This window comes from Coptis chinensis, chromosome 8, assembly GCF_015680905.1.
Source record: "Coptis chinensis isolate HL-2020 chromosome 8, ASM1568090v1, whole genome shotgun sequence".
Lineage (NCBI taxonomy): Eukaryota > Viridiplantae > Streptophyta > Magnoliopsida > Ranunculales > Ranunculaceae > Coptis > Coptis chinensis.
The window spans coordinates 30903591-30975679 of NC_141463.1; the positions used below are offsets into that span (position 1 = coordinate 30903591).

At 37.1% G+C, this 72089-nt stretch overlaps 3 protein-coding genes and 3 long non-coding RNA genes across 7 annotated transcripts in view; 2 read left to right on the plus strand and 4 right to left on the minus strand.

Moving 5' to 3' along the window:
• Positions 1-8646: 8646 nt before the first annotated feature.
• LOC147481048 (uncharacterized) lies at positions 8647-12363 on the minus strand. The gene is made up of 8 exons (XM_086579918.1): positions 12143-12363; positions 11968-12071; positions 11731-11885; positions 11570-11665; positions 11029-11176; positions 10775-10923; positions 10570-10692; positions 8647-10270 (listed from the first exon to the last, which is right to left on the minus strand). Exons 2-8 carry the CDS (start codon positions 12030-12032, stop codon positions 9687-9689), a joined length of 1320 nt encoding a protein of 439 aa, XP_086436044.1. The 5' UTR covers positions 12033-12071; positions 12143-12363; the 3' UTR covers positions 8647-9686.
• On the minus strand, positions 8955-9452 carry LOC147481049 (PR5-like receptor kinase). The gene has a single exon (XM_086578818.1). The coding sequence runs from the start codon at positions 9450-9452 to the stop codon at positions 8955-8957; it is 498 nt and encodes a 165-aa protein (XP_086434944.1).
• A 5113-nt stretch (positions 12364-17476) lies between the features above and the next one.
• On the minus strand, positions 17477-25443 carry LOC147481050 (uncharacterized). 2 transcript variants are annotated; one of them, XR_015205624.1, is made up of 10 exons: positions 23498-25443; positions 23336-23422; positions 23139-23258; positions 22318-22661; positions 22142-22224; positions 21941-22023; positions 20758-20825; positions 20563-20673; positions 18551-19714; positions 17477-18123 (listed from the first exon to the last, which is right to left on the minus strand). It is a non-coding gene; the product is annotated as an uncharacterized LOC147481050 (long non-coding RNA). The 2 variants fall into 2 exon arrangements; XR_015205623.1 differs by having other exon boundaries at positions 17477-18448; positions 21941-22661.
• A 19648-nt stretch (positions 25444-45091) lies between these two features.
• Positions 45092-48530, minus strand: LOC147481051 (uncharacterized). Its single transcript, XM_086579917.1, has 7 exons — positions 48344-48530; positions 48112-48269; positions 47951-48046; positions 47482-47629; positions 47226-47374; positions 47023-47148; positions 45092-46721 (listed from the first exon to the last, which is right to left on the minus strand). The coding sequence occupies exons 1-7, from the start codon at positions 48406-48408 to the stop codon at positions 45400-45402; spliced, it is 2064 nt and encodes a 687-aa protein (XP_086436043.1). The 5' UTR covers positions 48409-48530; the 3' UTR covers positions 45092-45399.
• A 3252-nt stretch (positions 48531-51782) lies between these two features.
• On the plus strand, positions 51783-53545 carry LOC147481052 (uncharacterized). The gene is made up of 3 exons (XR_015205774.1): positions 51783-51799; positions 52307-52374; positions 52477-53545. It is a non-coding gene; the product is annotated as an uncharacterized LOC147481052 (long non-coding RNA).
• Positions 53546-69801: 16256 nt separating this feature from the next.
• LOC147481053 (uncharacterized) overlaps positions 69802-72089 on the plus strand; it is a 4811-nt gene continuing 2523 nt past the window's right edge. Inside the window, exons 1-2 of the long non-coding RNA XR_015205579.1 lie at positions 69802-69946; positions 71044-71181. This is a non-coding gene — a long non-coding RNA (uncharacterized LOC147481053). The remainder of the gene's footprint in view (positions 69947-71043; positions 71182-72089) is intronic.

A 72089-nucleotide genomic window follows, 5' to 3' on the forward strand; every position in this document is an offset into this window, starting at 1 on the left:
GCTCGAAATTGTATGGCACACACATTCTTTGTATCTGATGGGAGCTCGCCATGTAAGATGAACTTTACAAATAGGCCTATCCAGGATTGATTTATCTCTTCTTCGGATGAGGACTGGAAATCTATAAGGCTGTTGACGCTTTCTTGTTGGTAGGCGGGCCTCTCTAAAATGTCAATGTAGATTGTGCTGAGGCAAACCTCTTGTGTCTTTGAAGCTAAGAAAGCTAGACTGTTTGCATGCCTGTTATCTTCCCTGGGAATATGCTCTAATGAGAATGTTTTGAACGATCTGATGAGGTTACTGATGACCTGAGCGTACTTTGCAAGGTTTGCTCCATTCGTGACATATTCCTCGGTGATCTGCTTGACTATTAGTTGTGAGTCGCTGTAAGCTTTAAGCTTTGGGACTTGTAGTTGTTGGGCCATGCGGAGGCCTGTGATCAATGTTTCATACTCCACTTCGTTTTTGGAAGTTGCGAAATCAATCTTGATTGATTTTTGTAGCTGGGTGCCTTCTGGTGAAGTTAACACAGCCCCCAGTCCACTGCCATTGTTGTTGCACGCTACATCTATGTAGAGGTGTCATGTGTCTGGAGTTGCTGGTTGATGGAGTGAAGTGATGGGCTCGAGTTCCCAGTTGACGTCTTCGATGGGGAAATCCGCAAGGAAGTCAGCAACGACCTGTTCTTTGCGAGACGTTCTTGGAACGAACTCGATGTGGTGCTCTCTGAGCTCTTCAGCCCATTTGGCCATTCGAGCCATTTTGTTGTTGGAACTCAAAACTTGTTTGATGGGTACGTCACTTATTACCTTTATGTTGTGGGCCTGAAAGTAAGGACGGAATTTCCGAGCTGAGTATAACAGAGACAACAGTGTTTTCTCCATTGCGGAGTAATGTTTCTCTGCATCGGCCAATGTCTTGCTTGTGAAGTAGACAGACTTTTCGATTCCCTCATTTTCACAAAAAAGGACCGAGCTGATTACAAAGTCAGTAGTTGCAAGAAAAAGTTCAGCGTTTCTTCTTCTTCTGGTTTGGACAGGACGGGTGGAGTTGATAAATCCACTTTCAAGTCGTTGAAAGCTTTTTGGCATTCGTCTGTCCATGTGAATGTTGCGCCTTTTCTGAGTATTTGCAGGAATGGTCTGCACTTATCAGATGCTAGTGAGATGAATCTGTTGAGGGCTGAAACCATTCCAGATAACTTGTGGATTTGTTGCTTTGTAGTTGGCTCTGGCATGTCAAAGAGGGCTCGTATCTGTTCCGGGTTTGCTTCAATGCGACTTTGTGAAACGAGGTAACCTAAGAACTTCCCTGAGGCTACTCCGAATACGCATTTGGCTGGGTTGAGCTTCATCTTGTTTTGGTGTAACCTTTCAAAGGCTTATTGTAGGTGGGAAATGTGATCGCCCGTCTTCTTGCTTTTAACTACCATGTCGTCTATGTAGACTTCCATGGTGTCGCCTAGCAAGGCTCTGAATATTTTGGTGACCAGTCTTTGGTAGGTCGCACCGGCGTTCCATGGTCGTCTATGAAGGACGTTTTTTCCTAATCTTCCTCTGCTAGCGGTATCTGATTATATCCACTGTATGCGACCATAAATGATAAAAGCTCGTAACCGCAGGTTTGATCTACCAGTATGTCGATTCTTGGTAGGGGGAAACTGTCCTTTGGGCAGTGTTTGTTAACGTTAGTGAAATTTATGCAAAGTTGTACCTGACCATTCTTCTTTGGAACGACTACAATGTTGGCTAGCCAAGTCAGATATTCGACCTCTCTAATGAATCCCACATTTTTTAGCTTTTCTATCTCTTCATTGATGGCCTTTTGAAATTTGAGTGCTAGTTTCCTTGGTCGTTGTTTGATAGGCTTGATAGTTGGATCTACATTTAACTTGTGGCAAGCGACCTGAGGATCGATTCATGGCATATCGATATACGACCAAGCAAAAACATCTTTATTGAGAGATAAGAATTTGACAAGTTGTTCCTTGAGCGTGGGGTCTAAATCAGCCCCTACATAAACAAACTTTGGGTCATTATCTGTGCCCAGATTGGTTTTTTCTCCTAGTTCTATTTGAGCTTGTTTTCCTTTGAGCTTGTGCATTTGCAGTTCTTTGGAAATTTTGGATGCTTGAGGATCTTCTTTGGGACGTCCTCGCTTTCGGCGACACGAAGGCTTGGGTAAGGTCGTTGTCTTTGACGATGATTGCATCGGTGAGCTTCTAATTGGTTGCTTCTGAGCTCCATGATGCCTCGGGGTCCGGGGAACCGTAGGACTTGGTGCAATGTTGATGGAATTGCTTGGATCTTGTGAATCCATCATATCTACGTCCTAGGATGGCAGTGTAGGACGACTTGACATCGATCACAATGAAGTGTGTTGAAGTTTTGACCATGTCTTCCTTTTCGCCAATGGAGACTGGTAGGATAACGTCTCTCGATGGCATCTGTGCGATCTCCGTTGAACCTATATAGTGGTGTGTTTGATTCTATCATCATCGAGTCTGGCAGGTGCATGTCCTTGTAAGTTTGATAGAAAAGTATGTCGCACGAGCTGCCTGGATCGATGAGGACTCTTTTGACTGTCCACCCATTGATTTTGATGTGCACTACCATGGCATCATTGTGGGGGAGACACACCTTGTCTAGATCCTCCTCATTGAATGAAATTGTTGTTGTTGTTTGAGGGTTGGTGGGACTGATCACCTCAGCTTTGTGGGAGAGGTGATAGATTTCTTGAAGCGCTCCAACTCTTCTGTGCTTTTCATGACCTGAGGTTTCATCATTGGAGGTGTCTGTAATCATGTTGATTACCTTTTTCTCATCATGGTCAGAGGAGTGCTGTCTCCTATTATGCCTCGACTGACCTGGTGATTTAGATCGTCGGATCGTTCGGCCTCGCTTTTGTTGGCGGTCGTTCATGGTTGCGGCATCGCTTGGCATTATGCTTATGCGAGGTCATTTGTCTGGCGGGGAACTCTTTCAATTTGCCCTCGTCGACCAAGTCTTGGAGGTAGTGCTTCAGGCTCCAACAATCATTGCGGTGTCATAGTGGTGGAGCTTGTGGAAATGACAGTATAGACATTCTGGAATGGCAATCACCCTGTTGATGTTGGGCTTGAAGTATAGTGTTGTATATATCTTCTTCAGGATCTGGCTTGGCGTCCTGGAGAAGTTGGAGAATTCCCTCTTTGTGTAAGAGGGTTTGTGGGAGCTGGAGCTCTTGTTGTTGTTGTTGTTGTTGTTCCCATAATAGTGGATGCTTTCTTTGGGCTCTTGTTTGTCGCTCGCTACGAGGACTTCTTTGCCCTTACACTGGGCCAACCATTCCTCGTACTTGATGTACTTGTCTATTATGTGGTATAAGTTGTCTAAGCATTCTGGCTTGTTTCGCATTAGAGACTCTGCTAGGTCAGAGTCGTCCAGGAAAACGTTGGTGAATGCAGAAGTTGCAAAGCTGTCTTTTAAGCCTGACTCCATTGAGAGGAGCTCCTTTTTGAAACGTCCTAGGAAGGCGCGAATCGTCTTGCCATGTGCTTGCTTGAGCTGAAACAGGGAGTCCAGGTCGGCTTGCTTCTTCATGTTATGGGCCGAACTTTCTTTGCGAACAACTTCGGCTAGCTTTCGAAGTTCTTTGATTGAATCGGGGGTGAGCGTGTAAAACCATTCCAAAGCTCGAATCCTTCAGGTTGGTTGGAAAGAGTTTGCACTTCAAGTAGTCGTACTCACGGAGCCTTCAGTATAGTGTGAGGATCCGGGTGAAATGAGCTACGTCTTGGGGCTGGACACGTATGCCGTCGTCTGGCCGGGAACTTTGGTTGGATGAACTCGATGGAATTTGCTTGTCTCGATTTCAATTGTGAATGGTGATGCCTTGTACGTCTAGAGGATCTTCTGAGCGATCTGGAGCGCGTTGGCCTTGTCATTCGACTTCTCCAATCTTTGTTCGAAGTCCTCTAACCTTTTGTTTGTGGTGGTGGTGAGGGCTGTGACGGCGTTGTTTTCCACTGCGTCTGGAGTGCGTTGTTGTTGTTGTTGGAGGTGGCTTGTTCCCGCATCATCTGGTTCTCTTGTTGCAAGGTGAGGAATGCTTCTTGGAGCGTCTTCATCTGATCTGCCAACATTTGAAGTGAGGGGTCCATAGTGATTTTTCTTACCAGCGAGAGAAAAAGTGGATGTTCTTTTCTTAAGGAAACGAACCGGCAAATGGCGCCAATGTAGATGTTGCTGTTTTATGCCTAGGACCTGATGTTAAGATAAAAGGGGAATGGATGCACTCTTCTTGGGATAAGAGTTGCCTACGTATCAAGTTTCTTGGGGTAAACTTCAATCAAGCCTTACGTAGTTCATTTCTCTCTATTTATAGATGTTTGAGCTGACTTTCCTTATTTGCTCCAGGCCATTATAAAGTGTAGATCCATTTTATGTGTTATCTTGATGATTCGCCATTACTCTGTTGTTACGAAGTTAATGTCTCCTTATTGTTGAGTTGACTGAGCTCCAGGATTGCGCTAGATGATTTGCTTCCATATATGGTTGTAACTGATGCTGGGACGACTTGGATTTGGGACATTTGGTATGTTCTGATGGACTTATATGAGCTGATGGAGTACGACCTGATGTGTGGACACATATACTCTAGTGTTAGTACGGAGGGTACTTACATCAATGAAGAAAAATCACTCCAGCCATTCCTAATACAATTTTAAGCAATTTTTGTTCGAATTAAATTAGAGCGCAGAGTCGCAGACCTTCCTTTCGCTAGCTCCTTCACAGTTCACACCACAGCAGTTCTGAAAGACTTAACTCGAGAATGAACCAGTGTCCATAATTATCCAAATGATCTCATTGAATGGACGCACAGAACGATTTGTAGATGTGTTCAATAACAAGACCAGGCCATGATTTGTAGATGCGTTCAATAGCAAGACCAGGCCATGCCATCTCATAATCCTATGCTAACTTCATAGGAGTACAGATCCTGTTTTGTCAAAATTCATAAGAATACAGATTTTGTTTTATCACAAGATCATCTTACTTCTTTCTCATTCAGAATACCCAAATGGTTTGCCTTTCAGTACATAGTAGGGGAAAAAAATGAAACCAAAATTCCCTTCAATACCTAAGCTCTGAAAGCATTGACATTTACACTTTATACATGACTATGTTTTTCTACTTATCACCTTAGCAGAGCTGTTTTGACTAGTCAACACTTCTAGGTTCCCACTTGAACATTCAAAAACAACATTAGCAATAGTACAAAGAGGATAATGGTAAAGTATTATAGGCAGATCCGGATGGGTCTTTTTCACTGAATCTACAATTTGCTTCAAATAGGGAAGACTGAATTCCTCAAAATCCAGAGGGCTATGCTCGGTTGCCCAAGAGTCAAAAATCTGCACAGCTTGAGCTCCGCTGTCTGCTTGGTATTGGATATATTTTGCCATAGAGTCGGTAAATTTCTGAAGGTGTACATGCCGGACCTAGAAGATAGTTAGAGAAACAAAAAATCATTAGACAACCGATGCGATGCATTTTAACACCAAGACTGTCTAATAGTGATACAAAACAACAAAACCATTAATCACTTTCCTTTGATTAACAGGGAAGTATTTCCATGGCCAACAAATGCCCCAGAATCTTTAATTTAGAATCGTACTCGATATCCAGAATCCTCTTTTAACTTTTGCATATCTTTCAGAGGCTAAAAGGATTCTGAATTTTGAAGTTTTAGAATTTTAAGCTTCATGGAGGCAAGTAAACTTCTTACATTGCCAATTCGATCAACTTTATATGTTAATAACAGTACAAGTTGAAAACTTTTGTACAAAGATGAGCATGGTCACTGCTGCAAGTGCATATTGCAGTCCTTGTCTGACACATTCTATATTTACATATTTTGTAGTAACCAAACAAACTATGTCATAAGTTGCACCCGGATCGCAATGGAATATGACTTACATATGGAGAAGCACATCTTCATCTTCTTCACCAGTTATTATATGTTCTCCTACTGTTCCTGCATGGCTGCATTTTCACCTTGGATGCTGGCCATTATTGAAATAAGAAATTCACAGAGACAAAGAAAGAAAAGACGGATTGACTCTGAAGAGATGTTATATGGGATGAAATGATCTGATATTGTGTTTGTTAAAAGAGGCGCTCTATAGGGACTTGGAAAGTCAAACGTGTTGTGCCAGACTGCCAGGTAATGGAAGCGTTTACTTAATGATTCTCATAGAGCTCACTCCAAAGCCTGGTAATGCAATTGAATGGGGCCAGACTCCAGTTTGGCAAAGTAACCAAGTTTTTAGTTTCAAAACAAAAGGCCTTGGTCTGTTACAGTGAGTCCCATTTTGCACGCAATACTCCCTGAGTCCCTAAACTCTGTACACAAACTCCATGTTGAGCAAACAATGTCACTGGAAACAAACATGGGCAAAATCATATAAACTAGGCACCAATGAAGACTGATGCTAGCTTGAAAACTTTCAACAATGTACACACTAATAACGCACCAAACAATTACCATAGTTATTTAACTACCTCGTGCCGTAAAATCTACCAAAAAAAAATCACTAGGACACCAACCATCGCCTCTGCCATACATGAATTCAATTTCAACTTACAAACCAAAATTTAGAGAGAGGGAGAGAGATGATTAGCTCCAACTTATCCTAATCTTGTTAAGAATGTGCATGCTGAGCGACCAGAAGAAAAAGGGGAAATGAAATCCTAAAATTTGCACCAGTTACTTACCCAGTTTACAGTAAATTGTCATTTGAACACGACTCAACATCACCCATAATTCCGTTATATATGCACTCTACCCAAAACCACCTCTTATAAACTCACAACACGACCTTGAAGTCCTCTATGCTATATAAGATCATATTTCCATCCAATCAAGTAAGAATTCTCAACGGCTCATTTAACTTTAAATGATCACATGGCCAAACTGTTTGGAAGAATGTGGAACTGGATTACTAAAGAGCCCCTGTACCTTCATCAAAAGACGAAGAATACAAATAGCACAAACAGTCAAACAGATAAGTGAAACATCGTAAACAAAGGAAAGCAATCCAACACACCTCTGTCACTCTATGTTTAAATGAGGGGGGAGTATTTCAAACCTCAACACAAGTGTTAAACTGAACTGCATTGCAACACATTATTGACATGTAAACGACCGGCTGATGACTTGGTGAGGTGGCTGGGGACGAATTAACTGTGTCTGGATGGACCATCTCCCTCCTCAAGCATGAATCATTGTCTTCCAGTATGTGATCATGGACACCAATATCTATATTCCGCCCTAGACCCTCAGGTGCTAACAATTACAGAAGGTAGACAGTAGCCTCAGCTCATTGTTTACAATATCAGGCATCAGTCCAGCTGCTGATTATCAAGATATATAGCTAGCCTCCACAGCAGATTTTTCCGCTATACTGGTACAGATCCGTTGTGAAAGAACACCTGTAGAGTGTACTTAGTCCCGCAACCAGTACAAGAACGAACAAAAGTTCCTCTACATAGACACAGTCATTCATCTTCAACAACAATTTGGTAAAGCACATCCATCTTTTTCGATCATGACCACTTCATTACAATTTACACCTATCAAGCTTCTTTCACAAATAGTTCAAACACGTTTATAGTCCTCAACACCTCACTGAGTTCCTCCATAGGTGCCTCTGTTTCGTCTTGTTCTTTCAAGGGAAGGAGATATTTTTAACTGCAAGACACTAGCCAATCAACGAAAACACAGAAAACAGACAAATAGAAAAAAAAAACATTTCGTGTAATTGTTTTATCAAATACCAACTACATCTTGATTCAAATACATAATGTTTTTCTATTAATGAGTATCATTACCATTTTCCCTGGTCTAACTAATCCCTATGCAACTTCTGCAGCAGTGTTGGCAACCGCAATAACATCAGCTTGCCTTCCCATTACCGGTCCATCCAAAAGTACATAAGCGTGAGCTACTACAGCAATGTGACATCCCATATCACTGCCAACAACTCAAATCCATCAGCATTAAAACAAAATAATAATTCAAATCACTGGGTATTAAACACTTACATCTTCAAAATAGCCACAGCTACCAAAACAGAATCATCGCTAGCAAGCGGAGACAGTGACACAAGGCATTGTTCACAGATAAGCATGTCGGAAATGCCACTTCCCTCTTAATCTTCTTCTTAACATTCTTGTACACATTTCGGGATGGAGTGATTTTCATGAAATGATATTAGTTAATATTTCGTCATCGGAAAGAGAGGAGCCATTAGTAGATACTTGTTAGTAGCTTTGTAATACCCGATACTGCACAACATTTAGCTTGAAATTGGCTTACAAAGTTCTTGGCAACTTTGGGTCAGGTGAGCATAAAACCATCAGAGACAATACATTTTGATGTGATAAACATGTACTGTTTGTCTGTTGCCTCTACCACCCGTAATTCCATCACCACAGCCTTGAGGTTGTGCACATTGAACATTAAAAAACCACAGGGTAGAATTACTCAGAAAGATGTGGATCGAAACTGGATTACTGTAAAGTCTGTATTTTGTTTTTCAAGAAGATGAAGATTATTGAAAGTACAAGAAAAGGAGAAAAAAACAGAACAACAAAACAAAAATGAAGGAAAACAATCAAATACACCATAAAGAAGCAAGAATAAGTATAAAAATTGAACAGATATATACGCAGAACCCCAGTACAGACAATGGCAAACCTAAACAAGTGATATACTGAACTGCACTTATGGTCCTTGACTCTTCTTTTGTGTAGCCTACACAAAACACAGTCCAACTAACACATGACAAATGCCCAGCTCATCCTTAAGGCTGCAGCAGAAAGTGCCCCAGCTACCAAAAGAATATTATACACTATAAGCACCGCATGGCATCAAACCCTCAACTTTAGAAACCATCTGATAGCTTAAATTTAAGTTGACGTGGTTGAAAAAACTGATGATGCGGTAGGTCCATTAATATTCGTAGAACCACCTGTGTTTGCTCTTAAGGACTCACAATACGGATAGAACGGGTTGGGAGGCGATGGAAGTTGTATATTCCCAAGAAGTACCTGCACCACAACGCTCATCAGTGGTCTGTCATTGGGCCTGTACTGAGTACACCATAACGCAACTGTAGCTAGTGTCTTTGCTTTTGATTTATCCTTCTCCTTTATGCCACAATCATCCAATATTTCATTGAGTTTCCCAATCTTGAATTTTTCCCAAACTTGTCCAGGTAACCAAGTTTCGCCATCAAGATTACTCCTCCTCCCCAAAACTTCAAATAACATCATGCCAAAGCTGTAAACATCACTTTTGGAAGTTACTGGCATTTGCATCCACATTTCTGGGGCAGCATAGCTACGGGTCCCTCTAAACTCAACCACAGATATCTTGCTTAAATCTCTTTGAGAAACCTTAGCCATTCCAAAATCTGAAACTTTAGGACAAAGTTTTGAGTCGAGAAGCACATTACTAGGCTTTACGTCATAGTGAATTATTTCATGAACACAACCCTCGTGCAAGTAAGAAAGTCCTTTTGCTGTTCCGATTGCAATGTCATACAAATTCTCCCACTGTAGATTAAGGTAGTTCTCATATAAAATCTTATCGAAGATCCATTGTCCAAGTACTCATAGATGAGTGCTTTCATATTGGCCTCAAAACAATACCCGTGAGAGCACAACTAAGTGTCGATGCAAAGTACTACTCATTGTTCTCACTTCAGCCATGAATGTGAACTCCATGACATCCATCGCAATGCCCTTTAGTTTCTTGACGGCTACTTTCACACCATTAGGTAATGTTCCTTTAAATACATCTCCATATGCACCAGAACCTATTTGACCACTGAAATTTTCAGTAATGCTTGTCAGGTCCTTATGTGAATATTGTTGTATTTTCTTTCTTCCAAGCTCACCTAATAACATCTCAATTGAGTTTGAGCTTCCACTGGCTCCTTTAAAAACATCCACAACTTTGACAACTTCAATCACTTTCTCTTCCACTTCCTTCTCCGTCGCAATGACAACTTCTACAGGCAACTCTTCATGAGCAGTCTTACTTTTACCATCCTCAGTCACCGATTGTTTCTCAATCTCTATAATAGGTACCCCCTTACCAACATTCTCAGTTTTAGTATCCCCAAGCTTCAATTGCCTTTCCAGCTGTATGGCAGCATAATTTTCCTCTCTCTCCTCACTCTCTACTGTCTCTCTGAATAATTGCATAAAGGTGTCGCAATCTGAAAGAAAATGCTTGTGTATGTCAATATGATAAAAAGATACTATTAAAGTACAAACGTTATGAACTCAAGGAACGTCCAATTGCGTGAACAAGCAATTAAAGACAGGCCTAGATAGGCACAGAGACTTATACCTGAGTAGGAATATTTAGAGGTTTCTTCTAGAAATAATTACTTAAAACCATCCTTTAAGCCATCTCAATCTCATATTAGAATTGAACATCATGAAAATGAAAACGATCTGATGATTAGAAATCTATAGAATACGAAGATGAACAACAACAAAAAACAATACTCACTTTCCACAGATCCGAACTGGATACGAAAGAGCTTCTCCTTTGAGTCTCCCTTAGAAAAATCAGTTGCAGCCCAGACACATGATGTATAGTTTGCGTGTACATCCACTAACATTCCGGAAGAAACTGAAACAAGGTAGAATATATATAAAAAAAAAAAACTCAAATAAATGAAACAACATACATAACACAGATAAGCAGATCTTACTTCGATGATTCACATAAATCTTGAGCGACTTTGATCTCATAACCAATTGAACTTTTCCAGTTATTTTGTGTTTCAATAGCTTTACAGTACCAGGACATAGTTTCTTCCATTGATCCCCTTCTCTTTCAAATTCATAAAGCTTTGAGCTCCTATAAGTCAACGACCAAAAAGACAAGCATAAGAAAGAATGTACTGAAAATCATTTAAATTCTAAAGCCAGGGAATTAAAACAAGGTGATCATAGCTTAGCTTACATTTGAAGAAGCACGTCTTCATCTTCTTCACCAGTTATTATATGTTCCAAAAGCTTGCCTTGTCTTTCCAGTTGTATGGAAGCATCATATTTCTTCCTTTTCTCACTCTCTACTGACTCTCTGAATATTCGTGCAAATTCCTCCCTTGCTGAAAGAAAAAGGCTGGCGTATGTAAATATTGATAAGACGAAACTATTAAGAGTTTAAAATAACATATTAGTAGTTGTAGTACACTCATGCCTGTACACATAGAGCTAGCTTTTGTGAAATTCAAAACCATGATCTATTAAATCTTAACACAATTGAAAAATAAAAAAAAATGGACGGGTTATATTTTTATATATCTCTCTTTTAGATCTCTTCTAGTGACTCAGAACATTGAGATGTCTCTTTGGAAACAATTAGTTAAAATCATCCTAATAATATTTTAAGCCATCTCAATCCCATATTTGAACCTTGGATGATGAAAATAAACATTTAATGAAATGAAAGATATGGTGATTAAAAATCTAAAGAAAATGGAGATAAAAACAATACTCACCCGTGTCAGAGGAAAACCGGGAATAAAAGTAATACTGACTTGTATTCCAGTAAAGATAACCATCATCCCTACTCCACAGTTCCATTTCCGAAGATACTGAAACAAAACAGAAGAAAGTCAAATAAGAAGAAACAGTAAAAGTAACACAGCGCAGATCTTACTTGGATGATTTGCAAATATCTTGTTACGCCTGAACAACGGTTCTTCTATCATACACACTCGAACTTTTCCCAATTTTTTGTGCTTGAAGAGCTTCACGCGACCCCAACTTTTCGATCCTTTTTCTCCATTTCCGTCATACTTTATACGTGAGAACCTACAAGTCAAGGGCCAAAATATATATGTGACAGGAAAAGAGAATACTACGAATGTAGTCTAATAAATTGAAGTTAACTTACTCATCGAAAATCACATCTTCATCTTCTTCACCAAACATAGAGTAGTGTTCACTTTGGCTGCCCATTAATCACAGACTCACAGCTTCTTTGTAAGAGAAAAAGAGCTGCGAAAAAAAAAAAAAAAAATTACTTGGTCAAATTTTTAGGTCGAGCTAGAAAAATTTACTTTTCTCACCCAAATTTTGTCAGGCGCACGCGCTCAAACAAGCAAAATGGTCAGCGCGCCACCGCTCCACCGTATTCACAGCGACTTCGGTCGTTTTTCGGAAACAGTACAAAATATAGATTCGTGTTCAGTTTGGCTGCCCATTAATCACAGACTCACAGCTTCTTTGTAAGAGAGAGAGAGTTAAATGATAGAGTTTTCGGAGAGAGTTGACTTGGAAACAATTTTTAAACCTGTTTTGCCTCGTTTTTTGTTTTTTTTTAATGTTGAACTGGCTCATCAACTTGCCGACAAAAGTTCCGAAATATCATACTCTTTTCAGAAACACGTGGCACTCAAGAGAAAAATGAATTTTTTGGCTATATATTTCCAACGGTCAAATTCCAGTTTGAATTCCAAAAGAGAGTCAGTGACTGAAAAATGAGGAGAAAACAAGGAAGAAGAAGAAATGAAAATTTAAGGCCAACCCAAATTTCAAACTCCAATCAAATAGAAGAAGATGATAAAGAAATCAAAGAAGAAGAAGAGAGTAAAGCTGGATTTTATGCATGTTATCTTTTGTCTTCATTGTGCCCCAGATTTAAAGGGCACACTTATATTGGGTAATTTATTTACCATTCTCTTTATATTGCACTAGTAAACGGGCACGTGCGTTGCACGTGCTAGGAAAGAAAATTGGGGTGGAGAAAATAAAAAAAATGAATGTATGTAAATTAGAATAGTAAATTAAAAACTGCAATAGGAAAAAAAAAAAAAAAAACACTTCAATACGCTAGTTGTATTCTTTGTTATATTCGATTTTTGATGCTCTGCCATGTTGCGAATAAAGTATTTAAGCGCCTGTAATTTAGTCAATATATAATTATTAGTGCATCTACCACAAACTAATTTAACCAAAAAATAGGTCCTAGGAAAAATGCTAGTGTTCTTCATAAAAAAAAAATTGTTGGACTGGTATTAAAAACTCTAATATTGCTTGTAATAGACGGAACTTCTGTATGTCAGACGTGCCATGTTGAATAAAAACCTCATCTACAAAATTGGGTTGGAGAAAATCGCATGTAAATTAGAATAGTAACATATTACATTTGTTTGAATGGATTATGTAAAATGTTTTAGATTAATTAATACAAGCCGAGGTTTGATAAAAAACTTCAATATATAAGAAAAAAACACTTCAATACGTTAATTGTATTCGTTGTTCGAATCGATTTTTTGCTGCTCTGCCATGATGCAAATAAATATATTCGAAGAGGTATTTAACCACCTATAATTTAGTCAATATATAATTATTAGTGCATATGCCACAAACTAATTTACCAAAAAAATAGGTATTATGTTAATGAAGTTAACCTTTGTGCTGCTAATTGTGTAATTATCTTGTCGAGCATTTATATGTGATTGAGGAACATTGTTGGATTCATATGAGTGTACTACATGTAAAATATAAGAATATTATATCATGGTGTGCAACATAGTTGTTATTCTACACTGGAGAATAAAATATCTCAAAAAAAATGCAAGAAGAATAACTTTATTTTTATCATTGTCTTCAAAATAATTTAGCGAATCCATCAACTCTTTTTTTTTTGTCGGTTTAAATAAGTAGGTAGCTTGGACAGATAAAGAATTTGTAGTTAGCTAACAAAAACTTTTTTTTTTTGTTTTTTTTTTAAATTTTAGAAATTATCACATTGGGAAACAATTAGAAAAAATACATTGGACACTTTTAATATTTGTTCTATAGATTTATTAAGTTTGATATAATATGTGGAGTGAATTGAATGTGTAAATAATAGCTTTATGGGAGATGGCTATGTGGCAAGATTACAATTTAAAAGCTTCCAATATAATGTGGATTTTATTTCATGTGTATGGAGATTGAATGATTCAAATGATGGAATGTTGATTTTTTTCAAACCATCTGTATGGAGGCGACAAAAGGAAGAAATTATGGATGCTAGCTAGTTGCATCACTGAATTACATCTGATTCACCCTGTTGTTAGTCGCAAATTCCTTTGATCAATTCTTACATTGGTTATTGGTCTCCATTCTGAAAATGTTATTAGCACTCAACTCTACATCTTTGAACTTTGTCGGGTTTAGGGCTTCCACTTTGATTAACATAATGCAATGGAATTTTGGTTTTTTGAGAGTCAAATTAAGTGTAATGATCAAGTAGTTAGCAACAGGTGCAGAGTGCATGGTGAAGGAGTGTTGAGGCATTATAAGCATGATCCATTGTGCAAACTCACTATGCTATGCTTAGATGATTATAGAAACATTTTGTTAAGCGGCAACAATTTTGATTATAGAAACATCCATAATACAGATTGGTGTACTGGGAAAAATGCTAGTGTTCTTAATAAAAAAAAAATTGTTAGACTGGTATTAAAAACTCTAATATTGCTTCCAGTAGACGGAACTTCTGTATGTCAGAGGTGTCGTGTTGAATAAAAACCTCGTCTACAAATGTGTCTTAAAATGAGGTTCTCTTCCATACATTGGTTTCCTATCATTTAGTATTCTGGACACAAAATAAAGAGTCTCCATGTTCAACAAAATTTTCACAATAGATATAACTTGCCTATCGTTTGATTCCATGACTGAAGAAACTTCAGGCTAGGAAAATCAGTAGTACAAAAATTAGTTTATTTATAGTAGTGCAAAAAATAAACAAACTATATCACACTTACACATGCAAGAAGGAAAATAATGAGACCGGAACCTAAGCGTATTGGCAAATCTATTTTTTGATGCGCTTTCTATTCCCTAGGACCGCACAATAAATAAGTAAACGATGGATATTTTCAATTGTTTATGTTTCCTATTATGATTTCCAAAATAACTATGCCAAAAACAAAAAATAAATAAGCAAATAATACTCAACCAAGATGTGCATTTTATATGTAACTTGAAGATGTTGAAAACAAAACAACTATCATACAGAACAAATAAAGACAAAGATAAACAGTTTGGCCAGTAAACCAATTTATACGAACTTTAACTTGGGATAAGAGGCTCCAAGTTTTTGATGGGAGTTATAGACACTGGAACGAAAGTGAGAGAGTTATGATTCCTTTACAGCTTGAAAGGTTTAATGGTGTTATAGGAACTCTTATAGCAAGTAACGAACGTACACTATGTTTTTAGTTAGTGTTAAAATTAGAAGGGAAAAACGTTAGTGGTAAAAAACCATCAGAGTAGCTTTTAAACGCATGAACTGTGTAAGTTATGAAGTTTGACTATAATTGAGTTTCCAGCATGTTCCCATCTGAGTATCCAATTAATATTTTAAGAACTCTGAGTATCCAATTAATATTTTAAGAACGCTTAGTTACAAAAGGGTGTATAACAAATATTGTAATTGACTATACGAAAATCATAGATAAACAAATTCAATCGGTTAACTAATACATTAAAGTCATGCATAGACTCCATTGAGGTGAGGAGGCAACAAAAAAGTCTGAACATCATAATGTTGTTTGTGACAAATGGACCACTCTATGCTCATGTAACCTTTCACAAATTCAATACTGATGGGAAACATAAATTTAATCAAGACAGTTGATTTAATTTACAATCATTTAGTAGAGAACATCACCAAGAGCCTGAATTATCTTTTTGTATTATAATGATAAACTCTTTAAGAGAACATGAACTCGTCTGTTTGCCTATATATATATTTATATTTTTTTTTTTTCATTTTTGAATAAGCATGGGCTTAGGTTATTGACCCAAATGGTTTAAGAGAATAAAAAAAATGTTGACCCAAATGGTTATCTCGTGGAACATTTTCGTTAAGAGAATGATTGTCAAAGATAATTAGCTCTTCCCCTAACATTACGCTTTACAGTGAAAGGGATCTCTGTTCTAGTAACAAAGTATGGTCTGACATTGTTGCATAGGACTACTCCTGGGGCTGGATGGATCAAGTGCAGCTTCCTTCCTTGCTAACCGTTTGGCTTCATGCCATGTATGAGTACCTAATCCTTCATTTCTGTAACTTTCTAATTCCTCTTAGGCATCTTGCTTCCAGCTACCAAGGCATGACATACTCTACAAAGCTTGAAGTGCTAGCTACTTGTGAATCAGGTTCAAGACATACATATACCCAGTTCATTTATATTAGTTGCTTTCTCAATGTACACCAGGAACTATAGTCATGCATTCAGTTCTGAAATCAATCCATGAGTCCTGGTTCTCCAAATTAAGCATGCTCCGACTAGGATTTGATGGTCAATTGGGAAGTCCTATGGTACTAACATAGTTGCAGTTCGGGGGTTATGTCTGTTGGTTTGGCTTCGATGAAAATCTACCTAACTTGGACTTTTCTCTGGGACTCTGGGTTTTAAACACTTAATATCACTTGATTGAAGGTTATTTAGGAAGGCTACTAACCTAACCTTATCCCTCACTCGAGAATTTTGGACATCAAGAAAAGAGGCTCAACTTTACTGTTAGGTTGTTTTATAGAACAACTATTTACGAAAATGTTGTTGCATCATCATTTGCATGGCAAACCAAATCTAATAGCCATTATTAACATCACTGTTGCATGACAAATCAAATATTATTTATTAAGCAATCTACCAGGGCAATAACAAAATCACATGAGAGTTGTTTTGTTGTCTCCAATGGTGCATTGGAACTCAAAAGCTCAACATCAGGGAGAAGCTCATCACTTTGATGTCTCAGATCTCCTGAAGATAGACATCCGTTGCTTGCCAAATATAACAATTTAATTAAGCTAATCCAGGCCTGGAAAAAGGACTTGTGGACAGTATATGGTTAATTGCTTTTGAGTAAATTTCACCTGTTAAATGGACGGGTAACAATGAGACACATTCTCTATTCGTCATTGAAACTAACCTAAGACACAAATTTCAAACCATTTCATTGACCACGTAGAGAAACCCAAACCCTGGGCAGAACAAAACCTCAAACTAATTGGCAAAGAAGATAAAAACAAAAATAAAAACAAAAAGGTTAATGCTCCTGACAAAAATGAACCATACTTTGCATGTCATATATTCAGCCTAAATTTTACATTCTTAAATAGAGAGGCAGGGTAGGACACAAAGTAGAAGATGCAAAATAATTAATTAAAATGAACTGTTAACTCCTGGGATTTGATTTCAAATATAGCACGCCATAAATCAGATGTGAATCAGTAGCTAAAAATGAATGCACTATTGCACTCCTGATCTGCATATGAGTTGTCAATATAAGATGAATGCACTATTACACTCCCAAATTGAATAAAAATACTTGAAACAAATTTGAAAATATTTAAAATGAACTCAAATACTGCTCTAACAAATTCTTCCAACAAAAAAATATCTAATAACCAAATATAGTCATAAAGTTAGAGTCTAAATGAGTTGCTGCCATCACCATAATTAGTAATACACAATTCACCATAGTGGACAAAGACTGAAAAATACGTACTTCTAGGTCCCTCAATACTTGAGAACTAATTCGAGTCTGTTCTCAAAGATTGACAAAGGCAAAAGAACCTATACCTACTAATTTCTGCATACCTATTTAATGTCTTTAACATTGTTTATAATGAATTCCATTGACATGCTCCAATCCATCTCCAGCATTCAGGTCCATATAATCACATATTCTTTCATCAAACTTTTATTTAAACTAAAGATCGCAATAGATGGAAGTGTAACATTCTTCTGACCATAACTAAAGTGTCTTACCTGGTAAAGTTTGCGGATTCTCTTAGATGCGACAGTCGTTTATGAAGTTTGCACGGTTTCATTAAAGTTGTATGAATAAATTTCTTGTGGCAACATAATAAGCACATTTTTCCCCCGTGTTAGTTATAAAGGATAAAGCATTGATAAAAACAAATAGTAACTAATCAACGCGGTTGTAAATTTACCACACATTCCGACTTTCTACGCATTCGTTTAGGCTTTGTTTCTTTAGTTGAGGTTCCAGGCGTTTTAGCAGAATTTTCAAATGGTAATATCTTAATAAAAAAGGAATGAATAAGGAAGATTAGTATGGTAATAATGATTCCCTGATATAAAGATTTTGCTATGTTGGGAACTTAATATGAGGGTATTAGTATGTAAATTACATACTAAATGAAACAGCGCAGGTACAAACGACTGTGTGATAACATATTAGTATGTACATTTGCTATCTAATATATATATATATAATAGGTACCCCAAGTAAACAATCAAATAAAAACCTGTTTTTCGATTAGTTTAGGATCATTCACTTTTGGACGCTCGGATATAGGATCTGGGTAGATATATAGTATCAAGAGTATGCAATTCCACTGTGACCTACATTTATAATCACAAAAAGAAATTATGTACTGAACAAATTAAAAATAATGTCTTGTCTATCTATCCCAAACTTTTATCAAATATACTTTTTCTTTTCACCTGTTCAATGTGAGTGAGCATATCGCTTCTCATGCACCGAAACCTAATGCTTACAAAGAAGTTATTTTTCTGTAAAGATATAGCCTGCAAGTAATTTAATTATGAAAGGCAGAAGTCAGATAAGGTTATTTGGGTAACCAACTGAATAGAGAAATGCTTAAATCAGGAATGAACTTAGCCACATCTATAAAAGGCTACGATTATGAAAGGGTGGAATTGCAACAACATGTATAGCGTCTAGTGCATAATTACAAAGTAAAGCAACTATTTCCCAGGACAGCACGATGCCTACAATAGTTTAGGAGTTATCAAAATGACATACCTTCAACAATACATTGATGCGAGGTATATCGACAGTGTTCATCAAAGACAATAGAGACGCACGGGGGATCTATTATGTTCAGTTCCATATAACCATAACATGTGACAAAGTAACCAATTGATGGTTGCTTGAGTAGCAACATTTTGGGGTGTTTATCCTTTTAGCATAAGTATGTTCCCACATTATGGACATCCTGCATTCATAATTTAACATGAACAAATTTCTAGAGTAAGAGAAACAGGAGAATTAAGCTGTGAATGATTGCAGAATATAAAAAAAAACAGATGGACTAACCATAATGGTCTGTGCAAAAGAAACAAAACGTGTTTAGAGGCATTACCTTTGCCTTAACGGTTAAACCATACTGTAGGAGTTCTTAATTCTGAGAGGACAAATTAGTCTATGGTATGAAAAAACAGTGAAACAATATATGACTGTGTATACAGTGGTGTTAGCGTCAAATCACGAACAATGCTCTTTCATGTGTCCTTTAGAACCGAGGTTTGCAATGGTGAGTGAGAATCCTCTGCTGCTTTTGATTCTAGATGACCCATGTTAGTTAAAGTAGAGGCAGAGAGCTTCTCCATTTTCTACCGCGCTCTACGTGCACGCTGCACCAATGCCTTCCGAGTACGTAGCACAGCTAGAGTGGTATGATTGTTCAAATTAGATGAAGATTGGCCACCTTGAGCGTTGGGCGAAGATATGACTCTAGCCTTATCCCTTCGAGCACATCGTGAGATGGTGCGACGAGATGGTGCTAGAGGAACAATACTCATAGGAAGCTGACGATGAGGCTGGACTTGAGTTGTCTGAGTGTGGTTGACTGGAGCCCCCGAAATCTATTTGCAATATTTTAACACAATTAATTATAAGTAGCTGATATGGTGACATACACATGCGGATAAAAAAAACACATTGTACTGAAACTCACTCGACATTTCAATGGTAAATATTTGCATAGTCTATGCTCGTGTTGCTTGCAGACCCAATTTTTTTTTTTAACTTGTAAGACTAAAGGGAATATAGCTGGGTGTGGAAAATACTCTACACACCTGGGTGTCATTAACAGCTTGAGTCGGATTTGCAAATCCAATCTTCGACACTCCCTTGGTATGTCCATGGATCTCTTCCAGCTTAACTTGCCAAAAACAAATCTTTTCCACCCAAGTTCAATGAGTTGGACTAAAGTAAAAGAGAACAACCGGGCTAAATTAGCATGTGTGTGTAAGTGATTTAGTTAAGCTAATTGATATATCCAACTTAACCTAATAGTCTGATATTATACATAAATAGTCCTCGTTCTTTGTTTTCGAAGGCTGGCAAAATTTGGATATGTCATCCCAAGGTTACTTGCTTCTCTTTTATGCAGTTTCATGAGCAAAGAGATCATGTAGCAGTAACAGACTTTGCTTAACAACTTCTCAATTTATTTGTTTTTACCTTTTAGACAATTGACTTTTCAAGTATTAACATAAATTGTCAAAGCTTTTATTAAAAACATTTCATGTACTAAATTTGAGTTTAATTACATGATTTATATAGATAAAAAAATTCTGAGACCTAAGAACAGAAGCAATGATGTTTGGAAAGAGAGAACAGAACAATTAACTAACCTTAGTATGAAGTTAACAAAATTGCATAACGATTCATGTCATACTGCTATAGAAAAATAATTGGTGTAACTAACCTCACATAGTCAGAGAAAGCTCTACTGGTCCTAGAACAATAGTTGATTATGCAATTATGACTATTCCTTCTTCTTCAACTTCAACAGCTCCAACTCACCATGAATGCTACACTAAAATTATCCAATGAATCAAGAAATATGAAAATAGAAACCCAGTGAATGAAAATCAATTATAGATAGTGTAATTATAGATACCTATTTTGTAATGATTTGCTACATCCTTTTGCTCTTCCATAATTTCGTTCATAGCAAAACAGCGTAATCTAATCAAAAGTAGTTATTAGTGTCAAAACAGTAAAAAGTATATATAAAATGCAAATTAGTAGATGGTACGGTGTAACAAAGCAACTTGAACATAATGATAGAACTCCAATTAAGCTCTCCGGCCTACAATGTCTTTCACGTCCATGTAAATTACAAATTACAACTTCTACCAACGTCGCTCACAGTCAGGTGGAGTGGAGCAAGAGAAACATTGGGTACTCTTCCTTCATCGATGTGGGGATAGAGCCAGAAGTGAGGTTTTTTGCCATCGTCAATTTCCATTATCATTGACAGGTGCTACTCTTACATGAATGACTTACACTATAAAACCATTCCTACTTGGGATGCTATGGTCACAATATTTCTAAGAAGATTCTTCTATAGATATTTTTTAGAAGGGAACCACAGAAGAATTCAGATTAGAAATGTTGAATCCCTTCAATAAAACTACACTCTATTTCATTGGTACTGGCGGCGTATTTACAACCATTCATGAGACGCAAATCATGTTTTAAAAAGGTAGAGGAGAAACCAAAGACCTAATCACTGCACCCTTTTACGATCCCCTTTGAAATAAGGTTCAACGGAAACTCGAACAAAATTGAAACCATGGCTTAACTTTGAAACCTACCCAATGATATAACAATAATAAAAGAAGCAACATAAACACTAAACAGAAATAACATGTCATTGAGCCATACCGTTTAATGGAGTTGGTCATAAAACTTCCCTCCCTTATATATTGATATAAGGAACAGAGAGAACGAACGGTTTATTTATTTTTTTAATTGGGAAACCACGAAATGGTGTCTCTGTTTTTACAAAGACATTGAGTTTTATAGTCCGGAGGATGCTTTAAATTACCGATTAATTTTCCGTGTTTTTTATTCCTTTTTTGTTGAATGACAAATTTACCCTTGTACATAAGTTTTGTGAAACATTTCTTTTGAGTATAATTCCATGATTTATTTAGGTAAAAGATGTCCCATTTGACAGGGAATTAGTGTTGTGTGCAATAACTACGACTGCAAAATACTTAGGAAGCCTTAAGTCACACAGGAGAAAATCGTCTTAAGCCTTGAAGTGACTTACCCATGCATATCTATTGACTTACCCGTACATTTCAATACCATAATGGGTGCTGCTTGCTCCTTCTTTTGAAAGGAATGTATCTCGTTATGTGCTTTAGTCAAACACCTATGAGGCAGATTACTAAGGATGATTGGGTATTACACAAATTCAAGCCGAAGACATCTATTGTACAATAAAATGGAAATGAATGAAAAAATGTATATTTAGATTGGCTTGAGAATACCTTCAACATAAAAGCTCATCGGAATGATTGAACGCTATCCAAAGTTTATATTTATTTCCATCTTTGTATCACGTTAACAAACACTAAATTTTAAAAGGAGGATTAATTAAAAATGGTAATATTAAAGAAAATGGTAATAGATAAAGAACTTACAAAATTAAAAATGACTAACTTACCACTTGATGTCGTCTCTTTCGTGAAGAACTGGTGTGCAATTCATAAATTCGAAACATTCTGAGTATTAAATTCAATTCCAATAGAAGAAGAGAAAAGACAAACCTGGCGGATGATCGAGTTATGGAGAATTATAAGAATGGAAGTCAAAATTTCAGTAGTACATCAATACCATTTCCTGATCCTGTGAATATAAAGACAAAAGGACAGATTCCAGATGGTAGTCCTAGCGTGGCTATCTCTTCAGCAACAACAATCACTGCAACTTTCGCGGAAGCCAGAGAAGGAAACATATAAGATGCTCCCAGTGAGAGGAAAGGTATTGAATATCCAAGACTTAGATAACCTGAAATTTAATAGTAGAAAAGATTCACGCTCTTATCATTCTAACATACAAAAGTTACACAACACAACAATCTGTAAACATTAAGAAAACAGGGTTACTGAATGACTACCAATAGATTGTCGAGTGGACTATACTTTTAATAGTAATGTATATCGGTATGTTCTGCCACACATCAATAGAAGAGTTTTTATTAATATTAGAAGTATATATGGATTCATGAACCTTGAAAATTGTTCTTTGAGAATGCTTAATTCATGGGTCCATTCGACTATACAAACAACAAAGCTGGTAAGGAATCCCCTATGTGGCTTCAATTACTTAACAACATTAACCTGAGCCTAAGTATTTAAAGTAGAAAAATGAAGATTTTAAAGAATGCAATATTAGGTGACGCACACGGATAGAAAAAGTATGGTGAGAGTGATATAATACAGCAGTAAAGAAACTGAGAAGGTTTGGGGCAATAATTTTCCTAACCCATGTAAGAAGTCAATTAATCCAGCTCTAGCCAGCAAATTTTCCAAATGCAAGCAACCTCTGCCCATGGTCTCCAACAGTAAGCTCATAGTCAAACAAAGACGCCCTTTCATCTAGTATCTGCAATTTATAGAATTTCATAAAAAAAATGAATGTAAGCATCTGTACTACTGGATAGGGCCTGAATAAGGAGGTACCTTATCTAGCAAAGGCATGCTTTCTTTCTGCACCTTGTGGGTGTGAGAGAAGAAAGTGTAAGCCCTCTCGGGAAGAATCATCTATAACTGAAGCCAGAAAGAAAAAATTACGTAGTGATCTGTTGATAGTAAGTAGAAGGGCAAATGAATTGAAGTATGCACCTTTGGGTGTTTGATGCCCAAAATAAGACCGCATTCTGATAGATCATGTGATAAATGATAGCCAATATCCTCATAAAGAGCGTCGTGATGGATGCGCTTAGTGGATGGCTGGACGATTATGCATGTGACACCAGTTTGACCCCTTCCTCCGTGTAGAAGGCACGCACAGTGTGAAGGGGTGAGAGGAGCTCTTCTTTCCCACTTGTTTCTCGACTCACAAAGGATTCCAAACATAAATAATTAGATAATTAGATAATTAGATAATAAATAAGGATAGATAATTAGATGAATGGAATGAATCACATATATATAGATAGAGATAGATAATAAGAAAAGAAGAAGAAGAAGAATGTAAGAATCTCACCGGATGATTGGGAACAGAGAAGACGATAACGGTTATTTTTTTTTAATTGGGAAACCGCGAAACGGTATATCTGTTTTACGAAGACGTTGAGTTTTATAGTCGGGAGGATGCTTTAACTTACCAATTTAGGGGAATACGGGAACTAATACGTAATAACTAATTTACCCTTCAAATGTGAACTGTAGAAAATTTTGTGGGTGAAACTTTTGGGTACCCTTGTGATTTAAAAGTTTGGGTTAAAACCAAGGATAAGTGAACTAATAAACGGCGGCTAGTTTTCCCATTATATATAAGATAGTTTTCCCATTATATATAAGATATGCATCCTATTGTGAAGTCAGAATTTGAACCCTTGGATAAGCTTCTGGGCCAAACTATTTTTTTTTTTAAAGAAAAGAAAACCTGGACTCCAAGTCTCCAATGGAAGAGTTAATTCTACTTCTGCCCTCATGGGTCTATAGTTATTTTCTGCTTGAATGTCTGAGATCTCCCACTTTGTGATATATATTGTTGCTCTCCTCATATCTTGCTCCCAAACAAAGTGTGGTCATTATCCGTTGCATGATGGACAAATGAATGTACGGTTCAAGCGTTCAACATTTGTACTAATAGACAAGCAAGTTCCAAAGTACTTATCTCATATGAAGTTTGAAGTTTGAAGTTGCGTAAATGCGTACACGATGCTCACTCTTCCACCCTGGCAGATCGAGGTAAAACTTCTAATAGAAGGAGCAGCTGATATATCAGTGGACAGCATACCAGGTTATAATCATAATAGTGTAAAGACGGTACATAACACACTGAATTTGGACAAAAATGATGCAGTAAGACAGACAGGAGACCGTTCTCCTAGGTGGAGATCGTGAGATGCTTGGGTTCAAAACAGAGACATCCTTGGGTTGACTGACAGAAGTAGGTTGTCCACCAGTGGACTTCATTTATACTGAAATCAGCTCCATACTACCCAATGACTTATCTACTGGTAGTCATGTCGATGGTAGACTCTACTATTCTCTTATTGATACCCCTGTGAAGACACCATTTTTCAGTACTTCTGGCTTTATTGAGGCAGTCCAAGACAAAGACCCCGCTATTTTTCCTTCTCCTGAATTTAGCTCATTACAGTCAATTAACCATTCCACTCGTGGACAAGAAGACGGTAGAGTGCAGTTTGATCTTGTCAACACCCCTTTGAAGACACCGTTATCCAGTAACTCAGGCTTCGTTAAGACAGTTGAGCCAGATAAAGTCTTAGACGTGCTATCACCAAATAAGTGTCAACCGACTCCATTATTTACTGACAAAAATCAACCACCACCTGCTAGGAGTCTTCTCACTACACCTAAGGTTGAGGTTATAGATATTCGGACACCATCTTCTGACTGCATGATTAATTCATTCCGTAGAAAGAAGAAAAGAAACAATTGGGTCAGTCAAAAGATCATTGGCTTGACCAAGTCACCTGATTTTGTTCAATTATAGATTTTTGCGTGTGTACTACACTACTACTATACTATTTCAATAAGGATATTGTATTGTATACTTGTATCATTTATTTGAAATTATTTGATTCAGACTTTCAGAGTCATAATTATAGCAAAAATTGTTTAAAAACAGAAAGCGTATGTCATTTGGCGTCAGTAAAGTTCTATGAGTTTGAGAAATCTCAACCTTCTTCTCTAATATACCAGAGGCTCATACAGGAAAAGTTTGCATTCCGTAGGTAGTCTTTGAAACGCCATTTTTATTCTCTTTTTGTCACCGTAGAACACATGTAGGTTAACGATTCCATCTTTGTAGTGTATAGTAGTGGATGATGGAACAAATTTCCCATCTAGGATAGATTCTTCATTATGCAAGGGGTGATCCTATAAGTTTGGGATGAAATGAAAGTGTATAGTAATATTTCACTAGTCAATCCTGCAATATCCCTTTAGGTTCACGCTAAGCATGCCTTAGTGTTGTTTTTTTTTCTCTCGTATGCGGCTTTAAATCCCTCCAAACAACGATTAGAATGAGTTAACCAACAGTTTAGAAGTTGTCAATCTTCCCCCACAACGAAAATCCTTCATATCATTTTCAGATATTGAATGAAGAAAAATCACCCACTTCAGCCATTCGTAAAACAATTTTAAGCAATTTTTGTTAGGATTAAATTATAGCACAGACTTTCCTTTCGCTAGCTCCTTCACACTAAGTTTGTTTTTTTTTTTAATTCAGCATTCAGAGCCTCTTAAACTTAAGTTTTAAGCATTCAGAGCCTCAAAACTTGTTTGTTTTTTGTAAGTAGTTTAAACATTCAGTGGTACTTTCAGCATTCAGCACCAAAGTTTCTCTTGAATCCTGAATTTTAATACTTGAAACGAGGAAGTCACTTCTTGCCCTTTCTTAAGAACCCAATCTCAAGAACCCATCTACTTTCTTATCTTGACCTTTATGGCTTCAAAATAGGTTCTTCAAAATTTGATGTTGGCATCATGGCCATTTTTTTATTTTTTTGGGTGAATGATATCCACTTTGTTAAAAATAGAATTACATATATATTTTCTGAAAGTAAACAAAATATGAAAATAAACCGTTAAAATATATTTGTGAAAGCATATTTTAAATAAATTTATTTATCATTTCTTTTCTTCGATAATCCATCTCCCCTCCTCAAATATAATATATATTTTGTTTTACAAGAAATCAAATTAGTGTTTAAAATAGATAGCATGAGGAAAATTGTCCGAATGATTTATATTCAGCCTTCAGAGCCAGGTTATTCTAACAGAAAACAAACATGTTTTTATGAATTTAGCAATCAGCATTTAGCATTCAGAGGATGGGCCATTTAGCATCCAGCATTCAGAGGCTCAGAAAAACAAACGACCCTAACAACATCAATCTCAATGTTTCAGAGACAGCAGTTCTTAAATACTTAACTCTCGAGAATGAACCAGTGTGCATAATTATCCAAATTATATCAACTTTTCTTGGACGAGCTGTGTGCTTATATACCACACAAAAAACGAATTGTAGATGTGTTGAATAGCAAGACCATCCTATGCTAAATTCATAGAGTACAGATTCTGTTTCATCAAAATTCATTGTAATACAGATTCTGTTTTACACTTTTACCACAAGATCATCTACTGTGTTCCTTTCTAGAATACCCAAATGGTTTGCCTTTCGAAATGAAACCAAAAATGTTGGTAGTACAATGGTTTCTTAAGTTATCATGGGGCCTTACTTTAGGGCGATTGGTAGCAATATTACTTAAGTTATTATCGTGATCAAGTACCCTTTTTATTACCTTAATTAGTTAAACTTTTTAGGTTTCCCTCTCTTATCCGAACCAGCTACATGTTTCTTTCCTTTTATGGTAAAATCCTCCATTACTAACGAGTTTAGAGAAGGAATCGAACACTATGGAAGGTCAGGAAATAGTAGTGGAACAGCCACATTTGTCAAACGCTGATATTACCAAGATGAATGATAACGCTTCAGTAGAATTTTCTGATTTCCTCTCTCCTGGTCACAAAGGAGAGTATCCTTCTATTAAAATTATCGAATCTGCTTATGAGCGAGGCCTAGAATATTGTATGTACTCTTTACTTGCTCGTTTTGACCTAAACAAGATGTCTATAGAGGAGCTTCACTTTGCTGCAGCGCAAACATGGAAACCCAGTGGTGAATGGGTTATCACTCCAATTGGAAAAGGGTATCTGTGCTGTTTTGGTGAGAACTCACGCAAACACACCACTGATCTTGTTGGAGAGGTTGATATGGAGTGAGAGAGATTGTACCACCAATGGCTGCCTGCGTATCCAAATCGTTCTCTGGAATCAAGTCTAAAAAATGCACGTAGTTCCCTATTTGAAATGATTGTTGGGTATTTATAGAAAAATGAATATGTTAAACTTCTTATTGGCTAAGATACTTTTTCCTTATTGGGTATTTGATGAGATATTTCCCTCTTTGTACGAAATCTTTCCAAAAGCTTTATATAGAAAAAATCCCTTGACATATCTTCGGACCTGCTATATATAACTTGGGTGCTATATTAGTGGGCAGTGTGGGCATGCCAGAATGCAACACTAGTAGGCAAGCGGGAATGCCACAGTAGCGGGCAAGCAAGCACGCCTCATTAGTGAGCAGCTCTTATAGTAGTACCCAATGATGATCATTCGTAGGGGTACGAGTACACTGGTATATACATGTGCCTCAAATTAGATAACGCAACAGACTTCAAAATGGGAGAAGAATTTCTGCCTAGAAACACATAAACAATCATGTCGTTGGCCAGATCGATGGGATATCCCATACAGGTCGACGCAAATACGCTGACAAGAACCTATAGGTATTATGCAAGTTGTCAGGTAGATGTAGACCTATCCAAAAATATCCCAAAACAAATTTTTGTAGAGGCAAAAGACAACGAATTTTGGTAGACAATAGTAGTAGGCAAATTGCCCAAGTTTTGCAATCACTGCAAAATTGTGGGGCATTTGGTGGGCGACTGCAAAAAGCTTAGGTCTGCCATTACATATGATAAGAACAAAGGAGTGGTGGTCAACAACACTCCCAAAGATGGTTGTAGACAAAATAACACATACATTTTGTCCAAATAAAGCAGTAAGCTCTGCAACGAAAGCGAAATTGGTATCGATTAAAGACACGTCCCGTCTCATTGTCGTCGTCATAATTACTAGAATAGTAGCTTTGTTTTCACACAGTAAAACTCTATTAAGCTTGCCAATGCAATGATTAATGGAGAGAAGAGAAAATGAGCATGGGAATCAAAGAGATAACCTACGTTGGATTTTATATTCCCAATATATAGGCATAAAAGGAGATATGGTTGTTGTTTATCCGGATCAATCTCTCTAAGTGTTTTAGATACACTGGAGACTTGAGTCCTTATCTAACACACATGTGGACGTACAACCCAAGTCTTACAATGGTGGTAACAATATACAGAGAAAGAATAGGAAACAAAAGCAAGGGAGAAAATGGACTGAAGTTCAAAATAAAAAAAAAAAAAAACCAAGAGGCTGGCTCCTCAAGGGGTGTTGAGGCAGGCACAATCACAACTCAGGTTGTAGACGCGGTCATAACAAGCAACAAGTTCCAAGTGTTACATGAAACGGAGGAAGGGAACATCGAATTACAAGAGTTTGAGGCTGGAGAGATTCAAGAGAATATACCAACAGAGGACCCACTCTTAATACCACAAGAGGAAGTAATGAAAGACACAAAGATGGAAGAAAGCCTTATTACTGCAGATAGCTAGGTTTATCTATGCCCAAACTATAACGCCTTAGGTTGCAAGCGACCACTTGGCAATCAAAATGGCTGATAATCTTCTTTAAGCAGCTGAAATAGAAAGTACAGATAAAGAAGCTCAAAGACATGAGATTGTACAGTAAGAAAATGGGATGGTGGACAACATTACTGGGCATTTGGATGCATCACTCATAGATCAAGAACAAGGGGCTGCTGATTCTGAGGCAGAGCAAGTCTTACAGCTGATGGAAAAACAAATACCACCAGATAAGGCACCTTTGAGTTGGGCAGAATCCATGGAGGAAGGGGAAATTCAAGAGACCTTGGGAAAGACTCCCTGCACCCCCACAATGGCAGCAACAAGAATTATCTCCTCCACATACCAGGTCTAGGTCTGGGAAGGAGGCATAACTTATTTTACGAATAACCTTAATAGGCACTTAATAATGAGGTGCATCCAGAAGGGGAGTGCACACCAACTTTTATCTTTCCATCTTATGAAGATCCGTTTGTGTTGTTATATTCTCCAATAGTTACATGTTATTTGAAGAAACACAAGAAATATTGTAAAAAATGTTCATTTGAAGCTTCTTTTGGACATGTGTTCATTTCAAGCAAAAAACTACGAAAATTTCATCCAAGAAGTCGAAAGAAGCGTTGGAAAGATTATGAAAATATTGTTTTTGACAAAACAATGTTATTTTTTTTTTCCTATCATCAACTCAAGGTCGAGTTTTTAAAAAAAAAAATGAAGAATGATGTAGGATTACTAGCCCCTCTTTCTTACCATAATTCCTTCTTTTGTGCTAAGATTATTATTTTCAAATTAGAATTACTATTTATTAAGAATGTGAAATATTTAGTATTTTCTATTTAGAGTTTAATTAGCTTTAGACGTGTAGGTTAGATTTAAAAGTTTAGGTTTCTTGGTTATCAAGTATGGTTTATCTATATAATGAGGTAATTGTAGTTTAGTTCATTAATTTAATTATCAATTATCAAATCTCCAAAACCTATTATACTTTTTCTCACTCAATTTCTACAATTCTTTTACAAAAATTCTATAGCAACACACAATTTGAACCGAATGGGCAAACACAATGATGTGGCAAAAGAAACTCACATGCCTTAAACTTCTTTTGAACAAACTATTCTTAACAAACTGACGTGGTAGTGCAACATTCATGTTGTAGTGTCAATTACCATTGCCACATGGATGTTGTAGTGTCAACTCTCATTGCTATGTTGCACTGTTTACTTATGCAACATGGATGTTGCACTATCAAATCTCACTGCAACATGAATGTTACACTGTCAAATCGCACTATTTACCTCTGCAACATGGGTGTTACATTATCAAGTCTCACTGGAACATGGATGCTGCACTATCGAATCCCAATGTTTACCTCTGCAACATGGTTGTTACACTATCAAATCTAACTCTACAACATGGATGTTGCAATATCAAATCCCACTATTTACCTCTGCAACATGGGTGTTGCACTATCATTTCGCACTATCAACTCCCACTGCAATATGAATGTTGCACTATTAACTCCCACTGCAACATAAATGTTGCACTGCCACGTCAGTTTGTTCAAAGTTGTTTGTTCATATAGAATTTTTGTAGCAAAATAAGGCACGTGAGTTTCCCTTGCCACGTCATTATGTTTGCCCATTCGGTTCATAATGTGTGTTGTCGTAGAAAAACTCATTACTCATTCTTTTATTCAATCTTTTTCCTCCTTAAATCTATTCCCCTTTTGAAGATCTCGGCATCTTTTCTTCTAAATCTCTTTTTATTCCGCATCACATGATGAACCTATAAATTTGGAATGAAGTGAAGGTGTATTGTTACATTTTTACTAGTCGATCAATCTTGCCGTATAATTGTCCCTTTAGGTTCATGCCTGAGTGTTGTTTTGTTTCTATGAATCCCCGGCTTTAAATCCCTCCAAACAACAATTAGAATGAGTTAACTAATAGTATAGAAGTTGTCAATCTTCTACCACAACAAAAATCTTTTATATCATTGTAGATGTTGTTGTTTTATGCTTACAACCTGATGTTGAGATAAAAGGGGAATGGCTACACTCTTCTTGGGATAAGAGTTGCCTACGTATTAAGTTTCTTGGGGTAAACTTCAATCAAACCTTACGTAGTTCTCACCTCTCTCTACTTATAGATGTTTGAGCTGACTTTCCTTATTTGCTCCAGGTCGTTATGAAGTGTAGATCCACCTTGTGTGCTATCTTGATGATTCGCCATTACTCTATTATTACGAAGTTAATGTCTCCTTGATTGTTGAGTTGATTGAGCTCCAGAATTGCGCTAGATGATTTGCTTCCATATATGGTTGTAACTGATGTTGGGACGACCTGGGTTTGGGACATTTGGTACGTTCTGATGGACTAGTATGAGCTGATGGAGTACGACCTGATGTGTGGACACGTGTACTGTAGTGTTAGAACGAAGGGTACTTACACAGCCCCTTTTATTTGAACCGTTCTTTGGACAGCTGTGATGTAAAAAGGAAGGGTAAAATAAAGTTTTCTCAAAACACGTGTCGGACAGCTGGTAGGTTTTATTGGCTTTTGAAAAATGTGCGGGAATTGTTGGGCTGGATTTGTGGGCCTGTAATTATGGCTAATTGTGGGCGAGTGATGCTTGTGTTATGTGGGAACACGAAACGTTTTGTATTCTCTCGAGGTTTTGGGCAGGTAAGGGTTTGTGAAAGGCTTTGTTTGTTCATTCTTCACACAAAAGAAAAAAAATATCAAAACGAAAAAAAAAAAACTTTCTCTTCCTTTGCTATAAGGTGTGTTTTTTCGAACTTCTTTTTTTTTTTTTAAATTTGATCTTTTCTTCTTCTTTTGGTTTTGCAATGTCTATGACTAGTGATAGTCTAACTGGTGAAGTTGAGATAGATGAGTGGAGAGAGAGAACAGTAAGTGCTGAAAAAGTTGAAGCTAGGGTTTGTAGTGGTGACGAGGCTTCATCGTCTTCATCGTTGGATACGATGGCTGATGATGCGAGGAGGCCTAGGTCGGAGGATTGTTATGCTTCTTTGAGGGAGGAATTTGGTTGGGTGGAGGCCGACCTGGCCATGTACGACCTGAGTGGGGAGAGGAACTTATATAGTAGTGACTACGTTCCTTGGGGTGAAGGGGTAGTGGTTTGTTATGGGCAGTTGAAGGTTGGGATGAGGTTGCCTTTTTCCCGTCTTACTGTGGAGGTGTTGATTTTTTTGGGAAAAGCCGCTTGTCAGTTCGTAGGGAACAATTGGAGGATTTTCCATGTGTTGGATTTGTTGAATGAGAGAGGCTATAACATTTGCTTATCAGATGTGCTGGAGCATTTCACTCTGAAGAGGTTGGTTGCTCTGAACTTCAGTTTTCAAGTCGGGATGGGGAAGTCTCCTGTTATTGTGGGAGTAAGTAATGAGAATTGGGGGCGTAGGCCGTTGTTGGTTGTGGGTAGATATTGCTCTTCTTATTGTGAGTTGAAAACTCGTGATGTACAGTTGGAGGGTAGGTTGTTTGTTCTAGGTCGTACTGTGTGTATGTTATATTATACTTTGGACGTTCTGACTTATTTGTTTTGTTTGCGCAGAGGTTCATATTCTTGACCATACTGAGACCGGTGCTATAGAAATATTTGCTTGTTTGAGCTTGGAGAATAAACGAGCTTTATTAGGGGAGGTTGCGCATTATTTTAAGAGGGGTGGTGGAGAGAAAATCAACCGTAAAAAACTGGAGCAAAAGAAGAGGGCTCGCAAGGATGTTGTTGATATCTCTGATTCTAGCTCGGATTCTACAATAGAGAGGGAGAGCCACAAGAAAGCACCTATTTCTGGAGTGAGAATGGCTGGAGGGGTTGCTGATAGTCGTTCTGCTTCAATGAGGACGGCTGGAGGAGCTGCTGAAAGCCGTTCTGCATCCAAACGCTCTGAGGTGGGTGATGGTGAACGTTCTGCATCCAAGCGCTCTGAGGTGGGTGATGGTGAACATTCTGCATCCAAGCGCTCTGAGGTAGGTTGTGTAAGTGCTGGTGGTAGTGCTAGTGGAAGTGCTGGTGATAGCGCTGGTGGAAGTGCTGGTGGAAGCGGTGATGCTCCCACTTCGTTCCGGAGGCCTAATCTGAAGAGGCGCTCCGAAGTGGTTGAGACGGAGGGGGCAAAGAGGTCCCGTTCTGAGTCTGAAGAATGACTTGGTGTTGGTGAAGGTAGGGTACCTTTGAAAAGGATGATCTTGAGTGATTTAGCTGTTGATGCTGGGGTGGCTGAGGCCCGTGGTAAGAAGAAAGCTGGGGATGCTGAGCCAGCTACCAAAAAATGTCAGGGGTCGGGGAGTGCGGCCCTAGGTGACAAGAGTGGAGATGACGTTCTGAGTAGGCTTGTTATGTATGATGACCCTGCAAGTGGGCTGAGGAAGTTTGTGAAGAATGTGGATTATAGTTTTAAATCCACGTTGGTTGCTGGAGGGTTAGTTGCTGGAGAGCATTGCTCTTGATGGAGATAGGCATAAGCTGGACTCTGGGAAAGGCTTGGATGTGCACCTGAAAGAGATGGATTGGTCGCTGTGCTTTGTGAGTGCTCTGCTGATCTGGGTTTGTTTTCTTTATGCATTGTAAGTATTGCGGATCTAACTTATTTTGTTGTTTGTTAGGTGCTGGTCATGTACAGGAAGTTAAGGGATATGGTAACCATCTCCGACCTATACAAAAAGGAGTTGGATGCCGCCAAGGAGGACTATGACAAGCTGGTGGCTATGCAACAGGTGGAGAGGGCTGAGGGCTCAGGTGCATGATCTGGCTGGGGATGTGGCCTTGTTGCGACTTGTTCTTGATGCTTCAAAGCTAGAGACTCAGCACTGGGTTGGCGAGTTCAGAGAGTCACAGGTCGTTGCTGAAAAAGCTCAGGCTGAGTACAACGACCTGGTTGATTTGGTGGAGAGTGGGGTTGAGTACGTTATGATAAATGATTTTATGGAGCTAGATCGTAAGTACAATGCCCTAAAAAGATCTGTCAAAAGTAGGGCTAGATGCAGTGGTAACTGGTGAAAGTACCGCTACAGATGCTAGTAGACGATCTGATCTGCCCTCCGACCTAGGTGCTGTTCCAACTGCCTCTCCTGTGGATGTGTTGAAAGTGGTTGATGATCCGACTAGCAACTCTTCTGCTATAGAGAGCTGCGAACTGGATCCTTTGAATGTAGAGTAAGTTTCCCGAGTTGTGTAGTGTTGAGCTTTTTGGTTTGAGTTTGTTTTTGTTTGCAGGTCTTTGAACAATATTTAAACATTTGTGTTTTTGCTACTGATAAACTATATTCTTAATGATGGGGATACTGAGGTCGGTTTCCCGGGATAATCTGGGGGCATCTAGTATCTATCCAAATTTGTATTTAAGTAGCAATATTTAAATTACTTACTTGTTGAGATTGTGGTTGATGTTTGCCTGCATATGATTGCTTTTGCTGTTTTTGACTTGTTGTATGATGACCTGTGTTCAGAATTGATGAACTGTTAGACTTTGCTAGGTCGTCTGGTTGTAACAAGTCGTAGAGCATTCGTGGATGACCTGATATATTTGCGTAGTTGACACCTAGGCTTTCTCATGCCCTTAGGTGTTTCAGGCCGAAGTCGCTCCTCCTCGGGGAACTTCTTATTGATATAATTAGCCTTTGATCGGCCATTACACTTGAGTCTAACTTTAAACCATGTTGAGGTCGTGAATCGCCTAGGGTCCTTTTGGAGGACCCTTGGATCATATTTGTCTGATAATTTGCCTTTGAGTAGCAATTACAATTGAATCATACTTAACCCTGGCGTTGGTGTTAAGTTGATTTAGGGTCCTTTTGGGGGACCTTGGGTTGAATTGATTGATAACTAACCACTACGTGGTTGTTGTAGTTGAGTCGCTCTTGACTGGCCTTTGATGTAATACATACATGACATTGTGATGTTCGAGGTCAGATTGTGTAGTGCAAGATGCCTGGTACTTATGTAAAGATGACATATGTTTTTGAAATGTTGATGAAACTTTATTCATAACGACTGATATATCTGGAAAAAAAACTTATTGATAAAATCGCCGAGGAGAGGCGTATTCCAAGGTCGGGAAGCATATCACCGAAGTTGAGTTTTGATCCAAAGATCGCCATTTCCAACGACTTTGTCAACAATGTAGGGCCTTCCCATGTTGGGTCGAGCTTGGCAGGTGAGCGAAGTGTCTTTTGATAACCAGGTCACCAGCTTGAAAAAGATCTTGGGACGACCTTCTTGTAAGATCGTTGGATTGTTTGGTGGTACCGAGCTAGGGATATTGTAGTTGTTTCCCTTCGTTCTTCTAGGAGATCGACCTCTTTTGCCAAGATGCTGTCATTTTCTCCTGATTCGACGATGTTAGAACGTGTGGTTGTGATTGTGAGTTCTGATGGTATGACTGCTTCTGTTCCGAAGCAAAGTGTGAAAGAGATTCATTGGTACTGGCTCTGGTTGTTGTTCTGTATGCCTATAGAATGTTTTCGAGTTGTTCCGGCCATTGGCTTTTCTTGCTTTCCAACTTCTTTTGGAGATTTTCCTTGATTGTTTTGTTGGTAGCTTCTGCTTGGCCATTGCTTTGTGCATATATGGGTGTAGAAAATGCTTGAATGATGCGCCATTTTTGTAGAAATGCTTTGACTTGTGAGCCAGCAAATTGAGTTCCGTTGTCCATGACAAGAGTGTGGGGGAGACCAAATCTTGTGATGATATTGGTCCATATGAAGTTGATGACGAGGACTTCTTTGACTTGAACTAGAGGGATTGCTTCTACCCATTTGGTGAAGTAATTTGTGGCTGCTAGGACGTATTTGAGTCATGTTTTCTTTTGTGGAATGAATGGTCCCATGATGTCTAGCCCCCACATGTGGAAAGGCCAAGGGATGGCTATGTTGACCAACTCCCGTGCTGGGCATAGGTGGTTGCGGCCAAATGTTTGACATTGGTGACATTTGAGAACGTACATTTTTGCTTCGATATGCATGCCTGGCCAGTAGTACCCTTGGGCTATTGCTTTATGTGTCAGGGATCTTGCTCTTGTATGGTTGCCACATTCACCCTTGTGTATTTCGTCGAAGATGAGGTGGCCTTCGTGTAGAGTGATACACCTGAGGTGGGGGTACGCGGGATGGATTTACGAACAAAGCGTCCGATTAATTCACGATTGTATCTGGGAGCTCGAAATTGTATGGCACACGCATTCTTTGTATCTGATGGGAGCTCGCCATGTAAGATGAACTTTACAAATAGGCCTATCCAGGATTGATTTATCTCTTCTTCGGATGAGGACTGGAAATCTATGAGGCTGTTGACGCTTTCTTGTTGGTAGGCAGGCCTCTCTAAAATGTCAATGTAGATTGTGCTGAGGCAAACCTCTTGTGTCTTTGAAGCTAAGAAAGCTAGACTGTTTGCATGCCTATTATCTTCCCTGGGAATATGCTCTAATGAGAATGTTTTGAACGATCTGATGAGGTTACTGATGACCTAAGCGTACTTTGCAAGGTTTGCTCCATTCGTGACATATTCCTCGGTGATCTGCTTGACTATTAGTTGTGAGTCGCTGTAAGCTTTAAGCTTTGGGACTTGTAGTTGTTGGGCCATGCGGAGGCCTGTGATCAATGTTTCATACTCCGCTTCGTTGTTGGAAGTTTCGAAGTTGATCTTGATTGATTTTTGTAGCTGGGTGCCTTCTGGTGAAGTTATGATCCCACCGCCATTGTTGTTGCACGCTACATCTACGTAGAGAGGTGTCATGGTCGGAGTTGCCGGGTTGATGGAGTGAAGTGATGGGGCTCGAGTTCGGTTTGACGCCTTCGATGGGGAAATCCGCAAGGAAGTCAAGAACGACTTCTTTTGGCGAGACGTTCTTGGAACTTAACTCGATGTTCTCTCTCGAGCTCTTCACCCATTTGGCCATTCGAGCCATTTTGTTGTTGGAACTCAAAACTTGTTTGATGGGTACGCCACTTATTACCTTTATGTTGTGGGCCCGAAAGTAAGGACGGAATTTCGAATGGTATAACAACAACATTTTCTCCATCAAGGAATAATGGTTCTCTCGCAGATCGCCAATGTCTTGCTTGTGAAGTAGACAGACTTTTCGATTCCCTCGTTTTCGCAAAAAAGGACCGAGCTGATTACAAAGTCAGTAGTTGCAAGATAAAGTCCCAGCGTTTCTTCTTCTTCTGGTTTGGACAGGACGGGTGGAGTTGATAAATCCACTTTCAAGTCGTTGAAAGCTTTTTGGCATTCGTCTGTCCATGTGAATGTTGCGCCTTTTCTGAGTATTTGCAGGAATGGTCTGCACTTATCAGATGCCAGTGAGATGAATCTGTTGAGGGCTGAAACCATTCTAGATAACTTGTGGATTTGTTGCTTTGTAGTTGGCTCTGGCATGTCAAAGAGTGCTCGTATCTGTTTCGGGTTTGCTTCAATGCGACTTTGTGAAACGGGTAACCTAAGAACTTCCCTGAGGCTACTCCGAATACGCATTTGGCTGGGTTGAGCTTCATCTTGTTTTGGCGTAACCTTTCAAAGGCTTATTGTAGGTGGGAAATGTGATCGCCCACCTTCTTGCTTTTAACTACCATGTTGTCTATGTAGACTTCCATGGTGTTGCCTAGCAAGGCTTTGAATATTTTGGTGACCAGTCTTTGGTAGGTCGCACCGACGTTCTTCAAGCCGAATGGTAGGATGTTGTAACATAACGTTCCTTGCTCGGTGATGAAGGACGTATTTTCCTAATCTTCCTCTGCTAGCGGTATCTGATTATATCCACTGTATGCGTCCATAAATGATAAAAGCTCGTGACCGCAGGTTTGATCTACCAGTATGTCGATTCTTGGTAGGGGGAAACTGTCCTTTGGGCAGTGTTTGTTAACGTTGGTGAAATCTATGCAAAGTTGTACCTGACCATTCTTCTTTGGAACGACTACAATGTTGGCTAGCCAGGTCGGATATTCGACCTTTTTGATGAATCCCACATTTTTTAGCTTTTCTATCTCTTCATTGATGGCCTTTTGAAATTTGAGTGCTAGTTTCCTTGGTCGTTGTTTGATAGGCTTGACAGTTGGATCTACATTTAACTTGTGGCAAGCGACCTGAGGATCGATTCATGGCATATCGATATATGACCAAGCAAAAACATCTTTATTGAGAGATAAGAATTTGACAAGTTGTTCCTTGAGCGTGGGGTCTAAATCAGCCCCTACATAAACAAACTTTGGGTCATTATCTGTGCCCAGATTGGCTTTTTCTCCTAGTTTTATTTGAGCTTGTTTTCCTTTGAGCTTGTCTGTTGCAGTTGCTGGAAGGCTGGATGCTTGAGGATCCTACTTCTTTGGGACGTCCCTGCTTTCGATGACCTGAGGCTTGGGTAAGGTCGTTGTGCTGACGTGATTGCATCGGTGAGCTTCTAATTGGTTGCTTCTGAGCTCCATGATGCCTCGGGGTCCGGGGAACCGTAGGACTTGGTGCAATGTTGATGGAATTGCTTGGATCTTGTGAATCCATCATATCTACGTCCTAGGATGGCAGTGTAAGACGACTTGACATCGATCACAATGAAGCGTGTTGAAGTTTTGACCATGTCTTCCTTTTCACCAATGGAGACTGGTAGTATAACGTCTCTGATGGCATCTGTGCGATCTCCGTTGAACCTATAGAGTGGTGTGTTTGATTCTATCATCATCGAGTCTGGCAGGTGCATGTCCTTGTAAGTTTGATAGAAAAGTATGTCGCACGAGCTGCCTGGATCGATGAGGACTCTTTTGACTGTCCACCCGTTGATTTTGATGTGCACTACCAGGGCATCATTGTGGGGGAGGCACACCTTGTCTAGATCCTCCTCGGTGAATGAAATTGTTGTTGTTGTTTGAGGGTTGGTGGGACTGATCACCTCAGCTTTGTGGGAGAGGTGATAGATTTCTTGAAGCGCTCCAACTCTTCGGTGCTTTTCACGACCTGAGGTTTCGTCATTGGAGGTGTCTGTAATCATGTTGATTACCTTTTTCTCATCATGGTCAGAGGAGTGCTGTCTCCTGTTATGCCTCGACTGACCTGGTGATTTAGATCGTCGATCGCTCGCCCTACTTCAGAGTCGCTGGCATGGCCAAATTTTATGCCCCAGGTCATCCCGGTAGGAACTCTTTCAATTTGTCCTCGTCGACCAAGTCTTGGAGGTAGTGCTTCAGGCTCCAACAATCATTGGTGTCATGGTGGTGGAGCTTGTGGAAATGACAGTATAGACATTCTGGAATGGCAATCACCCTATTGATGTTGGGCTTGAAGTATGGTGCTGTATATATCTTCTTCAGGATCTGGCTTGGCGTCCTGGAGAAGTTGGAGAATTCCCTCTTTGTGTAAGAAGGTTTGTGGGAGTTGGAGCTCTTGTTGTTGTTGTTGTTATTCCCATAATAGTGGATGCTTTCTTTGGGCTCTTGTTTGTCGCTCACTACGAGGACTTCTTTGCCCTTGCACTGGGCCAACCATTCCTCATACTTGATGTATTTGTCTATTCTGTGGTATAAGTCGTCTAAGCGTTCTGGCTTGTTTCACATTAGAGACTCTGCTAGGTCAGAGTCGTCCAGGAGAGCGTTGGTGAATGCAAAAGTTGCAAAGATGTCTTTTAAGCCTGGCTCCATTGAGAGGAGCTCCTTTTTGAAACGTCCTAGGAAGGCGCGAATCGTCTCGCCATGTGCTTGCTTGAGCTGAAATAGGGAGTCTAAGTCGGCTTGCTTCTTCCTGTTGTGGACGAACTCTGCTGCGAACAACTCAGCTAGCTTGTCGAAGTTGTTGATTGAATCAGGGGTGAGCGTGTAAAACCATTCCAAAGCTCCGGTCCTTCAGGCTGGTTGGAAAGAGTTTGCACTTCAAGTAGTCGTACTCTGGAGCACTGTATAGTGTGAGGATCTAGGTGAAATGAGCTACGTGCTGGCCTGGACACGAGCTGTCGTCGTACAGCGGGAACTTTGGTTGGATGAACTCTGATGGAGGCTGCTTGTCTCTGATTTCAGTTGTGAATGGTGACGCCTTGTACGTCTAGAGGATCTTCTGAGCGATCTGGAGCGCGTTGGCCTTGTCATTCGACTTCTCCAATCTTTGTTCGAAGTCCTCTAACCTTTTGTTTGTGGTGGTGGTGAGGGCTGTGACGGCGTTGTTTTCCACTGCGTCTGGAGTGCTGTTGTTGTTGTTGGAGGTGGCTTGTTCTCACATCATCTGGTTCTCTTGTTGCAAGGTGAGGAATGCTTCTTGGAGCGTCTTCATCTGATTCTGCCAACATTTGAAGTGAGGGGTCTATAGTTGTTTTTCTGACCAGCTTGAGAAAAGAGTGGATGTTCTTTTCTTAAGGAAACGAACCGGCTGACGGCGCCAATGTAGATGTTGCTGTTTTATGCCTAGGACCTGATGTTAAGATAAAAGGGGAATGGATGCACTCTTCTTGGGATAAGAGTTGCCTACGTATCAAGTTTCTTGGGGTAAACTTCAATCAAGCCTTACGTAGTTCATTTCTCTCTACTTATAGATATTTGAGCTGACTTTCCTTATTTGCTCCAGGTCATTATGAAGTATATATCCACTTTGTGTGTTATCTTGATGATTCGCCATTACTCTGTTGTTACGAAGTTAATGTCTCCTTATTGTTGAGTTGACTGAGCTCCAGGATTGCGCTAGATGATTTGCTTCCATATATGGCTGTAACTGATGCTGGGACGACCTGGATTTGGGACGTTTGGTATGTTCTGATGGACTTGTATGAGCTGATGGAGTACGACCTGATGTGTGGACACATGTACTGTAGTGTTAGTACGGAGGGTACTTACATCAATGAAGAAAAATCACTCCAGCCATTCCTAATACAATTTTAAGCAATTTTTGTTCGAATTAAATTAGAGCGCAGAGTCGCAGACCTTCCTTTCGCTAGCTCCTTCACAGTTCACACCAACAGCATCAATCTCAATGTTTCAGAACACAGCAGTTCTGAAAGACTTAACTCGAGAATGAACCAGTGTCCATAATTATCCAAATGATCTCATTGAATGGACGCACAGAACGATTTGTAGATGTGTTCAATAACAAGACCAGGCCATGATTTGTAGATGCGTTCAATAGCAAGACCAGGCCATGCCATCTCATAATCCTATGCTAACTTCATAGGAGTACAGATCCTGTTTTGTCAAAATTCATAAGAATACAGATTTTGTTTTATCACAAGATCATCTTACTTCTTTCTCATTCAGAATACCCAAATGGTCTGCCTTTCAGTACATAGTAGGGGAAAAAAATGAAACCAAAATTCCCTTCAATACCTAAGCTCTGAAAGCATTGACATTTACACTTTATACATGAGTACATGACTATTTTTTTTCTACTTATCACCTTAGCAGAGCTGTTTTGACTAGTCAACACTTCTAGGTTCCCACTTGAACATTCAAAAACAACATTAGCAATAGTACAAAGAGGATAATTGTAAAGTATTATAGGCAGATCCGGATGGGTCTTTTTCACTGAATCTACAATTTGCTTCAAATAGGGAGGACTGAATTCCTCAAAATCCAGAGGGCTCTGCTCGGTTGCCCAAGAGTCAAAAATCTGCACAGCTTGAGCTCCGCTGTCTGCTTGGTATTGGATATATTTTGCCATAGAGTCGGTAAATTTCTGAAGGTGTACATGCCGGACCTAGAAGATAGTTAGAGAAACAAAAAATCATTAGACAACCGATGCGATGCATTTTAACACCAAGACTGTCTAATTTAGAATCACTTTCCTTTGATTAACAGGGAAGTATTTCCATGGCCAACAAATGCCCCAGAATCTTTAATTTAGAATCGTACTCGATATCCAGAATCCTCTTTTAACTTTTGCATATCTTTCAGAGGCTAAAAGGATTCTGAATTTTTAAGTTTTAGAATTTTAAGCTTCATGGAGGCAAGTAAACTTCTTACATTGCCAATTCGATCAACTTTATATGTTAATAACAGTACAAGTTGAAAACTTTTGTACAAAGATGAGCATGGTCACTGCTGCAAGTGCATATTGCAGTCCTTGTCTGACACATTCTATATTACATATTTTGAAATAAATTTTAGTAACCAAACAAACTATGTCATAAGTTGCACCCGGATCGCAATGGAATATGACTTACATATGGAGTCTCCACATCTTCATCTTCTTCACCAGTTATTATATGTTCTCCTACTGTTCCTGCATGGCTGCATTTTCACCTTAGCTGCTGGCCATTATTGAAATAAGAAATTCACATCTTCTCCACCAGTTATTATATGTTCTCCTACTGTTCCTGCATGGCTGCATTTTCACCTTAGCTGCTGGCCATTATTGAAATAAGAAATTCACAGAGACAGAAAAAAAAAGACGGATTGACTCTGAAGAGATGTTATATGGGATGAAATGATCTGATATTGTGTTTGTTAAAAGAGGCGCTCTATAGGGACTTGGAAAGTCAAACGTGTTGTGCCAGACTGCCAGGTAATGGAAGCGTTTACTTAATGATTCTCATAGAGCTCACTCCAAAGCCTGGAAATGCAATTGAATGGAGCCAGACTCCAGTTTGGCAAAGCAACCAAGTTTTTAGTTTCAAAACAAAAAGCCTTGGTCTGTTACAGTGAGTCCCATTTTGCACGCAATACTCCTGAGTCCCTAAACTCTGTACACAAACTCCATGTTGAGCAAACAATGTCACTGGAAACAAACATGGGCAAAATCATATAAACTAGGCACCAATGAAGACTGATGTTAGCTTGAAAACTTTCAACAATGTACACACTAATAACGCACCAAACAATTACCATAGTTATTTAACTACCTCGTGCCTTAAAATCTACCAAAAAAAAATCACTAGGACACCAACCATCGCCTCTGCCATACATGAATTCAATTTCAACTTACAAACCAAAATTTAGAGAGAGAGAGAGAGATGATTAGCTCCAACTTATCCTAATCTTGTTAAGAATGTGCATGCTGAGCGACCAGAAGAAAAAGGGGAAATGAAATCCTAAAATTTGCACCAGTTACTACCCAGTTTACAGTAAATTGTCATTTGAACACGACTCAACATCACCCATAATTCCGTTATATATGCACTCTACCCAAAACCACCTCTTATAAACTCACAACACGACCTTGAAGTCCTCTATGCTATATAAGATCATATTTCCATCCAATCAAGTAAGAATTCTCAACGGCTCATTTAACTTTAAATGATCACAAGGCCAAACTGTTTGGAAGAATGTGGAACTGGATTACTAAAGAACCCCTGTACCTTCATCAAAAGACGAAGAATACAAATAGCACAAACAGTCAAACAGATAAGTGAAACATCGTAAACAAAGGAAAGCAATCCAACACACCTCTGTCACTCTATGTTTAAATGAGGAGGGGGGAGTATTTCAAACCTCAACACAAGTGTTAAACTGAACTGCATTGCAACACATTATTGACATGTAAACGACCGGCTGATGACTTGGTGAGGTGGCTGGGGACGAATTAACTGTGTCTGGATGGACCATCTCCCTCCTCAAGCATGAATCATTGTCTTCCAGTATGTGATCATGGATGCCAATATCTATATTCCGCCCTAGACCCTCAGGTGCTAACAATTACAGAAGGTAGACAGTAGCCTCAGCTCATTGTTTACAATATCAGGCATCAGTCCAGCTGCTGATTATCAAGATATATAGCTAGCCTCCACAGCAGATTTTTCCGCTATACTGGTACAGATCCGTTGTGAAAGAACACCTGTAGAGTGTACTTAGTCCCGCAACCAATAGAAGAACGAACAAAAGTTCCTCTACATAGACACAGTCATTCATCTTCAACAACAATTTGGTAAAGCACATCCATCTTTTTCGATCATGACCACTTCATTACAATTTACACCTATCAAGCTTCTTTCACAAATAGTTCAAACACGTTTATAGTCCTCAACACCTCACTGAGTTCCTCCATAGGTGCCTCTGTTTCGTCTTGTTCTTTCAAGGGAAGGAGATATTTTTAACTGCAAGACACTAGCCAATCAACGAAAACACAGAAAACAGACAAATAGAAAAAAAAAACATTTCGTGTAATTGTTATATCAAATACCAACTACATCTTGATTCAAATACATAATGTTTTTCTATTGAGTGTCATTACCATTTTCCCTGGTCTAACTAATCCCTATGCAACTTCTGCAGCAGTGTTGGCAACCGCATATAACATCAGCTTGCCTTCCCATTACCGGTCCATCCAAAAGTACATAAGCGTGATCTACTACAGCAATGTGACATCCCATATCACTGCCAACAACTCAAATCCATCAGCATTAAAACAAAATAATAATTCAAATCACTGGGCATTAAACACTTACATCTTCAAAATAGCCACAGCTACCAAAACAGAATCATCGCTAGCAAGCGGAGAAAGTGACACAAGGCATTGTTCACAGATAAGCATGTCGGAAATGCCACTTCCCTCTTAATATTCTTCTTAACATTCTTGTACACATTTCGGGATGGAGTGATTTTCATGAAATGATATTAGTTAATATTTCGTCTTCGGAAAGAGAGGAGCCATTAGTAGATACTTGTTAGTAGCTTTGTAATACCCGATACTGCACAACATTTAGCTTGAAATTGGCTTACAAAGTTCTTGGCAACTTTGGGTCAGGTGAGCATAAAACCATCAGAGACAATACATTTTGATGTGATAAACATGTACTGTTTGTCTGTTGCCTCTACCACCCGTAATTCCATCACCACAGCCTTGAGGTCGTGCACATTGAACATTAAAAAACCACAGGGTAGAATTACTCAGAAAGATGTGGATCGAAACTGGATTACTGTAAAGTCTGTATTTTGTTTTTCAAGAAGATGAAGATTATTGAAAGTACAAGAAAAGGAGAAAAAAACAGAACAACAAAACAAAAATGAAGGAAAACAATCAAATACACCATAAAGAAGCAAGAATAAGTATAAAAATTGAACAGATATATACGCAGAACCCCAGTACAGACAATGGCAAACCTAAACAAGTGATATACTGAACTGCACTTATGGTCCTTGATTCTTCTTTTGTGTAGCCTACACAAAACACAGTCCAACTAACACATGACAAATGCCCAGCTCATCCTTAAGGCTGCAGCAGAAAGTGCCCCAGCTACCAAAAGAATATTATACACTATAAGCACCGCATGGCATCAAACCCTCAACTTTAGAAACCATCTGATAGCTTAAATTTAAGTTGACATAGTCGGAAAAACCGATGATGCGGTAGGTCCATTAATATTCGTAGAACCACCTCCCCAAGTGCTTGCGCTTGAGGAGTTGCAATATGGATAGAACGGGTCGGGAGGCGATGGAAGTTGTATATTCCCCAGAAGTACCTGCACCACAACGCTCATCAGTGGTCTGTCATTGGGCCTGTACTGAGTACACCATAACGCAACTGTAGCTAGTGTCTTTGCTTTTGATTTATCCTTCTCCTTGATGCCACAATCATCCAATATTTCATTGAGTTTCCCAATCTTGAATTTTTCCCAAACTTGTCCAGGTAACCAAGTTTCGCCATCAAGATTACTCCTCCTCCCCAAAACTTCAAATAACATCATGCCAAAGCTGTAAACATCACTTTTGGAAGTTACTGGCATTTGCATCCACATTTCTGGGGCAGCATAGCTACGGGTCCCTCTAAACTCAACCACAGATATCTTGCTTAAATCTCTTTGAGAAACCTTAGCCATTCCAAAATCTGAAACTTTAGGACAAAGTTTTGAGTCGAGAAGCACATTACTAGGCTTTACATCATAGTGAATTATTTCATGAACACAACCCTCGTGCAAGTAAGAAAGTCCTTTTGCTGTTCCGATTGCAATGTCATACAAATTCTCCCACTGTAGATTAAGGTAGTTCTCATATAAAATCTTATCGAAAGATCCATTGTCCAAGTACTCATAGATGAGTGCTTTCATATTGGCCTCAAAACAATACCCGTAGAGCACAACTAAGTGTCGATGCAAAGTACTACTCATTGTTCTCACTTCAGCCATGAATGTGAACTCCATGACATCCATCGCAATGCCCTTTAGTTTCTTGACGGCTACTTTCACACCATTAGGTAATGTTCCTTTAAATACATCTCCATACGCACCAGAACCTATTTGACCACTGAAATTTTCAGTAATGCTTGTCAGGTCCTTATGTGAATATTGTTGTATTTTCTTTCTTCCAAGCTCACCTAATAACATCTCAATTGAGTTTGAGCTGCCACTGGCTCCTTTAAAAACATCCACAACTTTGACAACTTCAATCACTTTCTCTTCCACTTCCTTCTCCGTCGCAATGACAACTTCTGCAGGCAACTCTTCATGAGCAGTCTTACTTTTATCATCCTCAGTCACCCATTGTTTCTCAATCTCTGTAATAGGTACCCCCTTACCAACATTCTCAGTTTTAGTATCCCCAAGCTTCAATTGCCTTTCCAGCTGTATGGCAGCATAATTTTCCTCTCTCTCCTCACTCTCTACTGTCTCTCTGAATAATTGCATAAAGGTGTCGTAATCTGAAAGAAAATGCTTGTGTATGTCAATATGATAAGAAGATACTATTAAAAGTACAAACGTTATGAACTCAAGGAATCCTCCAATTGCGTGAACAAGCAATTAAAGACAGGCCTAGATAGGCACAGAGACTTATACCTGAGTAGGAATATTTAGAGGTTTCTTCTAGAAATAATTACTTAAACCCATCCTTTAAGCCATCTCATTCTCATATTAGAATTGAACATCATGAAAATGAAAACGATCTGATGATTAGAAATCTATAGAATACGGAGATGAACAACAACAAAAAACAATACTCACTTTCCACAGATCCGAACTGGATACGAAAGAGCTTCTCCTTTGAGTCTCCCTTAGAAAAATCAGTTGCAGCCCAGACACAGGATGTAGAGTTTGATGCGTGTGCATCCACTAACATTCCAGAAGAAACTGAAACAAGGTAGAATATATAAAAACAAACTCAAATAAATGAAACAACATACATTACACAGATAAGCAGATCTTACTTCGATGATTCACATAGATCTTGAGCGACTTTGATCTCATAACCAATCGAACTTTATCAGTTATTTTGTGCTTCAATAGCCTTACGGTACCAGAACATAGTTTCTTCCATTGATCCCCTTTTCTTTCAAATTCATAAAGCTTTGAGCTCCTATAAGTCAATGACCAAAAAGACAAGCACATAAGAAAGAATGTACTGAAAATCATCTAAATTCTAAAGCCAGGGAATTAAAACAAGGTGATCATAGCTTAGCTTACATTTGGAGAAGCACATCTTCATCTTCTTCATCAGTTACTGTATGTTCGAAAAGCTTCCCTTGTCTTTCCAGTTGTATGGAAGCATCATATTTCTTCCTTTTCTCACTCTCTACTGACTCTCTGAATATTCGTGCAAATTCCTCCCTTGCTGAAAGAAAAAGGCTGGCGTATGTAAATATTGATAAGACGATACTATTAAGAGTTTAAAATAACATATTAGTAGTTGTAGTACACTCATGCCTGTACACATAGAGCTAGCTTTTGTGAAATTCAAAAGCATGATCTATTAAATCTTAACACAATTGAAAAAAAATAAAAATGGACGGGTTATACACTCAGAACATTGAGACGTCTCTCTGGAAACAATTAGTTAAAACTATCCTAATAATATTTTAAGCCATCTAAATCCCATATTTGAACCTTGGATGATGAAAATAAACATTTATTAAAAATCTAAAAAAATACTCACCCGTGTCAGAGGAGAACCGGGAATAAAAGTAATACTGACTTGTATTCCAGTAAAGATAACGATCATCCCTACTCCACAGTTCCATTTCCCAAGATACTGAAACAAAACAGAAGAAAGTCAAATAAGAAGAAACAGTAAAAGTAACACAGCCCAGATCTTACTTGGATGATTTGCAAAGATCTTGTTACCCCCGAACCACCGGTCTTCTGTCATACACACTCGAACATTTCCCAATTTTTTGTGCTTGAAGAGCTTCACGTGACCACAACTTGTCGATCCTTTTTCTCCATTTCCGTCATACTTTTTTATACGTGCTAACCTACAAGTGAAGGGCCAAAATATATACATGTGACAGGAAAAGAGAATACTAGGAATAAATTGAAGTTAACTTACTCATCGAAAATCACATCTTCATCTTCTTCACCAAATATAGAGTCGTGTTCACTTTGGCTGCCCATTAATCACAGACTCACAGCTTCTTTGTAAGAGAAATATATATATATTATATAGAGAGAGAGAAAGAGCTGTTTTTGGGTCGAGCGAGAAAAAGGTACTGGAATTTTCTCACCAAAAGTTTTTGTATATCTTTAATCTTTAATATATAGAAAAATGAGGGGTTGAGTGAATAGTGATTGGTATGGACGTAGGGGCATTTTGGTAATTTTATAATTATTTTTGTTTTTTTCTATTTTTTTGGGGGCAAAATTGTATTTTCACAATTATCAAATTTGTTTTCTAGCAAAAGTGTAGACTTGGTGGGCTCCGGGGTAAGAAAAATGATTGCACATATAGAAATAAAATAGTAATTCACTTTTATTGTAAATTTAAAATTAGAAAAAATAATAATAGTGGGGCTTGAGATTGTTCCACGTGATAGGCAGTGGCATGAGGCTAGTATATATAATATATCTATATAACAAATTAGGGAAGGGTTGGGCATGATCCGACGGTCCAAACACCTTTTCAGCATTTCACCCTGTTTATGACATGGCAAAATCTAAGGGTATTTGGTGGTATGTCTCTTAAGTTAACGCAGACCGGCACATAGTATCACGATTTCCTCCAACTAAACCAATGCCTCCCCATTTTTCTTTTCTCCAAACAAACCAACTATCCCTACAACCCTCATCACTCCAATTATTATTTTTTTGTTTGTGGAACACTCCAAATTTCTATTTCTCATCCATCTACCTTTTGAATTGATGTTTACTTTACTCTTAAATTTTAGTTGGCGCCGACATCGCGACTTTGTTTGGTTTGATTTGGTGGTTTAGTTGGCATCGGTTACTACACTGTTTGGTTTGATTTGGTGGTTCCAAAGAATCGTGTGCGCCTTGACTGAGATTGAATGACTACATAGGAAGGATATTCAGCACTACAAGGTCAGGAAAAATTCGGCCTTTCTCTAGATTGTGGTATATTCACATAAACATAACGTCAGATTGCACAAAAAATAAAACTGAGATGACCCAAATTCTTATTCAACATTCAAGTTTGCGTGACTCTTGAAAATAATTATTAAGTATGCCTCATTCCTTTGCTTAATTTTAATACGTTCAATACATATGTTCTTACTGATCTATGTATGTATATATCATACAAGTATGTATAATGTATACTATACGTTTAAGGACTCAAGGTAGACTTTCTGTAAATTGTTAATACGTAATATATTGGATTTTGGGTCAATCTTTTTTATGCAACGTTAAGTCTTTAGGATTGTTATCATATTTTTTATTAGTTTTGGTTTGGTACAAACCAAGCTCGTGAGAAGCATAGAGTTATGTTCCGAAAGGATTATAGCTAGGGTTTTTCTCTCCCCTTTCCTAATGCATGGTCTCTTCATGGTTTATATAAGCTCCATTGTGTGATTGTTGCATGGCAGTTTGCCTTCCGTATAGGTTTGAAGTATTTCAAAATTGTTAGAACATTGTTCCTGGGTTTCATCGTAGAGGTTGATCTATGAGTTTAAGGATGCGGTGACAATGGTATCTTATCAGTTAAATCTATCTATAGATTGTCTTCTCAAATGGATTATAGCTTATCAAATCTTGCATTCTCCATCTAGCATATAGAAGTCAAAATTCCCTGAGTGTATATTTTATAGGTGTGTCTGTGGTGTGTATGTGTGCTAACTTTGAGAGTCATTACTACGATAGCTAACCTTTGCAAGCACAAGGGTACCATTTTATATATGCATTCTCCGTTATGGCAACCAAAAAATCTGGGCTTATAATTTTTATGTGCTCACATTTATTTGCAGTTAATACCCTCTTAAATTTGCCTTGAAGCAAAATGCCTCTTACTCAAGCTAGACAGTCCTATGAGTCCATTATCTCAACTTAGAGGGTAAAAGTTTGGATATACTCTTTTATTAGTAAAACAAAAATCATGCTGCCAGCCCCTTTATATTTAGAGATATTAGCCACAAAAGCTTTGTTTAGGCTTTACTTAACAAAGCTCTCTGCGCAAATCTCCCTGATAATCTTGACGGAATTTTCATCGTCTTCTATAAAAAATTTGGGATAATTATCACACCCGTGGTCGGGCCCCATCACTTCTTGATTGCAAATGGTGGAAAAGACCTACCCGACACTGATGTTTACTCTATTCCTCCTCTTGCAATTGACTCTGAAGATGCTCCATATATTCCCACTTAGTTGATTTCCCTTCGCTTTGTTTTCATAAGTGGACACTTTTGTTCCTGTACTTAATGTCTTCCGTAACATATGAACAGGCACATGACTACATCTTCGGATATGTTTACTCAAGTCATGGGATACGCACAAAAGTCACTCATTTTGGGGCCTTAGTAAGTTTTCTTATTTCTAACCAATGTTTATTTAATATTTTTGTAATTTGAAAACATGCAAATTATTTTATGCTCTATATGTTTAATCCTTACAGACACCCACACAATTCTGTAGTTTTCTTTTATTTTAATATATTTAACCTAACCGAGTAAAAGACAAAGGAGTATTTCATCAAACAAACTAAGCCAAACCATGAAACACTTTTGTAAAGGAGGACTTCTTCACTTGGAATCCAACTAGTCTATTTGGTCTCATTTCCAATTATACGTAAGTTTTCAATGTAAAATGGTTAGTTCCTAACTTTTACTCCTACAAAGTGATTACTATTATTATTATTAATAATATGATTTCTTTTCAAAATTGTCTGCTGCCAACCCATGTAAATTCTACTTAGAAGGTATTGCTTATTACCATGTCTATTCTTATTTCTCCCTCTCCTTATCCTAATGCTAACATGTTAAGGAACTGCAGATTCTTCTGTGCAATTGAACCCTTTATGAGACTGAGACCAGCCTGGGCAAGTAGAGTCCATGATCTCTTCAAACCAGATGGAGAACTCATTACACTAATGTTTCCGGTAAATCATTTTCTAACATTTTATTAGCTTTCTTTTCTGGATGTCAGGTTGACGATCGCATTGGTGGAATAACTATGCCGAGTTTAATCGAATTTTCATGGCGGTGATAGTGGGGGCTACTATCGCAAGATAATATGGTGGTTCAAGCCGCGACGCGTTCGATTTAAATTAAATTAGAAGTTTAACGGTATTCTTTTAGTCGTCCATCCTTATTTCCTTGGTAGTGTTGGGTGTTTTAGTTTTAGGGAGATTGATTGCTCATTATTAGCAAGAAGCATTATTATAGGACACCACCGTGTTGAATTCTGCATATAAGATTAGGGTTTATGTTTTTCAGAAAGTTTTGGAGAGAGATTTAGGTTTTTCCGAAAGTGGGAATGGTGTTTCTACTGGTGATATTGCTTATAAGATTATCACGAGGCTTCCGATGTTCCTGATATTGTTTGCGCTCTTCTCAATGTGAGTCTACTACTCTAAAAAGGTTTATTTATAGAATGCAGTCTTTTCATTTATAATTAAACAATGTATGTTATTGTCACTTTACGATAGAATGAACTGTAGATTATGTTTTGACTATTCGTAATCATTGAATTCAACAACTACATAATGTTATATTGGATTATAAAGCTACAATTTGTTATATAGAAAACCAATTAAATCTGAAGGAGACAAGGATTTATTAGGGAAGCTATGGACTGCTGTTTGTCCTACAATAAGTGGGCTCAATGATCCGTTTGTCAATCCAGTTAAATATCCACATTTTATATTTTATGAAGTTGCCATGCAAAAAACTATTGGTGTGTGATGTCACCTAGCTTTATTTGAAAAAATGTATCTGTTAGCAAAGCTCTAATGCATCCCATCTTTGAACAAGTCCTCGGAACGATTTTCTTTCTTGACATGCGGTATCAAAAAAAAAACACAAGGGGAGGATTTTTTGCTGATTCATATGTTCCGTATTACAAGGTGGGAAGCGCTTAGCTTGTTGGTCTTGGCGATGATGATCAATGCATTGAGGATGACTTTACAACATGGTATTTGAAGAACTCCAATCAACTTTTTGATGATTCTAAATGGATCAATTTTTTTCAAATTGTGTTAACAAAATTTTCTTATCCTGACTGTTGATGTGCTAGGTGGGAATTGGTGTGGCCAGAATTGGATAAATTGCTACTGGATGAAGATGACACTACAAGTGTTTCCACGCCGTATACTGCTGCTATATTAGAATATCGGGTTGTATTTCATGACATTTCGGATGCAGCAGCACATGATAAGAACTGGAGTAAGGCAAATGGTCACACAACTCCTGATATTCATCATCCATGCAGGTAGTAACTACGTTCTGTAAGCTGGATTTCAAGATTAATCCTACAATCATTGTCTCATTGTAAATCAATGTTGTTATTTTCTGTGTCGAATACTGTACTATTGTTTGAAAGTTTGGTACATTGAGTTTTCTATATATGTGACAAGAATGTTTTGTTTTTTAGAAAAAAATGTTGCTGCAATTTTCTTTTTCATTAATTGTGGCTTAACTTTGCCTGCTACTATTTAACTCTTTTCATGACAACACACATATTATGAATGAGACTTTCATGGTCTCTTTTTGTGTTGTTTAATGCTTCTATTTCAATTTTCCTTTTCTTGTGCGTATTTTTGGAGTTCTGCAGGTTTACGATAGGATTCAATATTCAAGAAAAACAGGTAGGCTATGCCCAAATACAAAAAACAAAAGCATACATTTATTTTTGTCAACGTCAAATTCTATATGATTTTTTCATCATGATCTGACTGCAGCTAAAAATAATTTCCATTGTTATTGAACGTTGGCTTTAGCTTGGTGTTGATATATTTTGTTGCTTAAAGACACCTTTGCGCCGAAGGCGTCCGTATCTGTGTCGTACGGCACGGGCAAACCCTAGTATCTAATATAACAAGGGAGGAAAGTTTTATGACATACGGCTGGAATTCAATATGAGCGGGTATAAATCGAGGGCCACCGTTCCGCCACGTGTTGGAGTTTGATGGTAATTAAGACTTCCCATTAATTTAGCAAATCAAATAATAGTAATTAAGACTTCTATTTATTAAATCAATAAATAATGATAGTTAAAATTTGTTATTAATTAAGCAAATCAATAAATAATGGTTTAATTGGTAATTAAAACTTTTCATTAATTTATTAAATCAATAAATAATGATAGTTAATTTTTTTTTATTAATTTTGCAAATCAATAAATAATGGTTTAATTAGGTAATTAAAAAATAATTTTCCAATAATATCAAATTAATTAATGCTTTTAACAATATTTCAAAAATTAAAATAAAGAACTCAGTTCAATCAAAATTTTCAATTTTTTTTTTATTATCAAAGTTGATATTTAAGGAATCAAAAATCCTACACATCGATTGTTCCCACATAGTCACCACAGTGTGAGGTTTTTTGACACCGACAACAAGTTTTCAGGAGGCCACCCATCCTATGACTACTCCTACATGAGCAAACTTCACTACATAGTTTCCATGAATCTATAAATCCGGAAAAAAAAATCTCTATGTTGGGATTTGGCGGATGAATTACTTATGTCTCAGATCTCAAACAACTTCATAGATGCTAGAATTCATATATGAGGCGACCCTTGCCCCACGGGCTAAGCACCTTTCCAAGTACCTGTTTCAACCTCACTTCACGGGCTAGGCGATGCAGTATATTCCCACACGGGCCGAGGTATTACACTATATGCCAAAGATTTAGACTATCTAAAATACTAAAATAAAATTAGCAAATTATTTAAGGTTTCTACCATTTTTTCAAAAACAATTTATTAAAAGACAAGTCTACGAAAAAATCAAAATAAAAAATAACAAGTTTATTGAGAAGTTCTTATAGAGATGATCAACAGTTCAATGAGGCTTTTTCATGGGTATTTTAATTTCTTAATTGATAGCTTACAAGAATTTAAAAACGGATCGAAAAGTTATGACAAGTATGAATTGGATATTACTACAGAGTTAACTGGTTAAAATATACGATGAAACATACTCTAAAATAGTTGGATTTCAATCTCAGTCAATAACACGCGAGACGTTAAAATATGAGGACGACAAAACCATTATGCAACACTTTAAAATGGATAGTTGGTTTACATCGTCTCGATGAACAGTTGGAATTATAGAAAAACTATGAGTTAACGAAAATAAAATAAACAAAAAACAATTCAAAACCATAAAATGAAATCAAATTATTAAATTTAGGAAAAGTACGTACCTCCAGTGCATGTACTGTGTATATATATATCTGAATTAAGTTTCTTTTGAACTACAAAATTTCATGTTCAGTCCGTTGAAGTATGTTCAAAATAATTTTTGTAGAGTGAATTTGACACAAATCTTTTTCTATTTTTTATTTCGTGTCTTATACTTTACCGGTTACGATGAAGTAAGAGATGAGTCAGGTGTGCCATCATGAGTCGAACAAGAGCAAATTAACATTTGTTGATATACCTTACAATGTGCAAATGATTGCTCAAAGTGTAGTTAACTGTTGCAGTGAATATTCTCAATTGTATAGTATGGTTCAATTACCTGCTCGGTAACTTTGGTATATTTGCAATTTGCATAGATTTTTTGTTTACATTTTCAATGTCAACAGTGGTTGTGTTGCTTCAATATCCCAAAGTAACAAACACAAAGAAGGTTTTGCCAAAATTCTTTGCGACATGGTGTTCATAGACGTGTAGAGATAGCACCAAAGATAAAAGACGACAACATAATTTGTGCCTTCATGGCTAGCTGGAGCGTATATCATATTCATATTTAGTAATCATATATATATATATATTTTGTAGTTTATTTTATTTTATTTTATTTTTTAATATCGGAAACTAAATCATTAGGAGGGTGTATATACATGCTAGGGATACATATTGCCAAAACATGTGTGATGTATAAAGTTTGTGGATAAGTACGTTTAATGTATCATTTTAGTCAAAATTGTTTCGGTTGGATGAATTTTTCAAAAGTACTTTTTGTTTTTGTTTTATTTCTTGAAATTGTGAAAAATACATGAATTAAAATATATATGTTCAAGACAAAAAACTGTACCAAAATCATAAAATAATGAATCAATAATTATTATTTAAATAAGAGACGAGCATAGAGATGATGTTTGTTAAAACTGTGGCTAAGAGAAAATATTAGTGAATCTAAACAAGAAAAAATAATAATAAATAAATAAATAATATTAAAAAAATCAATGCAAATCAAAAAATTCAAAACAATCCGTGCCAAAGGCACGGGCATTACCTAGTCTAATATAACAAGAGAGGGAAGTTTTATGACCTACGGCTAGGATTCAATATGAGCGGGTATAAATCGAGGGCCACCGTTCCGCCACGTGTTGGAGTTTTGATGGTAATTAAGACTTCCCATTAATTTACCAAATCAAATAATAGTAATTAAGACTTCTATTTATTAAATCAATAAATAATGATAGTTAAAATTTGTTATTAATTAAGCAAATCAATAAATAATGGTTTAATTGGTAATTAAAACTTTTCATTAATTTATTAAATCAATAAATAATGATAGTTAAATTTTTTTTATTAATTTTGCAAATCAATAAATAATGGTTTAATTAGGTAATTAAAAAATAATTTTCCAATAATATCAAATTAATTAATGCTTTTAGCAATATTTCAAAAATTAAAATAAAGAACTCAGTTCAATCAAAATTTTCATTTTTTTTTTTTTTTATTATCAAAGTTGATATTTAAGGAATCAAAAATCCTACACATCGATTGTTCCCACATAGTCACCACAGTGTGAGGTTTTTTGACACCGACAACAAGTTTTGAGGAGACCACCCATCCTATGACTACTCCTACATGAGCAAACTTCACTACATAGTTTCCATGAATCCATAAATCCGGAAAAAAAAATCTCTATGTTGGGATTTGGTGGATGAATTACTTATGTCTCAGATCTCAAACAACTTCATAGATGTTAGAATTCATACATGAGGCGACCCTTGCCCCACGGGCTAGGCACCTTTCCAAGTACCTGTTTCAACCTCGCTTCACGGGTTAGGCGATGCAGTATATTCCCACACGGGCCGGGGTATTACACTATATGCCAAAGATTTAGACTATCTAAAATACTAAAATAAAATTAGCAAATTATTTAAGGTTTCTACCATTTTTCCAAAAGCAATTTATTAAAAGACAAGTCTACGAAAAAATCAAAATAAAAAATAACAAGTTTATTGAGAAGTTCTTATAGAGATGATCAATAGTTCAATGAGGCTTTTTCATGGGTATTTTAATTTCTTAATTGATAGCTTACAAGAATTTAAAAACGGATCAGAAAGTTATGACAAGTATGAATTGGATATTACTACAGAGTTAACTGGTTAAAATATAGGATGAAACATACTCTAAAATAGTTGGATTTCAATCTCAGTCAATAACATGTGAGACGTTAAAATATGAGGACGACAAAACCATTATGCAACACTTTAAAATGGATAGTTGGTTTACATCGTCTCGATGAACAATTGGAATTATAGAAAAACTATGAGTTAACGAAAATGAAATAAACAAAAAACAATTCAAAACCATAAAATGAAATCAAATTATTAAATTTAGGAAAAGTACGTACCTCCAGTGCATGTAGTCACCGTTTATATATATATATATATATATATGAATTAAGTTTCTTTTGAACTACAAAATTTCATGTTCAGTCCGTTGAAGTATGTTCAAAATAATTTTTGTAGAGTGAATTTGACACAAATCTTTTTCTATTTTTTATTTCGTGTCTTATACTTTACCGGTTACGATGAAGTAAGAGATGAGTCAGGTGTGCCGTCATGAGTCGAACAAGAGCAAATTAACATTTGTTGATATACCTTACAATGTGCAAATGATTGCTCAAAGTATAGTTAACTGTTGCAGTGAATATTCTCAATTGTATAGTATGGTTCAATTACCTGTCCGATAACTTTGGTATATTTGCAATTTGCATAGGTTTTTTGTTTACATTTTCAATGTCAACAGTGGTTGTGTTGCTTCAATATCCCAAAGTAACAAACACAAAGAAGGTTTTGCCAAAATTCTTTGCGACATGGTGTTCATAGACGTGTAGAGATAGCACCAAAGATAAAAACGACAACATAACATAATTTGTGCCTTCATGGTAATCATATATATATATATATATATATATATATATATATATATATATATATATATATATATATATATATATATATTTATTTATTTATTATTATTATTTTTTTGTAGTTTATTTTATTTTATTTTTATTTTTTAATATCGGAAACTAAATCATTAGGATGGTGTATATACATGCTAGGGATTCATATTGCCAAAACATGTGTGATGTATAAAGTTTGTGGACAAGCACGTTTAATGTATCATTTTAGTCAAAATTGTTTCGGTTGAATGAATTTTTCACAAGTACTTTTTGTTTTTGTTTTATTTCTTGAAATTGTGAAAAATACATGAATTAAAATATATATGTTCAAGACAAAAAACTGTACCAAAATCATAAAATAATGAATCAATAATTATTATTTAAATAAGAGACAAACATAGAGATGATGTTTGTTAAAACTGTGGCTAGGAGAAAATATTTGTGAATCTAAACAAGAAAAAATAATAATAAATAAATAAATAATATTAAAAAAAATCAATGCAAATCAAGAAATTCAAAAACAATCCGTGCCAAAGGCACGGGCATTACCTAGTATATATATATGGGGTGGGATAGAAACACATTCACTGTAGCCACATTGTGGGCACAGTGAATCCACACCACCAATCTATCTCCAATCCAACGGACCATCTCAACCATCTCAATTCTCAGGTATCAAAATGAAATTAATGAAATTTCGGAACAGTGAATCCACACAACTGATCTTAAACACGAAATTTTCAAAATTAACACCGAGAATGTTCTCTGAAACTCCTCCTCCCAAATTAGATCGATCGATCTTAGTGAAAAGTAAATCGACCATTTCTCATTCACTGTGATTTCTCAACCATTTCTCTTTCTAATCGACCATATCTAGTAAATCTCCATCCAAAAAAGTTAATCTTTTTCCTCATTCACTGAAATTCGATCTTCATTAATTTGAGGTAAACTTTTATTTTCATTTTCATTCATTCACCGAAAAAGTAAACCAGGTAACCCTTATTTCATTTTCTTTTTCCTTATTTATTTTTTTATTGTCATTATAGTTGAGGAATTTTATTGAATTTTGATGATTGGTTGATTATATTGTTGTTTTAATTTTGTTTTTATGTTTAGCAAATATGTTTATGGCCAACACATAACACATAATAGAATTGGCTCATTTGAAATGAAGTGAGTTAGGAGCCACCCTCGAAATATGTATATTTTTTCCTCTTTGTCTCCAGCGTGTCTGCCTGTGAGCTACAACAAGCTTTTAGATGCATCTGCATTGTGCAGTTAGGTTTTAAGTTGTTCTTGGATCTCTCAGTTTAGCCTGACTTTCTGTATAAAATTAGAAAACTCAACTTTTTATTGGTTTGTTGGACAAGTGAAGTAGGGAAGAACTCACTTTTATGGTTGTGCATGGGCTTTCTTTTGTATTTAGTCGGATCAGGGACTTACGTGGAAATGTTTGTTTGAAGTTTAAAGGTTTGGTGGGGAGGGATTCAATTTGATTTGTTCAAGTTTGCGATGTTTTGGTTTTGAAAGACATTTGGTTCTCTTTGCGTAAAACGAGAGGCCTCTCTTTATCTCTTTTCGCTCGTTCACCTTAACAATCATTGTAAGAGACTAGAATGTACAAAGTTAGACATATGACATCGATTGCATTGATTTTATCTTAAGTCTTCTAAGCCATATTTCATGAGCCTCCTCTAACACTAGGTTTAAAGCCCAAATGTTCACCAAACTCGTGTGCAAAAATACTTTCCCGAAAGTAATTGACCCAGATTGGACTAGGGTAATAGACTTGATCCCCTGTTTGTAAAGGTTACTGCAGGGAAGATACTTTATGTGGTTGGTTTTCCCTTCTTTTGACTATGTACTTTTACTATAGGCTAATGGAAGCCTTTTACTTGTGAAGTTTTACTTAGTACCTCGTGACTTTACTTCTTTAAAGTCTATATGAAAAAAGGAGTCATTGATACAAAATTGGGAAGTTGAAGTTAGAATATCTAATGTGAAGGCGTGAGGCTAATTCTTAAATACGTTTTTAGAGATGAAGTTGCAAAGGAAAGGGTGTTTTGAATATTTATAAAATAGAGGTGTCCAAGAAGAGATATCTTCAACCTTGGAGTGATGACGAAAATCAAATTTTGGCTTTTGCTAAGTAACATGGACACTTTGTATATGACATATGGCCACTTCCATAGTTATTTATCTGTAAAGAGACACTTTTAAGGTCTTGAACCCAAGAATTAGTTGTGTAACTAAAGAATAAAAAGTTTTCTTTTTAATTAGTCGCGGTCCTTGTGTCCTAGTTCAAATAGGTCGTAGTTTTCTTTTTATTGGTTTGTTGGACAAGTGTAGCTAAATGGATGTTTGTTTGTTTGGATTTTTGTTATGTAGATGGAAAGAACTCGCGGCAATAGGTGTGGTGATAACACTCATTCATCAGAGAAATGTTGTTGGTTGTCACGCCTTTGTTGCATTCGAAAAATGTCGTGGAAGTAGGATCCCAAACAAATGAGCCAAATCCAATCTCTTGGGAAAAATTTTGACTGTCGCGACTTGGCGGAGACTTCCAATGGTTGGAAGACGCAAGAGCATCGTCATTAGTACCTCTGGAGAATCTAAGATGCAGACAACTGAATTGCGGGGGTTCAGAAAGGTTAACACAACAATGAAGAAAAATGAAAATGAAGGCAGGAAATTCTTGAATTGCACCGAGTGTGGGAAGGATTTTGAATGGTTGGATACGTTGTTAGCTTTGTTAAGGAGCAACATTGAGTTGGCAGCGAGTTCAAGCTCTTCCACAATCACCTCCTCCTCGTCTTCAAAAAAAGATAAAAAAGTCAAAATTACACTTGAAATTGACGACGATGGTTTGTCGAAAGAATTCGAGTTTCATTGTAAAATTAGATGAGTGCGTGGTTGATTTCAAGTTCTTTGTATTGCATTTTTTTGTGAACTTGTGGTGAATGTAATTATGCTGGTTAATCCATTTTGTGAACTTGCTGGTTAATCCATTTTGCTTATCTTGGTAACAACTTGTGGTGAACTTGTGGTTATGACTCTGATGTAACTATGACTCTGGTTATGAACTTGTGGTTATGACTCTGGTTATGAACTTGTGGTGAACTTGTGCTTATATACTATAACTATGACTCTGATTTATTTGCAGGTTAAGTGAATATACATAAGGTTTTGACTGGAGGTTGAGAGTTCTGACACAATCGACAATGTTAAAGCGAAAATTCAGGACAATGAGGGAATTCCACCGCACCAGCCAGACGCTTCATTTTATTTGGTAGCAAACTTTGAGGATGGTCGTACCTCGGCAGATTACAACATCCAAGTAGGAGTCCACTTTACATCTTGTCCTTTGTCTACGTGGTCGCATGCAGATTTTTGTTAATACCTTGACTGGAAAGACGATCACTCTAGAGGTTGAGAGCTCGGACACCATTGACAATGTGAAGGCTAAGATTCAAGACAAGGAAGGGATTCCACCGATCGCCAGAGGTCGATCTTTGCTGGGAAGCAACTTGAAGATGGTCGCACTATGTTGTCTGTTTGGTCTGTTTGGTTTGTTGTCTATTGGATCCTGGATTCTGTGCTAGTTTTATTTGCTACAGAATCTTATGTTGATGTAACAATGAATAAATTTGATTGGTAGTTTGTTCTAATAACAAAGAATAAGTTTGATTGGTAGTTTGTTCTAATAGTTCCTGTCAGAAAATAAAAGCTAAATAAAAGCTGTCACACTTCCTACAACTTAAATAGTTTTGCTGTCATAAACATTAAGATAAACAAGTTTATACAAGCTGTCAGACTTCCTACAAGCTGTCAGAGAACAAGTTTTGGTCCGAAACATTGGTCCGAAACATAAACAGTTCCTACAGGCTGTCAGAGTTCCTACAAGCTGTCAGAGAACAAGTACAAGCTGTCAGAGTTCTTCCTCTCCTCATACTTGAGCTTAGGGACACCATCACCTTCAAAGACACCATTCTTCATCTCACCTGGATCTTATCAACCTTGAAACGATCTTTCCCAATCACAAACTTAGTGGAGTAATTGTTTCCACTCCCCGCTTCAAGATCAAGCTTCTCCTTTGATAATCAGAAGGTCCTCCTCAACAGTAACTTTGACAAGTTCCTTGCCTAGTCCTGGCATATCAATCTTTAACTGCATTGCTTCATCCTCATCCTTTCTGCTCCAGTTCTTTCCCCGTGGTTGATCGGTGAGCTCACCCAACATGCCAAAAAACTCGCCTTTATGCTCCTAGGTGTGGAGACAGCTCAATGACATCCGTGCATATAGTAAGGAAGGAGATTTATAGAGTTCATATCTTACACAAGAAACAAATATAATAACTACCCAGAAGCATAACAACATAAGCCATAGATGTTGAGAAACAAAAACATTTGAAGTAGATAAAAACAACCCCAACATCAGAAAATATGATACAGCCCCACCGTCCCCACATAATCAAAATCAGAAAAGAAGCATTGATGAAGTAAACCCCAAACACCCATCAGCATAGCAAGATGACAGATAGAGTTGCTACTTCAACAATGGAGAACCAGATAACTAGTCCATACAATACAATGCAAGGTCATATACCAAAATAATGTTGACTCACACAAAAGGAGTACAAAAGACAAAGGTATTTGACAAAATGAAAACAACCCCAACATCATATCGGAATATATATGAAACATCAACCAACCCCAAAGCCCATTACCATAACAAGATGAATAATAGACCATTTCCATACGAGAGTTCAGATACAACAAAAACCTTGAATCACATAAAAGAAACTCCAAAACAGAGATATATTAGACAATAAAACACAAAGATATTATGATATATGAAGAAACCCCAAAATATCAGTACCACTACAACATGAACAACATAACCAAAACCCAAAAAATGAAAAAAACCCCATCAGAAACGTTGGATCAAAAACCCCAAACCCCAAAAACCAAAACAAACATGTAAAATAAAACATACCCATAACTCAATATACTTCATATATCTCCCATAACAGGAAAGAAACAAGCCAAATATACCATTATTACAAGATGAACCATAGATCTCATCAGACATGAAAGAAACATGAAGAATAACTCATTATTCATCAAACCCGGCCCATTCAACAAAAACAACATCACATATATTCACTGAACTAAAAACAGAGAAAGTACATACTACCAGTAGAGAAGGTTGGTGAAGTAGCAGGACGAGAAGGACGTGCATCAACAAGACCAATAGCACGGAAAAAATCAAGAACATTAAGTTCATTATCATCAGCAGTAGCGTTTTTGTCCGACTCATTATAATCTTTCACAGCAGCATTACTGATAGTAAAAGGACCAACAGTTTTGTCCTAGCTGACTTTGGAGGCAAAGTAGCAGCAACAGATGATCCTAAGTTTTGAACAACAGGCATTTTCCCAAGCATAATGGATGAAGCCATTGTGAGAAAAAAAAAACAAGATATCAGGGTTTATCTAGGGTTTTAAAACAGAGTGAGAGAAATGGTGTGTGAGTGTTGTGAGAAAGTGTGGTTTTTATAGACAAAGCTAGAAGGTTCTGGATTCATTTTTTACAGCTAGCCTTGTATCACTCTCAAATGACACATCCAGCTAGCCTTGTATCACTCACAACTTACTCACTAGGCATACTGACCAAGCAAACACTTTGACCAAGATTACATATCATGAAAATACCAAGATTACAAATTTGATATTGATTTAGCATGAAAATAAAACACACCTTAACCCCAAGAAGCTCAATCATATTCGTCATCATTTGTGTCCTCGTCTTCATTCTCCTCCCCATCCTCATCTTCGTTCTCCTCCTCGTTGTCGTCTTCGTCCTTTAACTCTACATCCAATACTGTAAAGCAAAAAGAATGGAACGTCAAGTTTTAAAGCCAATTGCGTAAGATAGGATACTACGAATTAAGCTTAAGGAAGCAATATTATACTTACTTAGGCCCTTCTTTCTGTTTGGATTTTCAGGACAATTTCGTCTGTCATGGTTAACACCAACTTTGTTACAACATGTACATCTCCTCTCTGTCTTTGCTTTGGCTTTTGCACATGCTTGTTCAAGACCCCCTTTTATTCTACCACTGTCCTTAGTTTTCTTAAAAATCTTCACGACTTTTTTTCTTCCTTTTGTTTGAGAGATGTTAGGATTCAAAAGTAAAACTTGGGATGGGCCATCAAGTGGCGGTGTTGAACTATCAGCAATGGTGCATGAATTAACAACAGAAATACCAGGGTCAACTTCCTTCTGTTTCTTGAGCTCCACTGACAGTTCTTGTAGTCATTGCAGCATTAATTGGTAAGCCGAATCAGTTTCCGCAGCTTCATAAACCAACTTATTAGCAACCATTCAAAGTTGAGTAGTTATCAGTACCTCAGAGTTCTCATGGCCACTTACCAGTCCACGGTCATACTCAGCTCTATACTTATTTGCCCCTTTCATCCACCTCTTAAGAATAAAGTGCTCGGGAATCTCAATATCACGACTCTGAAATACCTTTATGAGGTGTCCACAAGGTATCCCTAGAAACTCAAAAGTTTTGCATTCATAATTACCTTCTTTTGTCGAGCTGGGTTGAACTTCACCTTCCATTCACGCTAGTCACCTTTAACTCGCGACTTATAAGTGTAGGTTCTGTTGCCGTCAGTACCTTTTTCATCATCATGCAGGACATACTCAGTTTCAGCTAACTCGAATTCTTGCTTGAACCTATCATACACATTCCTTGTATATACACTTGCTGCACTCTTCAAGAGAAAGGAATTACCGCCTACAATCCGATTCGAGTGTTCAGTAATATAATCTTCTTTTTTTTCTCTTTCGACAATCCTCATCAAGCACTTATCATTCTTCACTACAAACTCTCTAAGAGTTGTCGTAAATGTGAAAAAGTTCTTGTAAATAGAATTCATGCTTTCAGAACCCCGGTAGTCGAAGTGCCGGCATAAAAAGTATCCAAGTGATAAACTGGAGCCCATTTGTGTCGAATCTTGTACATCTCTTAAAGCCATTCATTCTCCTCCAACTTAAAACTAGACATCAATTCTACCCACCTCCTTTCAAACACATCAGGAATAAATATTTGCCGAATACAGTGTTTGAATTCTTTTTTGAATTTTGACCTCCTATAATAATAATTTGGAAGCTTTTCAGGGAACTTCTTCATAATGTGCCATAGGCAGAATCTGTGTCGAGTATTAAGGAATACCGTACCCACAGCTAGAGTCATAGCTCTATCTTGATCTGTGATAATTGCAGATGGAGCACGTCCGCCCATAGCTCCAAGCCAAGTCTCAAAAACCCACTGAAAAGAATCTTCTGTTTCATCCAAAAGCAGTGCACAACCAAATTGGATTGATTGCATATGGTGGTTAACTCCAGTAAATGGCGTGAATGGTATTTCATATACATTCTTACGATATGTGGTATCAAAGAAAACCACGTCACCAAAATATTGAAACTGTGTACGCGATAGATCGGTCGCGACCATCTACCCAGAAAAAATTAATAGCCCTTGCTTCATGATCTATCTGTATTGCATAAAAGAAATTAGGATCCTCTATACTTTTCTTCTTGAAAAAATGAAGCATCGCGGTAGCATCACCTCTCACCGGTTTCTTGTATTCTTTCGAGGGACCCAAATGGTTCCAACAATCCCTATCATCAAAACCAGTTTGTACTCCGTCAAGTATATCGACAACTTTATTCACAGGTACACCACCATCCCGAAATGAGTCAATCAACATCTTAGCTGCAGCAGGCATATTTCTATTAACAGGCATACGCATTTTTTTTGCCGGACTAACCAGGTTGTGATTGTGCTCGCAATTAAATTTCACCACTTTCCAGATTCCACTATTTTGCTTTGTCACCCTCATTGAAGCAAGGCACCCACATTTAACTGTATTTGTGTTTCTTTTTCTCACTTCTTTCTCAGTTCCATCCACATTCTTATTTTTGCCTCCTCGATCTCTATAAACCCCAAATCGCGAGCAAGTCATTTCACAACTACTAACTTCATCCGAACGAGAAAATGATTTTAAGAGCTTCGAATTACGGGACTAAATTCAAACGATTTTCCGTAATCTATATAGAATTGTTTTCCAGCCTCAAGAGTTTCAAAACACATTCCCAAACATGGTGGCTTCACAATTTCCACTTCCACTTCAAACTCCGGAGGTTGAACAGAGGAAAAAAATGCCGCAGAAGGTGCCATGAAGACTTCGGGCATCTTTGCAAATAAATGTGTCCACGTCAAAAAAAAAACATAAAAACTAACACAGTACAATAATACAGTATTGAATTCGTTGGTAGAAATCGAAAATAAAATTGAAACATTAGCTCACCTGAACCACATTCTTCCTGCTCTCCAACTTCATCAATCAATATGGAGTCGTCCATTCCTGCAAATAACTCATGCAGAATGTTCCATTAGCCAACCATAATCAATAAAATTACCCAATTAAAAACTCCATAACATTTAGTTCCTCCAAATTGAAAATTAACACCAAATTCCCATATCATATAAAAGCCCATATAAAAGCCCAATTCAAAAAAACAATACTGTAAAATCCATTTCGGTGAATGAATGAAAATGAAAATAAAGGTTTACCTCAAATTAATGAAAATGAATTTCGGTGAATGAGGAAAAATATTTCTCTTTTTTGGATGGAGATTTCAGCAAGATTAACTTTTTTGGATGAAGATTTAAGTAAGATTTACTAAATATGGTCTATTAGAAAGAGAAATGGTTGAGAAATTTCGGTGAATGAGAAATGGTCGATTTACTTTTCACTAAGATCGATCTAATTTTGGAGGAGGAGGAGGAGTTTCGGACTCAATTCTCGGTGTTAATTTTGAAAATTTCGTGTTTTTTTGTTTCGCCAAAATGTTTTTTGCTGAAATTTCGTTTTGATTTCATTTTGGTGAAAATTTCGTGTTTAAGATCAGTTGTGTGGATTCACTGTTCCGAAATTTCATTAATTTCGTTTTGATACTTGAGAATTGAGATGGTCCGTTGGATTGGAGATAGATTGGTGGTGGTGGAATTGCCTCTATCCGTGGCTATATATATATATATAATTATATATATATATATATATATATATATATATATATATATATATATATAAAACAACTTGAATCTCTCTTATTTTCTCTCTCCACTAAAAAAATTATATCTATATAACAAAGAAGGGTGGTGCTGGACATCCAACACCACCCCTTAACCTTTGGATCTAGCTTATGAGGTGGCAAATCCTAAGACTTATGAGGCATGGGTTGTTTAATAGTGTGGAACAAGAGTGTTGCATCATTATTGAAATCAACAAATGCGGACTTTTAGTAGACTTTGGTTGGGTTTTTTTGTCGGGCTTTTAATGGGCTTCGATTGGAGTTATTTTAGTCGGGTTTCAGTTGGAGTTTTTACCGGGGAAGGCTTAACGTATTTGTGTCGTGACGGGGCAGATGTGCGCCGGGCACCAAAGTCGCATGTGATCTCGTAGTAATGAGGCGGAGGAGGGGGCAGATGCGTCGGGAAGTTGAAGCGCGACGATCTATGCCGCCGATGCAGTGCGGGCAAATACTAGTCATAAACAAATAATCACTCCCACTTCTTTGTCTTATCATTAATTATCTTGTACTCCACAACCATTAATGGTCACTAAAGTAAGGAATATCACACTATTATAGTTTGATTCTTAATTACCAAAGAAACTTGACGAGATATTCACAATAAGAATCGACTCTTGATTTGCAATTTCATTTAGATTGGAATAAGCAAACCGAACTTTGAAACCATTTTTTATTTTGAAGGGCAAATTTGAACCCATTTACACAAACTATAAATAATTTGATTAACACTAAGCCAAACCATAAAGTAAATCCAAGAGATCGAAGAAGAAAAATAAAGCAATGCAAACTAATCGACGTCTTAACTTTTCACATACACAACTAGGTGAAAATACGGTTCCAAAACAGACATAGATCCTGATTTTCTAAAGACAGATTTCTAACTGTGTAACTTATCGACGTCATAACTTTTCACATACACATTCAATTAGAGACTCGATGCATACAGACTAAGGACTCGTTGAATTTATCCTTTGATGTTTAGACGAAGTCCTCATAAAAAGGAGGTATACACTATCCCAGCTCTAAATTGAGGCAAAGGTAATTGACAACAACTCTCCCGAACAAATCGGTATTTAACATTTACCAAAAAGAAATCTTAAGTATTTAAATCCATACTAATGACACCAATACAATGAACTCAATGTATGCGCAACATCAATTTGTTTAGAACTCTTTCAAGATTAGTCCACTATTTACAAGCAAGAGGTGTAGAAAATACAAACATCAATATAAATCTAATGATCAATGATAGGCCAAACTCCAATTCATTTCCCCACGTACAAGAATTTGTAAGTAATTCCACAGTAGACCAACACCAATATATTAAATTCCCAATTCACTTTAAGTTCACTAACAACATACTTATTGCATATCATACACAAAAATCCCTTAGAATCTATATGTAAAAATCAATAGACAATTCTCTAACTACCCAAATTTATAGATTTTAAGAACATCCAATCATACACTAAAAATGGGTATAAAAAAGAATGATTACTCACTTGTGATACGCTTCGGCAGCTATCTATCAGTAGATTTCCAGCAATAATCCTTCCTTCTTCTTTATGTGAAAAACTCCATTTTTATTTACCTTTCTTTGGGTAAATTCAACTCTACGTGTGAACTCCTGTGTAAACTCATTTTTTTTTCAAAACCCCCCGAAAATAGGGAATGGGGTTTATCCTCTTTACCTTATCAATTTATAATCTTTATCCTTTTATTTTATTTTATCTCTTATTATTATTTTTATTATTTATTGTACTATGAATATATTAAATAAAAACACGGAGTGTTATAACAGCCGTGGCAATAGGGGTGTGATTTCATAATACACCAATTTGACCACTATTAGTCGATAAAATGATTTCTTTCACTTCTAAATCCCAAACAATTCGATTGCGAGTCAGTACACATAGATTTAAGGTCATTTCTTCAATTTGCTCTCCACATCTAAGTTCATAGCCTTCGCGGTAGCTTCATCGATATTATCTATCAAATAAAAGGTTTGCTTCGGAAGGCTGTCTAATTTTTCGGAAATAATTACTATATATATATATATATTAATTTTCTAAAAAGTAGCTACTTAAGTTAACTTACAAATGAATTCAAACATAATTTTTTTGTGGTTATGAAGCACTCACCATAATGATTATATTTTCAAAATTTCAGCTCATTTGAAAACCTCTAACATAGATAAAAATTGTTGTCATCTTTAAAAAGAAATCTAACTGTCCATAAATGTTGAATTTTTATAACTGGTTTTTGCCAATGTTAGATGTTTCTAAATGAGCCAAATTTTTTTAGAGATGATCTTAATATTGAGTATATCATATCCACAAAAAAATAGGTTTAAATTTATTTTGTAGGTAAAGTTTTACTTACATACTTATTTTAAAGTTAACTTAAGTAGCTACTTTTAAGAAAAAGACTATATATATATATATATATATATATATATATATATATATATATATATGAAGGGGTTCTAGGAACATATTTTATCTTGACATGTAAACAAACTCAAAATCGTTAGGACATTTATAAGTTTCGGATTAGGCTAATATTTTATAGATATGATCTCCTAACTATTATAAACATTGTCACAAATAATCAAAAAAATCAAAAATTTCTAAACTTGTCAAATATAGTATAAAAAATGGTGACAATGAACGGTCTACAATTAGTCAAATTTTGTAAATTGTTAGCTACATTTGGTAAGTTTGGAATTTTTTGATTATTTGTGACAATGTTTAGAATAGTTAGGAGATCTTATCTACAAAATATTAGCCTAATCCGAAACTTATAAATACCCTAACGATTTTGAATTTGTTTACATGTCAAGATAAAATATGTCCCTAGAACCCTCCCATATATATAGCAGAGAGAGTTGTCTTGGAAACATTTTTTAAACCCGTTTTGCCTCGTGAAAACGCATGGCGGGTCGTTTTTCAACTTGCCGATAAAAGTTCCGAAATATCATACTCTTTTCAGAAACACGTGGCACTCAGAGAAAAAAAAATGTATTGTGCTACATATTTACAACGGTCAAATTCCAGTTTGAATTCCAAAAGAGAGTGAGTAACTGAGAAATGAGGAAGAAGAAGAAATGAAAATTTAAGGCAAACCCAAATTTCAAACTCCAATCAAATAAAGCTGGACTTTATGCATGTTATCTTTTGTCTTCATTGTGCCCTAGATTTAAAGGGCACACTTATATTGGGTAATTTATTTACCATTCTCTTTAATTTGTTTAGGGGTTTGATTCATTATGGCTAAAGTTTCATTCTTTGATTGGTTTTAACTTGTGTTTGCTATCTATATGTTGGGAATTTGATGAGTTATTGATAAACATAAACGATGGATGTATAAGGTCAACCAATTCAATTTATGGAAACCATTTGGTAGAATGTTGTAGCTTGGACGTTTTATTTGAGCTAAGTCAATTCGAAGGATCACGGAATTGATTTGTAGGTAGGATGTATGATATCGTATCCATAAGGAAAAGGAGAGGGTGAAGGGTGGATGGAAAGATTTAGAGAAAGGGCTGGAGATATTTTAATGTATATACTATATAGTAACATTGACGTTGTCATTAGTGATAATGGTTTTTTGTTCTTAAAATGGACTAGAAGAGGATTAAGTGAGAATTTCTAGAAAAATTTCATCTGTTTTAGAAATTCAACTGAGTGCGTGAGCTCACTTACTTCTGTTAAGATGATATAGTAAATTAGCTCACTTATTAGTCACTGATTTCTGTCTTATCTTTTGAGTTTGTAACTTAACATGCAGAGTCGGATTTATTTATTTGAACTATTTAAATCTGGATAAATTTTAAGTAGACGGAGTAAAGATTCATATTCATGAAAAATAAAAAGAACATACAAGCATAAGGAAGTACTTGCAATTTACTCATTGGTTTAGTTGACTTTATCAGTCTTTTGATTCTTCATTTGGTCCTTAAGGATGTGGAATCTCTGGGAGAAGCATTGCCTACTGTGACAATGCATATACTGGTTTCGAATATAATAGATGATACATGTGATATTTATTTAACAATCAATTGATTCTTTTGATATTGCTATTTGTTTTAGCGTAGAACCAAATTAATAGACAATATACTGGAACATACTATGTTGTGTGCATAGGCGCACCACCCCACTTTAATGGCTGGGAAGCACCTTGTCACCTTGGGCTATAATATCTTTGATGGTTTTCACTTCTTTGCTATCCTATAACTCAATTACATTGTTGGAGTAAATAGAAACAGGAAAGAACTTCATCAGTATTTATGATTAATGGAAATTGTTGTTACTGCAGGTTCACAGTTAATCCTCGCCACCGGATCAGGCAGCATAATGGTAAATCACATCTGGTGCACGGCGTACAAAGTCAAAGCGCCCATGGGAAATGATATTGTGTGTATATGGCTTCCCGACTAATGTATCTGCACTTCAGGTATGTGTTCCATGTAAGTTATGTTTTTATCTTATTCCTTTGTGTTTGTCTTGCTCAGCTGGGACATTCTGAATAGTTCTGAAGAATATAAAGATATTAAAATGAATTTGTGGTTTGATTAATGAGTTCTGGAGAAGAAATTAGACAAGGGTGGGGGACACTCCATTTACTCCATTGACTTATTTTCCCTACAGACATTATTTTAATCAAACCTTTTGAAAATGAGGAAAGTTTTAGTTTTATTTTAAAAAGCTTGTAATAGTTTTAATGGAGGAACACTTGTTTCTTCTAGAAAATGGTTCCATTTCCTCTCGAATGTTTGTCCTTGAAGGAATGAAGCATTAGACATTATCTTTATATTGCATCTGCATCCTATTGTGAAGTTAGAATTTGAACCCTTGGATAAGATTAAGGCCAAACTATTTTTATTTTATTTTTTAAAAGAAAAGAAAACGGACTCCAATCTTTTGGTTTCCAATGGACAAAGAATAGAAAGAATATAAAGATATTCCAAATCTCTATTTTTGTATTAAGTGCATGTTTTCAACTTAATGTCTTTCTTAATGTTTATGTAGGAAGGAAAAATTAATGAATTCATCTTTAGTTTAGTTTCATCCCAACTCATGGTGGTGGGGAGTGGGGGGTCCATTTAGAGAGTTCAAACCTCTCATGGGGGCCCTTTAAGGAATGAAACATTAGACATTATCTTTATATTGCATCAGATCCTATTGTGAAGTTAGAATTTGAACCCTTGGATAAGATTCTCGGGCCAAACTATTTTTTTTTATTTTTTAAAGAAAACAAAACTCCAATGGACTCAAATGGAAGAGTTAATTCTACTTTACCTTTGAAGACCCCTATTTTATTTTCTTTTTATTTATTTGAACCCTTGGATAACAATATTTAAT

Coding starts and splice junctions, on each gene's coding strand:
- LOC147481049 (XM_086578818.1), bottom strand. CDS start 9,452: ATGGCTAAGGTTTCTCAAAGAGATTTAAGCAAGATATCTGTGGTTGAG.
- LOC147481048 (XM_086579918.1), bottom strand. CDS start 12,032: ATGGGCAGCCAAAGTGAACACTACTCTATGTTTGGTGAAGAAGATGAA. Junction 11,177..11,569: donor CCGGTTTTCCTCTGACACGG/GTGAGTATTGTT, acceptor TTTTTCTTTCAG/CAAGGGAGGAATTTGCACGA. Junction 10,271..10,569: donor CCAGTTCGGATCTGTGGAAA/GTGAGTATTGTT, acceptor ATTTTCTTTCAG/ATTGCGACACCTTTATGCAA.
- LOC147481051 (XM_086579917.1), bottom strand. CDS start 48,408: ATGGGCAGCCAAAGTGAACACGACTCTATATTTGGTGAAGAAGATGAA. Junction 48,047..48,111: donor GATCTTTGCAAATCATCCAA/GTAAGATCTGGG, acceptor GTTTTGTTTCAG/TATCTTGGGAAATGGAACTG. Junction 47,149..47,225: donor GATCTATGTGAATCATCGAA/GTAAGATCTGCT, acceptor ACCTTGTTTCAG/TTTCTTCTGGAATGTTAGTG.